Source organism: Thamnophis sirtalis, unplaced genomic scaffold (genome assembly GCF_051295495.1).
Source record: "Thamnophis sirtalis isolate CommonGarterSnake01/CBP01778 unplaced genomic scaffold, rThaSir2_p1.2 scaffold_13, whole genome shotgun sequence".
Classification (NCBI taxonomy): domain Eukaryota; kingdom Metazoa; phylum Chordata; class Lepidosauria; order Squamata; family Natricidae; genus Thamnophis; species Thamnophis sirtalis.
The window spans coordinates 45,537,369-45,608,958 of NW_028261393.1; the positions used below are offsets into that span (position 1 = coordinate 45,537,369).

Here is a 71,590-nt window from a genome sequence, read left to right on the forward strand (position 1 = left end):
AGTGTAGTACTGCAGGCTACTGCTGCTGACTGCCGGCTGACTGCAATTTGCCAGTTCAAATCTCACCAGGCTTAAGGTTGATTCAGCCTTCCATCCTTCCGAGGTGGGTAAAATGAGGACCCAGATTGTTGGGGGGGCAATATGCTGACTCTGTAAACTGCTTAGAGGGGACTGTAAAGCGGTATATAAGTCTAAGTGCTACTAAGAGCCGAGGTGGCACAGTGGTTAGGGTGCAGTACTGCAGGCCACTTCAGCTGACTGTTATCTGCAGTTCAGTGGTTCTAATCTCACCGGCTCAAGGTTGACTCAGCCTTCCATCCTTCCAAAGTGGGTAAAATGAGGGCCCAGATTGTTGGGGGGCAATATGCTGACTCTGTAAATTACTTAGAGGGGACTGTAAAGTGGTATATAAGTCTACGTGCTACTAAGAGCCGAGGTGGCGCAGTGATTAGGGTGCAGTACTGCAGGCCACTTCAGCTGACTGTTATCTGCAGTTCAGCGGTTCTAATCTCACCGGCTCAAGGTTGACTCAGCCTTCCATCCTTCCGAGGTGGGTGAAATGAGGACCCAGAGTGTGGGGGCGATATGCTGACTCTGTAAACCACTTAGAGAGGGCTAAAAGCCCTATGAAGCGGTATATAAGTCTAACTGCTATTGCTATTGCTATTATTAATATTGCTAATGCTCTCAGGGGCAAACTTGTCAAATGCCAGTTTGACCATTATAACACTATTTATGGACAGTGTGTTGTGTGATAAGTAATCCCAAGTCTTCAGGCTTAGGTTAATTGATGGTTTGATGCTTTTCTCTGAAAGATTAACCCGATAGATAAGTATATTTAAGAGATTGTAATGTGCACATTGAAGTGGAGTTACAATGATGCAGCAAGCAATTCTTACTGAATCAGCAGTTTCTTGGATATAAATATAATTTTCAGAATGGAATCTGGCCAGGATACTCAAGGACAAAAAAGAAATAAAAATGGCTTTTTAAAAAAAAACCAGTGCTGCCTGAAGCAATTCAGGAATAATTATATATAATATCCAATTATTCAATTATGCAGTAAAGATGGCTTTCTTTCCCCAATTATGCTTTTGAACATAAAAATGCTAATACCTCATCATTTCATAATAGAATGTAAGCTACAAAACGGACTAAATACGGGCACGTTGTATATGTACATTAGAGGTTTAAAATCAAACTCTGAGTTCAAAGAAACCTAATAAAAAGGGAAGGGAAGGGAAAGCCTCTTTACTTCTAGACATAAATAAGGAGCGTCGTTTTTAAAAAATTAATCCCACCAAGTATTTCCATATCTTATTAACAATTATTAACAATTGACCGACCTGCAGGATTGTCACTCCTCCAAAGTAAGGGTCACCTCGCAAGATATAAATCTATTTAATAAAAATAGATACTTATTAAATTTATCCATACACCTTGGAATACTCTAGTGGTCTCCCACCCATCCATGAAAACCCGAACCTCCTTAGCTTCAAGGTAGCAGTTCCATCAGTTAAGGCTTAAGGTGGTAAGGTAAGGTCCTGCCAGTGGCCAGCAGAGCTGGCAGCAGATTCGGACAATGAGGTGGTTGGGGAGGAACCTGGGCCAGTCCTGGAGTCTGGGGAAGGCTCTGATGAGGTCTCTGTGTTGGAGGCAGAGAGGGGGCCAGGGTCCCATGCCAGTTATCAGCCGCCTTCAGAGTCAGACATCAGTGAGGCAGATGAACAGCTGGAGCCTGTTCCCAGTGTGCGCATGCGCAGAGTTGCCAGACGAAGGGAACAGCTAAAGAACAGGGGTCGACTTGGGAGTAAGGCCACAGGTGGATGATGAATGGCCCCTCCCAGAGGAAATAAAAGAGAAGCAAAAGGGGAGTGGAGTTTGCAGGAGACAGTTAGTTTGCTTAATTGGTTCATGACTCTCTGAGACTCCTTGCCAAGTTTTGCAGATATCGGCCTGGCAGCTCTCCAAGCCAAATAAGGTCGGTGACTGTAATTCTTCCCTTGAAAGACTTTGTTGGATGTGAATGAGGAGAATTCACAGTCAATTAATAAAAGGGGTTTTTGTCGGGACAAGGAGTTTGCTTCATGCTCTTGGGAAGCCTAGGTCAGAACAGGTCCAAAGGTGTTATGATAAAGTTCTAAAACTTTCCCAAGATTTCTTTTGTTGAGATTTTTTTCAAATTTTAAAACATTGATAAATTGGAAGCTGGTGTGCCGTAAGGCCAAGAGCCAACTAGGTCCAGCACCAACTTTTATTTCCAAGGGTTTCTTGGAAACCAAGGTCTAAACAGGTGGCTATAATTCAATGCTTTGTTTGGATATATCTCAACCTGCTTGGAATGAAGACAAGAAAAGGGTGGTAGATACTGGAGACCATCCTGTCACTCTAGAAGGTGAGGCCAGGAGCAACTTCACAGCTTCACCTTCTTGGAAGTAGAGGTACTGTCTCTTAGACAGAGGACAAGAAAGGAGTGGTAGATACTGGAGACCATCCTGTCACTCTAGAAGGTGAGGCCAGGAGCAACTTCACAGCTACACCTTCTTGGAAGTAGAGGTACTGTCTCTTAGACAGAAGACAAAAAAGGGGTGGTAGATACTGAACATCATGCTATCACATTAGAAGGTGAGGCCCGAAGCAACTTCACGGCTTCACCTTCTTGGAAGTAGAGGTACTGTCTCTTTCAAAGAAGACAAGAAAGGGGTAGTAGATCATCCTGCCACTCTAGAAGACCTCTGGGAGCAACTGTATTGTCCCTAATAATGTCTTCCATAGAAGTCCTGTAGGGAATGTACTCCCTCCACTTTTGCTGTCATTTTGTGAGAACATGCAAGGATGTCCCTCAAACCACCACTAGAACTGAAAAGATAGCCTTCCCAAATAGATGACCTACAAGCTGCATCTTGTGTGGTGACTCTTTACTGCCCTTCGCACTAAGGTTGTGATGAATAGAGACATTGCTTTCACCCAGCTCTCCATTAATGAATTGTAGAAGAATCAATACATGTGCGTGAAAGAGTATATTTTGGTTTCTGCTCAATACAATAGACTTACCCTGAATATTTTGATTCCCATGACTTCTGTGGCAGTCAGTCAAAACAGAGATTTGGGATGTGTATTTTTTTTTTCTGCTTCTGATCGCTGGATGACCTGCCCAAGGAATTCAGACTCCTGTCATTTCCCTGGAGAAAAAAAAAAACCACAACTGGATTATTTGCAAGTTCAATGTGTACAGTCCATTCCATGTTGGATGGACTTACGATGCACTCAGCTGACCACTGTGATCTCCCAGCGCCCGTGGTCTGCTATGGTGACCATCAGAGGGCCCCACTGTGAGGCCAGGTTGGATCTTCTCCAGAAAAGGTGAATTAAAAAGAAATCAGGGCAGGAGAAAGCATGTCTTAGGTCAAGATTTTCATCATGTGTCTCTAAGAGAAAGTGATTTAGCATCTCTTTTGGGGGAAGCAACTTGAGGCTGACAACATCCTATCTCCAAACATTTTGGGGGAGCAGTTCTAGGTTACCAAATCTGGCCTGGGTGAGTCAGGAACATCACCAGATGATAGCAAAGAGATACTTTTCTGCCACCTGTATTCTGCTGAACCCCTTTCCACCAAAAATGGATGCAATGATTCATTATCGTTTTGAGAAGAACATATCAAAATGGCAATGCCTGTTAAAGCACTAAAAATACATCTCTAAGCCTGTCATTCCAAATTCCCCTCAAAATAGGATACATGGTCCCACGCATTTCCGGTGTTGTATTTTAGCTGGGTTTGCCCTGTTATACCACCCACCACAGCTCTTCTCCCCAATCAAGTACAGGTAGTCCTTGATTTAAGACCACAATTGAGCTCAAAATGTTTGTTGCTAAGTGAGATAGCTGTTAAATGAGTTTTGGGTCATTTTATAAAATTTCTTGCCATAGTTGTTAAGCCAATCATGCACTTTTTAGGTTAGTAACATACCTTGTTTCCCTGAAAATAAGACCCAACTGGAAAATAAGCTCTGGCATGATTTTTCAGATGCTCATAATATAAGCCCTACCCCAAAAATCAGCCCCAGTTAAAATTGTCAGCCAGATGGACACATTTAGTACCGTATTTCCCCCCAAATAAGACCTAACTGTCTAACCTAAATGAATAGTTGTAAAAGGAAGTGTTCCTATATTGGGTGTGGTTCAGTGCCATCAAAACTCTGATGTCCAAAAATCCTAACCTATTGGAAATCCTTTCTCAGGGAACATCGCCTCCTCTTTTCTAAGTTGTTGGTTTCTGTGACATGCTGTCATTCTTCTTCTATTGAACTGAAATCTACCCTGCTGTTATCTGGCCCATCAAAGAAAGAAGAACCCATTGGAAAACCCATAACCAGAGGTGGTATTCAGCCGGTTCGGACCAGTTCAGGTGAACTGGTAGTGGAAATTTCGAGTAGTTTGGAGAACCAGCAAATACCACCTCTGGTTGGCCCTGCCTTTCCACCGCCGTTGTTCCTTGTCCTATATTCCTGTTGTGGCCCAGCAGGATCCGGCTGAGCTGCTGATGGACTCGGATAGTGAAGAATCATATGATTCTGCCCTGGAAAATGTGGAGGACCCTGGGCAGGGTTCAGACTCAGAGCAGGGACCAGAGAGGCTGGTTGGCCACCAGGAGGTGCCTGAGGCATGGAGCAATGGGGAGGATCAAAGGCAGTTTGTCCCTGATGCTAGATTGAGAAGGGCTGAGAAACGGAAGCAGCAACTCCGTAGACAGACTCACAGAAGATGATTAAGCACAGGTGGTTGTTGATTGGCCCCCCTCCCAAGAGAGATTATAGGTGAGGCGTTAGGAGAGGACATTTGCAGGAAACAACAGTTCAAATTAGTAGTTAATAAAATCTATCTGTGTATTCTAGCCATGTCTGTTTGTTTGGACTATCTGCATTGCTTCGTTTGAACTATCTGGGTTGCCACAGAGCTACTGTATTGAACGTGAGTTGCCTGGGCCCTCAGCCAAAGGATTCGTTATCTCAGTAATTGAACAGTGGCAAACAGCCAAGCCTGTGTTCTGGTGTATTCAGAGGCCGGGGGTGGGTGGGTGTCAGAACAATTCCCTTGTTTTTTTTTAGCTCAGCTGACTCACACAGTAGAGCGGATTGCTGTGCTTCAGCTGAGCTAAAAACAGCTCACCAGTGCTGACACCAAAGGCGGTCTTTGAGTGCTGTGGGCGCGAGCGAAGCACTCTCTCATAGAACCAGTAGGAAAAAATTCGGAATCCCACCACTGCCCATAACTGTCACCCACGACTTAGAGAGATGACTCCATGTGGATATAACAGATTTGCCTTTCATTCTCTCCATGGCCCACAATGCCTGTTCCTATCATTCTTCTCCAGAAGCCATTTTGCATTCAGTTTCAAACCATCCGTCGATTCGAGCACCGTTCCTGTTAGTACTGTTGACAAACAGATTGCATCGAGGAAGCCAGCTCAAATCGACACATCTTGAACAACCCAGGGCACATATCTCAAACGTTCCCCCCCCCTTAACAGCATGTTTATATAAAGAGTGATTTTTCTGACAACACATTCAGAGAGTGATTTCTTAACTAAGAACCTGAAGGGAAAGGAGGAAAGGGGGTTGGATTTGAAGAATCATTAGCATTCATCCAATGCAGTGGTGGGATATGACCGGTACACCCGGCCTGCTGGGAGCACCAGGTACCATTCCGGTACGGTGCTCTGGAGGGCTCACCTGTCCGCCCTCCTTACCTGTATTTCAGCTGATTGGGGCTTACGTACACAGAGTGCACGTCACCTGCGCAATGCTCCACCGAGCAGCTGGAGCGTCATGGAGCCGTTGTGGAGTGTCGCGGTTGGTAAGTATGCATGCGCATGCTGCGCGCATGCATGTGGTGGACGCCCAGTCCCGTTGCACCGTACAGATTGCACTGGGATCCAGAACCCATCACTGATCCAATGTGACCCCCCTGATATATATGAAATGCTTGCAATGGACGGGAGTGACTGTCCCTATCATGTGGAGTCTTATTTTGAGTTCACTGCAGTGCAGGTTCCTGTCTGATTCAAGAATTCCCTCTTTGATCATCTGTCCTTTCTCTCTGTCCTTCCGGGAAATGAGTAGGATTGACTCAGCGAGTCTCATGCAGTTCGACAATACACAGCTCTAAAGGATCAGAAGTAGTTTGAAGATGCTCGGTGGTCATTGTCTCTTCTGTTGACTCAAAATCAGAGGTGGTATTCAGACGGTTCGGACCGGTTCGGTTGAACTGGTAGCAGTTATTGCCTGCCTTGGCTCTATAGATTAGCTCTATTGCTGAGGTGGCGCAGTGGTTAGGGTGCAGTATTGCAGGTCACTTCAGCTGACTGTTATCTGCAGTTCAGCGGTTCTAATCTCACCGGCTCAAGGTTGACTCAGCCTTCCATCCTTCTGAGGTGGGTGAAATGAGGACCCAGACTGTGGGGGCGATATGCTGGCTCTGTAAACTGCTTAGAGAGGGCTGAAAGCCCTATGAAGCAGTATATAAGTCTAACTGCTATTGCTATTGCCAACAGGGCTGGGGATTCAAGAATGGGATGGAGCCCATCAAAATGCTTATTTTATTGATGTTATCATCATCATCAGAGTTGGAAGGGACCATGGAGGTCTTCTAGTCCATCCCTCAAGCAGGAGCTCCTATATTATTTCAGACAAATGAATGTCCAGTCCCTTCTTAAAAGCCTCCAATGAGGGAGCACTCACAACTTCTAGAGGCAAGCAGTTCCACTGATTAATTGTTCTCATTGTCAGGAAATTTCTCCTTTGTTCTAGGTTGCTTCTCTCCTTGGTTAGTTTCTATCCATTTCATGTTGCTGGGGAGTGGGGGTGGGTTATTGCTTTTTAAATTGTTTTTTATTGTGTTTTTATCCTCGTAAGCCACCCATCGCCATGGAAAGTGAGTTGCGTGACCATATCAATGTCTTTAAATGTATAAATAAGCAAATGTTTCTTTCAATGTGATGCTACTCCCGAGGTTTCTATGCCCAGTGGGGTATAAATAAACGACATGTACAAACACAGAGAGACCAAATGACACAAGCGAAAGGACGATCCCGGGACATTTGATGCTAGGCTTATTTCTGAAGCTAGTCTGAATGCAGAGTCACTTTTAGCTGTCACAATATGTGGGGTCCTGTTATGTGGGGAGTTACAATGTGCCAAATTGGCAAACGACAAGGTAAAAAAAAAAAAAGAAACCCGAACATTTGGTGGGTGGGTGGTTATGCTGACAATCTTAAATCATCTTGCTATTTATGTGGGTGTCTCTCCATCTCACTGGGGCAGGACTTTAAAAAAAAAGTCAAATCAGTCTAGGTATTTGGCTTTGAATGTTCGCTGTGCTTACACACTATTGTATTGTATTGTATTTTATTTTATTATTTGTATTGTATTGTATTGTATTATTTGTATGCCGCCCTTCTCCGGGAGGACTCAGGGCGGCGAACAATTCAAGGGGGAAAAAGGGGAACATAAAAAGACAAAATACAAATAATAAAAGTAGACAACAATCGCACAACCATACATGTCGAGAGGGGAGGGAACTCATCACCCCCAGGCCTGCTGGCAAAGCCAGGTTTTGACGGCTTTTCGGAAGGCCTGGAGAGAGGTGAGGGTCCGAATCCCTGCGGGGAGTTCATTCTAGAGGGCCGGAGCTGCCACAGAGAAGGCCCTCCCCCGGGTAATAGCCAGGTGGCATTGGCTGGTAGATGGCACCCGGAGGAGGCCAACCCTGTGAGATCTAATGGGTCTATGGGAGGTAATTGGCAGCAGGCGGTCTCTCAAGTACCCAGATCCAATACCATGAAGGGCTTTATAAGTTACGACTAGCACCTTGAGCCAGAACAATTCCCCCAGTTGGCTAACCTAAGGGGTGTCAAACTCGATGTCATTGAGGGCCGCATCAGGGTTGTGTTTGACCTTGGGGGACTGGGATGGGTGGGGCCAAGGTGGGCGTGGCCAGCTTGACATCACTCACATCAGCACCTGTGATGGCCGAGCGCTCTGCCAGTGAAAACGGGCTCCCGAGCTCCGTTTTGGCTGTGATGTCCCCCTGCAACCCTCTGCCAGTGAAAACGGAGCCCGGGAGGGATGCACTCAGCGTTCCCGAGCTCCGTTTTCACTGCCAGAGGCACTACGGGCCAGTCCTTCACTGTTTCCAGGGTCGCCTCCTTGGGCCAGTTCTCAGCACCCTGCGGGCCAGATCTGTCCCCCAGACCTTGACTTCCCTGGACTAAACTGTTACTGAGTGATTCAAGATTTTACGATAGCATCCAATTCCGATCTGGATTTCTAAGTAACTTAAAAAAAAAAAATATCACCCACAGAGAACAAAAGCACTCTTAACGCTATAAAATTATCCTGTGATGACCAAGTCATCCCAGCATCAGAGAAGCGACTCTGTTGTTGGAGGAGATTAATAACAGGAAGTGGAATGTTGGCTAGAGTCTGTTCCACAGAGACGCATGTCTGTTGTAAATCCCATCCTACGATAGAAAAGAAAAATATATCAGCTCTAGCCTAAACACAAGCAGGAATCTGATCTCTTTTGGTAGCTCATCCTGATGAGAACTGAAGCAGTTAGTGTTGGAGGACTGAAAGAGAATCGGTCAAGCCACTGTCTAGGGAGATTGTCAGTCATCCAGGTCATAGCTTGCTCAAGAGGCAACTGGACTTTCTTTGAAGACTTTTTGCTTCTCAACTAAGAAGCTTCTTCAGCTCTGGCTGGATGGTGGGGAATGGAAGGATTTATATTCCTTGCAGACAGCTGGTCCTTTGCATAGAATAGAATAGAATAGAATAGAATAGAATAGAATAGAATAGAATAGAAATTTATTATTTGTATGCCGCCCTTCTCCGGGAGGACTCAGGGCGGTGAACAATTCAAAAGGGGAAAAAGGGGAACATAAAACGAACTACAGATAATTAAAATAAGCAAGAGTCACACAACCATACAAGTCGAGAGGGGAGGGAACTCATCACCCCCAGGCCTGCTGGCAAAGCCAGGTTTTGACGGCTTTTCGGAAGGCCTGGAGAGAGGTGAGGGTCCGAATCCCTGCGGGGAGTTCATTCCAGAGGGCTGGAGCTGCCACAGAGAAGGCCCTCCCCCGGGTAGTAGACAGATGGCATTGGCTAGTAGATGGAACCCGGAGGAGGCCAACCCTGTGAGATCTAATGGGTCTGTGGGAGGTAATTGGCAGCAGGCGGTCTCTCAAGTACCCATCCTTTTAGAGGGTCATTGAGGCCACTTGGAGGTTTATCTGTTTCCTCAGATGATCTGTGTTTAGTTTATCTGTGTCACCTGAGTAGCGCTCCTGGTTTCGGTAGTCTGCAATTTTTCTCTGGAAACCCTTCCCTACTCCCACACCATTCAAAGGGCGTTCATCCCAAATTGCATAGGTAAAAATCTGTAGAGATTCTCAGTCATCCAGGTCATGGTTGTCCCGACGGTGCTTTTTCAAGAGGCAACTGGACTTTCTGGGTTTTTCTTTGAAGACAGTTCGCTTCTCATCCGAGAAGCTTTTTCAGCTCTTGAGTTCTTCAGAACCGGAGAAGCTTCTTGGATGAGAAGCAAAACATCTTCAAAGAAAAACCAGAAAGTCCAGTTGCCTCTTGAAAAAAAAAGCACCTTTGGGACGGTCAAGCAACATTTAATCTCTGGTTGAGGCTGTAAGAGTTGAAGCTATTAAATAAATTAGCTGACTTCCTTCGATCCTGTTGGAAACCAGCTCGTCACTTTGTAAAGCCATGTTCTTTTCCTCTGAAGGGCTCTGCTTTCTGAATCTAGGTGTTGATTTTTGCTTATTTATCCCTCTAAATCCTGCAAAAATGATGGAAAATCTTACACAATGAGCTGGTTCTGTATTTTGGGGTTATTAAACACTTTAGCTATGGGTCAACTAACTTCTGTTGCTTCCAAGGCATAGCAAGCCGTTGCCCACTCGTGATAAAGAAAATGCTTTTTATATACATTGTGATAGAAGATAGGCACACACACCCCATGAAGTTAGATACATGAACAAGGGAGTAAATAAAGAAAGTAGTGTTAATTTCAAGCTCCATTAAGAGTAGGATAACAAATCAATTTGAGTTAAATGGGGAACTGGGCAAAATGGTGTAGGCATATTTTCAAGACTTCTAAAAAGGCATTAAAGAGAACGAGTGTGGGAAAAACTATTAGCTATTATTTTACTTCTTGGATTTCTTTTAGCGGAAACAAAGGCCAAGGTAGAACCTTCCCTCCCTCTCTCCTTTCTCCTTTGATCCTTCCTCTGTCCATCTTCCTTCTCAACCAGGATTGAACAAGAAAGTCAAAATGGATTCCTTTTAGTTCAACAGGCAGCGATGGACTGTGAGTAGGCCTCAACCGTGAACACTGCCCACTGCTTTTAGGGTTCCAAGGAACACCCCCAACGAAAGAAGACTCCGAGCCTTGAGTTTCCTCCAAGTTCCATTTTAGTAGAGGTGTCATATTGGCACATCTGGGAAACCCCAAATCTGAACGTTTTCAGGATTTCCCCATCCAAATGAAAATCCTATTCCCTGCCCAGCACCCACATGTCCATCATATGGCCCAATCAGGCACCGTTCAAACTGGAGGTGCCTTCCAGTCACCTAAACCCAGCGGCAGGGCAAGATGTCCTTGACTCTCTGAGAAAGGAATGTCATTTAGACTATATATCTCCCATACGCCATATAATCCCCCCCTCCCAGTTCCCCACAGCAATAAATGCAGCAGACCTGAAGGTCCAATGCAAAAAGATGGCTTCCAAGATTGACAACTGCTTTCTTTCGTTCCTGGCAGAAGAAAGAGTTTTTAAAAGTTAGCATGGGATAACTAGTGGGCATAAGGCTAAGCATACATGAATGAGGAATTTTTTTAATTTTTATTTTAAACACATAAACATATCAACAAAAACAAACACATGACTTAAAACAACATAGGAACAAGAAGTTCCATCATATATCATACAGCAGTTCCGTATCGGTTTCTTTACAGTTAGTGTTTTCCCTTCTATACATTTCTATCTTGCATTCATGGTCCCCTTATTCGTTATCCATTTTTATGTACAATTCTATGTTTAGTTATACTTAGCTATTTATAACAAAATATTGTTTACCTATATTGTGCTTTATATTCTTACTATCATTTATTCTCTTACATACAATTATAGGTATACATTCACATGGTTATTCTTTTTCTTTGCCATTCTTATACTTTAGTTATTCCATTTAAAAGATTATAATGTACAATTTGATTTGCTTTGTTTACCATGCCTAGCACCTGTTGCAACACCATCTTATGAATGAGGAATTGGGTATGTCCTGTTTAATGAAAAGAAGGACTATGAGAGACATGATAACAGTGTTCCAATATCCAATAGAAGAGGGAATCAAACTATTCTCCAAGGCCCCAGAGGGTAGAACAAGAAGCAACGGTGGAAACTTATCAAAGAAAAATCCAACGTGGAACTAAGGAGAAATTTCCTGGCACTGAAAACAATCAGTGGAATGCTTTATTTCCCCAAGTTGTGGGTGCTCCATCACTGGAGGTTTTTAAGAAGACACTGGACAGCCATTAGTCTGGAAAGGCATAGGGTCTCTTGCTTAAGAAAGAGGTTGGACTAGAAGACCTTCAAAGTCCCTTCCAACTCTGTTATTCTGTTAAATTGTTGACTATGGTAGACATGTGAGAGGCCAGCTGCAAAGATTACTCTCAGTTGTCACCAGTGATCTTCTTAGCTTTTGGCAATGATTGAATGATACTATAACTGTCACCACTCCTACGTGACAGGAGAGGCTCTTTTCAATGTCTAAGGTTGTTTTCCTCTTTCTATGCACCGCTGCTCCTTCCTCATTAGCAGATGAAATGAACTGGAAAAAATGCTTAGAAGAACTACAGTAAAAGGGGATGGGCTGGGATGAAAAAAATCATAATGGCAAACTAATACATAAAACTCTCTGCGCTCTACATGGGGCTGCCCCTGAAAAGTGTTCGGAGACTACAATTAGTCCAGAATGCAGCTGCGCGAGCTATACTGGGTGTACCAAGGTACACCCACATTACACCTATCCTCCGCGAGCTGCACTGGCTCCCTATCGAGCACGATTCAAGGTGCTGGTCATTACCTTTAAAGCCCTACATGGTCTAGGACCCGGATATCTGCGAGACCGTCTCCTGCCGCATACCTCCCAACGACCGATAAGATCACACAGGGTGGGCCTTCTCCAGGTGCCATCAGCCAGACAATGTCGGCTGGCGGCTCCCCGAGGGAGGGCCTTCTCTGTAGCCGCTCCAACCCTATGGAATGAACTACCCCGAGAGATCTGGACCCTACCCACTGCCATGGCCTTCCGAAAGGCTGTCAAAATCTGGCTATTCCGGCAGGCCTGGGGCTGTTGACTGAGGTCCAGCCCCGATTAGACTGGGTGCATGATGTGCTTTCTTTTAATCTGTTTTCCTCTGTTTGTTTTAACTCTTCACTTTTTAAAATTTTATTTTCTGTAAGCCGCCCGGAGTCCTTCAGGATTGGGCGGCCTATAAATTTATTCAATTCAATTCAATTCAAAACTCCCTCTGAAGTTTATCTTCTATGCTAAACATTATTGTCGGATGCAGCGATGAGTTTCAGCGGCCCGCTTGATTCACGCCCGTGCATCCACTTTGCGTGCGCACACACCTCTTCCGTGCATGTGCCCGGCCTTCCATTCATGCACTTTGCTTGCCCACATGCCTTCCACAGATGCACCCAGCCTCAAAAACGTGCCTAAATAGGACAGCAAAGAGTGGGGGCGGGGGAATGGGCCCACCGACGATTTCCCACTACCGGTTCGGGTGAAATACCACCAAACCAGCTGAATAACATCTCTGCTCCGATGGTATCTGAAGAGAAGAACACTCTGGAAAAGGATACAAGAGGAAATATACTGGATGTGATTTATTTTATACTGTTTATCTGTCAAACCAAAAGTTACAAATTTGAAGGAACAAAATGAAAAGCTAACATGTGCGCACACCCCCTTTAGTTAGGTTTAGTCCACCAAAGTTAAGTTGATATTAAAACTGTGAAAGTTAGTAGCTGAAACGGGTAAGATATTCCAGACTTTGACAACTCTGTTACAAAAATGGAATTTCCTACAATCAAGTTTAAAGCGGTTTACCTTACGTTTAAAGGGGTTGTTTGCATGTGTTACATTACAATTAAAACTAAAATAAATAAATAAATTTACAGCTAAGATGCTACGATGTACAATTTTGTATATAACACTTAAGTTTGACTGCAAATGTCACAGTTCTAAACTATTCAGAGAACTCATTATCAATGTATCGCTGAAAATACATTATGGGGAGGAATAAAGGAACCTGAAGATATACCACTTTTGACATACAGATATTTAACAATTGGGGTCAAGCAATCAAGTTCTTTTTTCCTACTTGAAAACCAAACCATCGTATTTTCTTAACAGGGAAATCATGCTGTTTTCTCTCTACGGAAGAGCAATCAGAGCTTTATCAACGTGTCATTTCTACAGCAAAGCGTTTAAGAAACATAAATTGACTTAAGAACATGATTTAGTCTCCCACAAAGCTTTCCGTAGAAGGGGAAAGGAAGAAAATCAGATAAGGAAAAAAACAACAAAAATGTTTTAATCTAAGTCCCATTTCAGATGACCAAAGAATAAAAGGAAAGCTTATTTGCTTGGCAATGGACTTCTTTGCTTACATCATAACAGCCTAAATAATCTCTAAAAAGGCCTGGGATTTTTCCATGCCATTTTGATAGAATCAAATGGAAGACCCATTTAGCCTAACAAGCATTGTGATTAAATCATTCGCTCGCAGATCAAAGGAGATTTTTAATTATGTAAACCAGTTGTTCAGACACATAAAATGTTCCATTAAGCTTCACAATTAATATGTCAAGTATTTAGGAGCAGCTTTGACTGTGGATGTTGGGTTTTGTCCCCCCCCCCTCCCACACCATTTCCTTTTTTAAAAAAAATAAAAATAAAAGTTAACCATTTGAAAACGTCCTCTGGAATCCATCGATTGGGAAGGAAGCGGTTTTTTTTAACCTGTAAAGCAGAAAGCAACCAATGTACTTTATTATGACTTTCAGCCATCCCTGTAATTACCTTTATCTTTTTTTTTTTCTGTTTTCTTTCTGCGACTGGCACTAAAAAGCATTTTGTCACCAGATGTTCAATATTGGGAGGAGAGATGCGGCATTTGTACCGTGATTTGTTCACAGCGTGGTTGGCCTTCACCGAGGGCGAAATCCCAGGACTGTGTCTATAATAGCTAACTATAAAGTTTCCCACAGAGGAAAACAGAGGATAGAAGGAAGTCTGAATTGCAGGAAAGGGGGAGGATAAATTGCTTCGAAGTATGATGCCATCTCTCGCAGCCAGAAATGCTACGAGTTTACTTTGCAGTCCTAGGCCAGCATGGATATACTTAATTACTAGATTAGAATAAAAAGGTAAAGGTTCTCCTCGCAAATATGTGCTAGTCGTTCCCGACTCATCTTGGTTTCAAAGCCAAAGAGCCAATGCTGTCTGAAGATGCCTCCGTGGTCCTGTGGCTGGCATGACTCAATGGCAAAGGCGCATGGAACGCTGTTACCTTCCCACCAAAGGTGGTTCCTATTTTTCTACTTGATTTTTACGTGCTTTTGAACTGCTAGGTTGGCAGAAGCTGGGATAAGTAACGGGAGCTCACTTCAAACTGCCCAACCGCCAACCTTTCTGATCGACAAGCTCAGCATCTTAGCCACTGAGCCACTGCGTCCCTTTTGGGATTCAAATAGGTCTGTTACATAGCATGATTTCTGTGGGCAGATTATGGAATGAATGAAAAAGTCTGTGTAAAAGTCCCTTCATAGCACACACACACAAAAGCACACGAATACAAAAGCCGCCATTTTAATAGGAGGGCATCTAATATTTCAAATACCTAAAAAGTACCTTTTTTCTCTTTCTTTCTTAAATTCCCAGTAAAAGTGTTTTAATCTGGGGCTGAAATATTAACAATAGCAATAGCAATAGCAGTTAGACTTATATACCGCTTCATAGGGCTTTCAGCCCTCTCTAAGCGGTTTACAGAGTCAGCATATTGCCCCCAACAACAATCCAGTTCCTCATTTTACCCACCTCGGAAGGATGGAAGGCTGAGTCAACCCTGAGCCGGTGAGATTTGAACAGCCGAACTGCAGAACTGCAGTCAGCTGAAGTAGCCTGCAGTGCTGCATTTAACCACTGCGCCACCTCGTCACCAACTGACCTGGTTGGTTTTCCATCATTGGAAGAATCTCAAAGAAGCTTTTGAAATAGACCAAAGTTAACATATCCTGAGTATTTATTATTTACTTATTTATTATTTATTCATATCCCACCCTTATTTTTTTTTATAATAAACAAGCCAAGGCAGCGACCCTATCCAATATTCCTTTCTCCTCCTATTTTCCCCATGACAACAACCAGTCTGTGAGGTGGGCTGGGCTGAGAGAGAATGATGACCCAAAGACACCCAGTTGGCTTCCATGACTAAAGCCAAACTAGAATTCACCATCTCCTGGTTCCTAGCCTGGAGCTTTAACCAATAAACCCGTGATGGTGAACCTATGGCATGCGTGCCAGAGGTGGCACCCAGAGTCCTCTCTGTGGGCACGCGTGCTGTTGCCAGCTGCTCTTCTGGTTTCCCACCAGCTGGTCTTCGTGAGCACCTGAAAATGGCCTGAAAAATAGCTCGCAAACTGCCCCCAAAATGCCCGAAAACTGCCCCCCAAAATGGCCAAAAAACAGGCATGCTGGTTCAGCTGATCTTTGGGTTTACGGCGTTCCAATGCACACACATGCGTGCGCATACACATGTGTTCGCATACACATGTGTTAGAGCCAAGGTGGCGCAGTGGTTAAATGCAGCACTGCAGGCTACTGCTAGATCAGCAGGTCAGCGGTTCAAATCTCACCGGCTCAGGGTTGACTCAGCCTTCCATCCTTCCGAGGTGGGTAAAATGAGGACCCGGATTGTTGTTGGGGGCAATATGCTGACTCTCTGTAAACCGCTTAGAGAGGCCTGAAAGGCCTATGAAGCGGTATATAAGTCTACTGCTATTGTTCCTGTTTGGGCACTCAGTGCCGAAAAGGTTCACCATCACTGCAATAGACCAAGATGTCTCTCTATTAATCAAATTTATATTGCCACCCGTCTCACAAGGAGTGGCTCAGGGCAGTGTATAACAATCAAATAAAACCAGCGTATCAAAGCAATCGTGATTAAAAATCAAAACCTTATTAAAAGTTAAAATAAACAACCACAAGACTTATCGCTTTCTTGTGGGAGAGAGTAGATATATCAACTACAAAAGTGGAGCCACTGTAGAATGTTTCTGTCTCTCTGTGATTCCGAGTTTGATGGCCAAGCCAAGCCTTGAGGGACCTTCAGAAGTTTAACAGGGATGGAGCTGACGTGATTTTGGGATGCTGGTAGGAAGATATATCTAGAGAAGTCCAGCATGAGTAACATAATAACATATATCCTGTGCCAAGCTCAAACGGAGCCAGATGTTTCTCCCTGTCCCTCATGTCCAGATGGATCCAGTTGTTATGGCTCACCCGCAGCCAGCAGATCTGGCAGCAGATTCGGACAGTGAGGAGGTTGGGAGAGGAACATGGGTCAGTCCTGGAGTCTGGGGAAGGCTCTGATGAGGGCTCTGTGTCGGAGGCAGAGAGGGGGCAAGAGCCGTATGCCAGTTATCAGCTGCCTTCAGAGTCAGACATCATGGCAGATGAACAGCTGGAGCCTGTTTCCAGTGTGCGCATGTGCAGAAGGGAACAGCTAAAGAACAGGTTGACTTGGGAGTAAGGCCACAGATGGACGATGAATGACCCCTCCCAGAGGAAATAAAAGAGGAGTGAAAGGGGAGTGGAGTTTGTAGGAGACAATTAGTTCACTTAATAGGTTCGTGACTCTCCGACTCTCCTTGCCAAGTTTTGCAGATATTGTCCTGTAAGCTCTCCAAGCCAGATAAGGTCTGTGACCATAAATCCTCCCTTGAATGACTTTGCTGGATGTGAATGAGCAGAATTCACAGGAAATTAATAAAAGGGTTGTTGTTGTTTTTTGTCGGGACAAGGAGTTCGCTTCATGCTCTTGGGAAGCCTCGGTCAGAACACCAGTTACTAGGTTGGTTGAGCAAGGTCAGAAGATAGAAAATTATTTGGGGAGAATGTGCGCCTGCCATCCCACATGTCAGCTTTGCCCCAATGTAGGTGCCCTCCAACTAGCACTGTTGAGAAACCTAGGAGTTGAGAGTCACACATCTGGAGGATGTCCCAAAGATGCTTCTTCAAGAGGCAACTGCACTTGGCCAGGAAGCCCAGTTGCCTCTTGAAAAAGCTCCTTTGGGGCAACTATGACCTGGATGACTGAGAATCTTCATAGACACATCTGGAGGATGTTCAGGTTGAGGAAGCCTGTCCTTCAAAAGGCCAACCAGTTTCTGCCTTGAGTAACCAGATGTTTAGAACCTTCCTTTCCTTCTCTTGCCCAGTCGGAGCTCCATGGCTGCCAACGGTGCACTTAAACATCAGCCTTTGGCATCACAAATGGGCTTTGATGATTTCAATATGGCCCTTTCATAAGGAGTGATGTGGCATGACCTTCCTTTACGAAAGAGCACCCATGCCCATGAGGTGTCCAGAAGATCGGTGGGTAGCCTTCTCCATAAACAGATTGTTAACTGGCCATGCTCTGTGGGCTCTCTAACGAGGAAGAATTACACTTCAAAGCAAACAAACAGCCAGGGCAGTTCTGCTAAAATATTCAAGCTGTATTGGTTATTGAGTAATTTATTTCTTGCCAAAGTTTTACTAAGGGAAGCAAATCATGGGAATGGAAGGCTGCTGACACTAAATAATCTTGGAAATCGGAGGGAACAGTTGTAAGAAAACTGATTACTACTTAAGAATGATGAACATAAATCCTTCCAAACTCTCAAGGCCAGCTGTAGGCATCAGCAGTTTCTCCCCACTCTACCCCCCTCTTCCCCCCACACCAGAGGCTGTGCCTCCTCTCATCAAATCCACACAAATGACAACACTAGTGGTGCACACAAGGGGAGAAAGAGTGTGCAGTGCTGGGGCATCATTTCATCTTGCTGGTCACTGACGTAGATCTGGGTGCAGAATTTGATTGGGATGAAGGCTGGGCAGTGAAAGGAGAGCATCGTTTTTCCAAAAAGCCATAGAAATGCTCAATGTGATTTGATTTCATATCATTTTTAGAGATTGCCATACCATTTAGATGTATACACTGCTTCAAAGTGCTGTACACCCCTCTCTAAGCAGTTTACAGGGTCAGTGAATTGCCCCAAACAATCTAGGTCCTCATTTTACCTATCTCGCAAGGATGGAAGGCTGAGTCAACCTTGAGCTGGTCAGGATCAAACTCCTGGCAGTTGGCAAAATTAGCCTGAAGTACTGCATTCTATCCACTGGCAAGGGAGGGAGGGAGTGTCAGCATATTGCCCCCAATAATCTGGGTCCTCATTTGACTGACCTCAGAAGGATGGATGGCTGAGTCAACCTTGAGCCGGTCAGGATCAAACTGCTGGCAGTCGGCAGAGTTAGCCTGCAGTACTGCACTCTAACCACTGTACCACTGTGGCTCATCGTAGAATTTATTTCTCAAATATGTTTGGAATGTAATGTAATGTACCGTAATGTAATGTAATGTAATGTAATGTAATGTAATGGAATGGAATGGAATGGAATGGAATGGAATGGAATGGAATGGAATGGAATGGAATACAATACAATACAATACAATACAATACAATACAATACAATACAATACAATACAATACAATACAATACAATACAATAGGAATAGAGCAAACTAGGAATAGAGCAGAATAGAAATTGGAATAGAATGGAATAGCAATAAGAGAAGAGAAAAGAAGAGAGAGAATAGAATGGCAATTAGAATAGCAATGAATAGAATAGAATCAAATCAAATGAAATCAAATCAAATCTGGAATGGACCTTGGAATGCCCACAATTTCTGAAGGCAAGCTGTTCCACTATTTGGCTATGACGATATTTGAATACATTTATGTAAATTTTAACAGCTTCCTGAACTTGGAGATCAATCATATGAACTAACCGTTTCCTTTCCATTGATTTAGGCAGCATCTCTTTGAACAAGAAGATGTCCTATCACCCTCTAAAGCCAAGATAAGCACTGCCCATGGGAAGGGGGAGGCGGCATTGAGAGAGGCGCTTTTGCTAACGAGAGGAGACAAGATTTTTAAAAGGATTATGAAATAAAGATTGCTAGCAAAATGGATGGACTGGTGTTAGCTTGGCCACTTTCTTTAATGAAAATAACTTTCATTCAAGTTTGTTTTCTGCATCCAGGCTGTGTTATTCATTTCTGGCATGTTGGAGAAGCAAAGATTGGTTTGGACCCAGGGGTTTTGTGTGTGTGTGTGTGTGTGTGTGTGTGTGTGTGTGTGTGTGTGTGTGTGTGTGTGTGTGTGGTGTAGGAAGTGAGGATTTATTTTACTATATTTAGCGTATGGCCCTCTGCAGAGGTCATGCATGATGGAAGGCTGAGTCAACCTTGAGCCGGTCAGGATTGAACTCCTGGCAGTTGGCGGAATTAGCCTGAAGTACTGCATTCTAAAATACACTTAACAAATGTTTCATTTAGTAACAAAGATACTGGGCTCAATTGAAGTCGTAAGTCAAGGACTAGCAAGATACTGCAGGTTTCCAGCTCTTAGAAGTATCTTGCCAATGCAATCCTAAGTTGCATTATTAGAGGGATGCAATGAAGAGCAAGTGAAGTACTAATGCCACTCTATAAAGCCTTAGTAAGACCACACCTAGAGTACTATATCAGCACAATATAAAAAAAGATGTTGAGGCTCTAGAAAAAGAACAGAGAAGAGCAACCAGGATGATTAGGGGACTAGAGGCTAAAAAATACACTGAACGGTTACAGGGACTGGACATGGCTAGTCTAGTGAAGAGAAGGACCAGGGGAGACATGATAGCAGTCTTCCAATATTTGAGGGACTGCCACAGAGAGGAGGGGGTCAAGCTATTTTCCAAAGCACCCGAAGGCCAGACAAGGAATAATGGATGGAAACTGACCAAGGAGAGATTCAACCTAGAAATAAGGAGGAATTTTCTAACAGTGAGAACAATCAACCAGTGGAACAGAAGTTGCCTTCGGAAGTTGTGGGAGCTTCATCACTGGAGGCTTTCAAGAAGAGACTGGACTGCCATTTGTCAGAAATGGTGTAGGGTCTCCTGCTTCAGCCAGGGAGGTTGGAATAGATGACCTACAAGGTCCCTTCCAACTCTGTTAATCTGTTAACATAACTGACTACCTGTATTTGGATAGCTAAGGAAGCTAACACTCTAACTGCTTCTTTTAGGGAGGTGAAACTTCTTTTAAGGACCTTTGCTGTCCCCTACTGGACATTGGTGGGCAAAATGGATTTTTCCCTTTCTCATTTTGAACATTTAAAAGCACATCCTGTAGATGTAAAAAAACAAAAAAACAAAAACACCCCAAACCCTAGAAATTCAGGCTTATCAATCCGCTTTGAAGATGCCTACAAATAACCCGATTGGTCCTGTGGATGTTGGAAAGAGAGCTTAACGGCAAAGATGAACACCATGGATCTGTGCTGCAGAAAATTAGGCAGCCTTTATCAATCAGATGTTCTCCAAATATGATAGAAGTACAGAAAGTAAATCGACATATGGCCACAATTGAGCTCAAAACTCCTCTTGCTAAGCGAGACATTTGTTAAATGAATTCTGAGCCATTTTACATCCTATCCAATCTCTTCTTTAAAACTTCCATTGTCGGAGCATTCACAACTTCTGGAGGCAAGCTGTTCCACTGATTAATTGTTCTAGCTGTCAGAACATTTCTCCTTAGTTCTAAGTTGCTTCTCTCCTTGATTAGTTTCCACCCATTGCTCCTTGTCCTACTTGCAGGTGCTTTGGATGGATAACATAGGGTTTAGGGCATTCTTCTCAAACATGGTACGGTCCATAGGTGAAGGAATATATATTGCAACAACTGAATAGTGTTATGTTGGAGAGGTTGACTTAGAGTATCAGACTAAGATGGAAGAAAACCCCTCCAGAAGAACATTTAAAAGCTGTGAGTTTCCCAGTAAGAATGCCTTGGTAAGGCCACACCTAGAATCCTGCATCCAGTTTTGGTCCCCATGCTATAAAAAAGATGTAAGAGACTCTAGAAATAGCAATAGCAATAGCAATAGCAATAGCAGTAGACTTATATACCGCTTCATAGGGCTTTCAGCCCTCTCTAAGCGGTTTACAGAAAGTCAGCATATTGCCCCCAACAATCTGGGTCCTAGAAAGAGTGCAGAGAAGAGCAACCAAGATGATTAGGGGGTTGGAGGCTAAAATATATGAAGGATGGTTGCAGGAACAGGGTATGTCTACATTGATGAAAAGAAGGACTAGGGGTGACATGATAGCACTGTTGCAATATTTCAGGGTCTGCCACAAAGAAGAGGGGTTCCGCCTATTCTCCCAAGCACCTGAAGGTTTGAAGGTTTTATTCGACTTGTATGCCGCCCTATTCCCGAGGGACTCAGGGCGGCTAACAAAACCAGGGAGGGGGGGACAATACAAAAAGGAAAATCACAAAAAACAAACAACAGTACAAAACAGTCTAAAAGGTCTCAACACGCATACCCATTCGAGTAGGGGATGGGACTCAGCAGTCCCAGGCCTGCTGGAACAGCCAGGTCTTGATGGTTTTACGGAAAGCCTGAAGGGTGGTGAGGGTCCGAATCTCCATGGGGAGATCGTTCCAAAGGGCCAGAGCAGCCACAGAGAAGGCCCTCCTCCGGGTGGTTGCCAGCCGACATTGGGCGGCCGATGGAATTCGGAGGAGGCCTAATCTGTGGGATCTAATGGGTCTTTGGGAGGTAATCGGCAGGAGGCGGTCTCTCAAGGCAGGACAAGAAGCAATGGATGGGAACTAATCAAGGAGAGAAGCAACCTGGAACTAAGGAGAAAATTCATAACAGTGAGAACAATTAACCAGTGGAACAACTCGTGACCCGTCAAAAGCACGTTCCACAAAAGCGCGGTCGACGAAATCGCGTATGTGACATCATCACAACGCGACGAAAAAGATCGAAAAATTGAAATAAAAATTAAATTACAGCAAGCCGATTCACATAAAGGTAAGGGTTAGGTTAAGGGTTGGGGTTAGGGTTAGAGCGTTAGCGTTACGTTTAGCGTTAGGTTAAGGGTTAGCGTTAGGTTTTTCGTTACGTTAAGGGTTAGGTTTAGGGTTAGGTTTAGGGTTAGGTTTAGGGTTAGGTTTAGGGTTAGGTTTAGGGTTAGGTTTGGGGGGGTTAGGGGAAGGTTTTAGCTTTATTTTTACATTTTTCGATCTTTTTCGATCTTTTTCATCGCGCTGTGATGACGTCACATACGCGCTTTCGTCGACCGCGATTTTGTCGTCCCTGGTTTTGTGGTAGAACCGAACAACTTGAAGTTGTGAATGCTCCAACACTGGAAATTTTAAAGAAGAGATTGGGCAACCATTTGTTTGAAGTGGTGTGGGGTTTCCTGCCTGAGCAGGGGGTTGGACTAGAAGACCTCCAAGGTCTTTTCCAAACTCTGTTATTCTATGGCCCTCTAAATTCTGTATCCTCTGCAGAATTGAGCCCAGTGAGTCAAACTCCACTGACTATATCGTTTCATTCAGTAACAACAGGAAATAAGGTGAAATAGAGGACTGTTGTTTTGGGTGTAAACACTTTCCCCGCCTGTTAGAGGCTGATTAAAGGTCTCCTTGTCCTTTTCAAGCTTCTGGAGAAACCCATAAACTTTGATTAAAGTTTCCCGCCCCCCCAGGTTCCACCTCGATTCTCATCTCATACGAATTTTAAGGGGGAGAACATGTGCATCTCAACAAAATGCATTAAGCTCAGGATGTAAAGACACATTTCTAAAAATGATAAAGAACGGTGGGATGAAAAACAGACAGCAGGTGGTCCTTGATTTACAACGGTCCATTTAGTGACCATGCAAAGTTACAGCAGCCTTAAAAAAAGTAACTTATGACAGTTTTGCAACACTTACGATCGTTGCAGCATCCCTGCGGGGCGTGGGGCCAAAATCCAGTCACTTGCCAACTGATTCATAGTTATGACGGTTTCAGTGTCTTGGAGTCATGTGATCCCCTTTTGAGACCTTCTGACAAGCAGAGTCAAGGGGGAGATTAAGATTCACTTAACAACCAGATTACTGACTTCACAACTGCTTAACAACTGTGGCAAGAAAGGTCATAAAATAAAGTCCTTTAATAAATGTCTCACTTAGCAACGTACATTTTGGGCTCAATTCTGGTCGTAGGTTGAGGACTAGCTGTATGTGCATGCAAATTGGGCTGCAAGAGGATGTGGTAGGGAAATTATTCAGATAACAGCTAGACAATGTTTCTCAACCTTGGCAACTTGAAGATGTCCGAACTTCAACTCCCAGAATTCCCCAGCCAGCATGCATCTTCAAGTTGCCAAGGTTGAGAAACACTGAGCTAGGATATTTGCCAGGAATGTGCGCCAGGTATGGTCAAAAAGGCTCCAGATGGTAGCTACAATGGTTCTATTTAAACTCCACCTATTTTCATTGGAAAAAATGATAAAATAAAATGCCTACCTCCCAAAAGAGTCAGAATACTCATTTCCCTTCCTTGCCACAAGAAAAGGACATTAAACTCAGTATGCCACATTGAATGAGGATTCATGGACTGTAGGAGGTGGTGAGCAAATTTAGTTTTTTTTTCTTTTTTATGTGTTTCTTTCCTGGCTCGGGGGCTAAGACGCTGAGCTTGCAAATCAGGAAGATCCGCAGTTCAAAATCGAATCCCTAGCACCACATAACGGAGTGAGCTCCTGTGACTTGTCCCAGCTTCTGCCAACCTAGCAGTTCGAAAGCATGTAAAAAATGCAAGTGGAAAAATAGGAACCACCTTTGGTGGGAAGGTAACAGCGTTTTGTGCGCTTTCAGCGTTGAATCATGCCGGCCATATGACCATGGAGATGTCTTCAGACAGCGCTGGCGCTTCGGTTTTGAAACGGAGATGAGCACTGCCTCTTAGAGTCGGAAACTGGTAGCACATATATACGAGGGGAGCCTTTACCTTTACCTTTTAAGCCCCACTCACACAAAACAAAAGTGGCATCACAACACAGGCACACAATGTCCCCCCAACACATCCAGTTGACCACGTCTGAAAGCCCTGGGTAAAGCTTTGAAACTCGAGCAAACTTTGGGTGAAGGATGATTAAACCCCAATGCTCCCCACATCCTCCTCCCCTCCATCCTCTGTTGAGATCGGGCAGATTAACAAGGAAGGTTGTTGGGCATTTATTGTCTGGTCAAGGACAATTTACAGCGCAGTTATGCTGGAGGAGGAACAACTTGTTGGTCCAAGCACGCTCCTGCTATATAGCTCTAGATAGGGGTGGGTGATAGATCTTGCCTTGTGGTGATGAAGTGCAGCCCATGGTTGGCAGTCCAGAAGATAAATAAAACACCTGTAGATCTATTAGGCTCTGTGGTTTGACAACCTGGGGAGGTATAAGGCATAGGAGAGAGCCCTGAGTTTGAAAAACTGCGGAGGCAAGCTTTCCTCCCCCCTGCTTTTTTTTCATCAATGGAAGAGGAAACATATTTTAGATTCCTACAGGTATAATCTTGAGCCAACTTATGAAACATTCAGTCCCTTCAACAACAGTCATTTTTCAGCCCAAAGGTTGAGTAGTAGAACCCGTGTCTCCAAGGTGGCACCTGAAGATTTAACTGGGCCTGCTGCTGCTTTCTGAAGTGAGTGTCGCATTCCACACCCAAATGGCGTGTGGATTGTTGCTCTTTTGTTGCCATGCTGTTGCTTCCAAGGAAAGCATCTGCTGCAACCACATCCCAAGAAGTATTCAGGAGCCTGAATTTAATATCACAGAGGCCTTTTTTAGAAACAGGATATACTGTAACTAGCTGGAGACCCATGCTTTGCGATGAAACTATGTGATCGGGCTATGCAGGAGAAATTTGGTTCACACGCCATTGGCTCAGTGGTGGCTGGTGATTGAAACACATAAGGGACTATCACTCCTGCCACCTTGAGTCCAGAAGCAGTTCCATAGGTGGAAGGGGTAGACATTTTGGTGAGGTACCGATGTTTAGTACTGTAAGGAGCCCCAGACCGCTCCTGAGTGAAGGAGTGGAAGATCTGCCAGTTTTAACTGAGGTAACATAGTGTGAGGCAACTGGCGGTTGGAACAGAGTTCTTTCCAGGTGGGGAGGGGGAGTAGAACTCCTTAGCATCAGAGCATGTCAATTACTGTATAAGAAATACTAATGATCTTGAAAAATCCTTTCTTAGCAAGCACCTAGAAGCCAAGAGGAACCTACGTGCCAAATTTCAAGTTTGTAGGCTTTACAGTTCTGGAGATTTCATGATGAGTGAGTGGTACTTGGCTTTTATATATAGAGATTATAGGATGGGTGTTAGAAGTTCTGCCCATTATCAAAATAGATAACACCATGAGAGTTAGAAGGGAGTGGAGTTTGCTCTCTGTTTGTACACAGATGGCTTGCCCTGTCAGTGTTGGTGAAGATTCTTTGATTAGCTTGTGGTTTACTGTTGGGTTGTTTATCTGAGTTGGTAGTTCCTTGATTGGGGCATGGTTTGCAAGAGAGAGAGAAAATCAAGTGTCTAAAAGAAAATAACCAAGGTTAGAGAACACCAAGACTGCAAAGTTCAACTCCGAGCTACAAATATTCTCTTCTATTAGTAGAAGAGTTAAATTATTTTGGTGCCCTTCAGAAGATGGAACACATGCTTGAGCAGTTATCTCAAGCCAATCTTTGCTAATCGACAGAAGTCTTTTTGAAGTCCTGTTTCAATGCATGTTCAAAATTGACATATGGTAGAGATTGTACTTAAAAAACAAGACTTTCTACTTCATTTATAAGCCAAGATGCTGCTGCTTCATACCATCATAATCATCCCTAGAACCAGTGCTAATATATATATATATATATATAATTTTCAAAATAACAAGAGGAAAAGAAGTTCATGGGACTCGGAAGAAGAGAAGGTCGGATTATTCAAAAGCTAAATCTTAAGGATTCCAGTCTTCACAAAATAGATAAGTAGAACTCAATCCAGCTCCAAAACCTCATGACCTCTGTTTCTTTCCAAGGGACGAGGGCTTGGTTGCTTATTTATCCTTGTTCATTTCTTTTTCATAAAGCCACCTGAAACAGTTTTTAACGGATTGGCAGAGTTGGAAGGGAGGGACCTTATGGGTCATCTAGTCCTCCCCGCCCAAGCAGGAGACCCTACACCATTTCTGACAAATGGCAGTCCAATCTCTTCTTGAAAGTCTCAAGTGATGAAGCTCCCACAACTTCTGTTCCATGGGGTTGATTGCTCTCACTGTCAGAAAGTTCCTCCTTATTTCCAGGTTGAATCTCTCCTTGGTCAGTTGCCATCCATTATGCCTTGTCTGGCCTTTGGGTGCTTTGGAAAATAGCTTGACCCCCCTCCTCTCCTTGGCAGCCCCTCAAATATTGGAACATGGCTATCATGTCTCCCCTGGTCCTTCTCTTCACTAGACTAGCCATTTATTCATTCATTCATTCATTCATTCATTCATTCATTCTTTATTTATTTATTTATTTATTTATTTATTTATTTATTTATTTATTTATTTAACACATTTATATGCTGCCCAATCCCGAAGGACTCCGGGCGACTTACAAAAATAAAGAGAAAAACACATAACGAAACAGATAACGAAAGAAACAGTTTAAAAACAGCAACACCTCGTACATTCATGCTAATCGGGGCTGGACCTCAAAAGTGAGGTCAACAGCCCCATGCCTGCCGGAACAGCCAAGTTTTTACAGCTTTCCTGAAGCCATGCCCAGTTCCTGCAACCATTCATCGAATGTTTTAGCCTCCAGTCCCCTAATCATCCTGGTTGCTCTTCTCTGCACTTTTTCTAGAGTCTCAACATCTTTTTTACGGTGTGGGGTCCAAAACTGGATGCAGTACTCAAGTGTGGTTTATCCCAGAAAGATGGCTAACCATGTCCATGGAATTTTTTAAAAAAAAACCTGCTTGAGCCATTTTGATTCAAACAGATTGAATGTTTGAATTGATTCAAAGGTGATTGAACACTTTTGTCATCTACTGTAGCTGGAAAGTATCTGTTACTTTTAATTTTTATGAAATGCCTATAGAGGTTTTAATGGTTTTGTAGGAAGAGGTAATTTTCCAGCTAAATGCCTATGCATTATTAAACTCATATGAATGTGCAAACAAAAATCTATATGGGACATCAAGCGAGTGCATCAACTTGGAACTGCTAATTCAGCATTCGAGGTGCTGTATACAAAATGATTATTGCAAACAATATCTGTTTGCGCTGTTAATTAGTTGCCCTCGATAAGGCAGCCCTAAGTGGCTTTGTTGTGTTAAGATAAGGGAAAATCAAAACCTTAACAAAGCTTTTTAGTGAGATAAATTGGAGAGAGATTTGTCTCGGCTTCTAAAGCACCACTCTATTACTAAAATACATAGCTGGTTGTTTTCTTTAAAGAACTTCAAGAAAAAAAAATCCAACCAATTAAGGTTAATATTTGGGCTGATTAGGGATTGAACTTGTGGTAAATTTTCTACGACTTGTTAGCAGAGGGTTTTGTCTTTCTCCAATTACTGTCCACAATTTTTATTCTTTTTATATTCTTACGTAATGTGTTCATTATTATTGTTCCCCTCCCCAATTAACTACATTGTTATTAACACAGTTTACCAATGACAGACAAAGACAGTTTGATTTGGTAGTTTAACAGTTTAAAATTCTTTGGGCCTGTTTCACAAGGAGTGGGAAACCAGAATTGTACTATACCAGAGATCTGGAGCCACATGTGGCTCTTTCATCCCTCTGCTGTGGCTCCCTGTTGCTGGTCAGTTACACAATTGATAGGGCTTTTAGTTAGGACAGGTAGAGGAAAAAGGATTCCGCACTAGGAGGAGACTCTATGGTGGGGGAACCAGACTTCCAGCTCCAGAATTGAACAGGGGAGTGGGGGCTTCCGGTTAGGCCCTTTGTGGCTCTTTGTGTGTTTAATATTCCCTGTATTATATTATACCAATCAGCATTCAATGAGGAAAGATGTTATGTGTATATGTATTGTTGTTGTTGTTTTTAAGATACTTTTTTGTTAATGTCTTTTTTGTTGTGGTTTTAAAAAAAATATTTTGATGTTTTGTATTTTAATCTTTTTTCAATAAACTAAAAAAAGTTGAGAAGAGGAAGAGGAAGAAGGGGAAGGAGGAGGAGGAGGAGGAAGAGGAGGAGGAGGAGGAGGAGGAGGAGGAGGAGAAGAAGAAGAAGAAGAAGAAGAAGAAGAAGAAGAAGAAGAAGAAGAAGAAGAAGAAGAAGAAGAAGAAGAAGAACAACAACAACAACAACAACAACAACAATTCATCCTTGGGTGTAATTCCTCCTCTTGCTTAGATTTTGAGAAGGAAATATTGAATTTTCTAATTCCTAATAAGCATAGCAGGAACATCCTTAGCAAATTCCCTAGTATCTCCAGATGTAACTCGGACCAGCCAAGGGAACATTGTGGCTGAGAGTTGGGTAACCCAGGAGTACGTTCAACCTTATTGGGCAATTCTCTCACAGTCTAATGTAGTTGTTTTAAACCTTGGCGACTTTAAAATGTGTGGACTTCAACTTTCAGAATTCTCCGGACAATATGGGAGTTGGAAATCCATGCATCTTAAGGATGCCAAATTTGGAAAACATTGATCTCATATCACAAGCCTATTCTGAAGATAAAAGGGAAGGAAGGAATGCTGTGTGGATTTAGCATGCTCAATGGGTATATGGTATGCTACAGATCATCCTTAATTAATTATGATCAATTAATTGTCCACCCAGTTTCTGGATGTTCTCTCCTGACAGGCAAAGGGTACACTAGGAGGCATCAGGCAGATATGATCTTTCCTGCCATTGATTAATCAATTCTTTTATTTTTGTTGGTTTAACTGCAAGACAAGAATGGAAGTTGGAACTTCAAGGTTGATCTCCATCAATGAACACTCTTAAATAAAGAGACTTTTCAGATCATGGCTAAAAGTAAGTCAGCTCTAGCTGGTTAAATATATTTGGTAATAATTATTGCTATGACAAATGCTTTGATTCTTGTGTGGGAGTGACTAATCTGCAGAAAATGCTTCACTCCTCCTAAGGATTATTCTAGATTATAAATATGCATTGTTCAAAATATTATTAGGGAAAAGGGAACCATGTGTTTTTTTTAATATACTTAACGGTTGGCTATGTTCTCCAGAATATTAATTTCTGAGAATTTATCAGAATAAGAATATTAATTTCTGGTAATACATTTTTTCACCTTACTCTCAACCGGTAGCTGCAACTTCCTTCTTCATGGATTACTCGTACGGATGATCTCACACAGAGAATGGATGGAAGAATATTCAAGGGCTGTGAAGGCAAAGGAATCTAGGTCAGTTCCAACTTGTGACTGAACCTGGGGAAGACAATTTAGTGAAAGTAAACAAGCAAACAAATCAGTTGATAAAACCATTCTCACAACTGAAAACAATAGGAAATAACTGTGTGAAAGAAAGTGAGGCTAGCACAGGGGTGTCAAACTCGATTTCATTGAAGGCTGCATCAGGGTTGTGTTTGACTTTGGGGAGGGGCGGTGGCCAGGTGGGCGTGGCCAGTTCGACATCACTTGTGTTGGGGGCGCCTGTGGTGGGCCGACCACTCTGCCAGTGAAAACAGGCTCCTGAGCTCTGTTTCCGGCTGCGACGGCCTCCTGCAACCCTCTGCCAGTGAAAATGGAGTCGTGAGGGCTGCGCATGTCCCTCGCGAACTCCGTTTCCACTGGTATAGGCACTGCGGGCCGATCCTTTGCTATTTCCAGTGTGCCCCCATGGCCCAGACCTAAGCGCCCCATGGGTCAGATCCAGCCCATGGGCCTTGAGTTTGAAACCCCTGGGCTAGCGAAAACAACCTGCCAGCACTTACACAAAGAAATGCCAGATGCTGGAAATAGAGGTAGCTCTCCACTTATCACCCGAATTGGGGCCAGAATTAAGAAAGGGGTTTAAATGCATCGCACCCTATTTTACAACCTTATTTTGGGCACAGTTGAGAAGCAAGATACCGCGGTTGTTAAGCAAATCACCTGGACGTTAACTGAATCTGGCTTCTTCCATTGACTTTGCTCGTCAAAAGCTGACTGGGAAATTCTCCATGGCAATCATGTATCCCCAGGATGCCGCAACCATCATAAATGCCTATTGATTGACAAGTGCCCAAATTTTGATCACGTGACCATGGGATGCGGCAATAGTCATAAGTGTGAGGACTAATCATTTTTCTTTGATTCAATGCCATTGTGACTTCAAATGGTGGCTAAGCAAATAATTGTAAACTTTTCTTAAAGCATAGCAATTAAAAGTATTGGAGCGGGCAGGAGATGATGGGAGGGATGAATTTTCTTATTTGTTGTTATTATTTGTTTCTCCTTTTCTCTCACTCTCTTTGCTTATTGTTTTTTTTTTTCTCTTGATAGGTGACATGATTAGAAATTAGATAGGAAAGAAAGGAATTTTTTTTTTAAAAAAAATAAAGGGTGACATGATTAAAAGCTAGAATATAGCAATAGCAATAGCAGTAGACTTATATACCGCTTCATAGGCCTTTCAGGCCTCTCTAAGCGGTTTACAGAGAGTCAGCATATTGCCCCCAACAATCTGGGTCCTCATTTTACCCACCTCGGAAGGATGGAAGGCTGAGTCAACCCTGAGCCGGTGAGATTTGAACCGCTGACCTGCTGATCTAGCAGTAGCCTGCAGTGCTGCATTTAACCACTGCGCCACCTTGGCTCTTAAGAATAAGTGATAGAAATAAGAAAAGGGGGAATATCAGTCTATACATTTTTATATAATAAAATAGAAGTAATGAGAGAAAATGTGGAACAATTGAACAATGGCAGATTTCAACCTAATATGTGTATTATTACTAGAAATACATAAGTTGATTGAATGTAACAATTATGATTTAACTTTATTAGTTTTACTTGTATTAGAATGTATGACAAGCAATGGCACACTGTTTTGATACGTTTATTTAAAAAAAAAATTTGTTTTAAAAAATCCCCAACAGTTGTAAGTGGAGGACAATCTGAAATAAGTTTTTTTTTAAAGTTCCATTTTTTTAAAAAACAAAGCACGAGTCGCTTATGAAAAAGTCTGTGAAGTTTCAGCTCAGCCCTCCTAAGGATGTTTGTATTTTCTAGCCGGGGCAAGAATGCTTGATAGAAATTTTTCATTTTTCAATTTCCAAAAGAAAATAGGATCGTATTCTGATTTAGGTTCTTATGATCCGTTGGCTCCCCAACTTCATTGCTACGTTAAGATGATGGGAAGCGATGATTTATTATTGGCTGTCATTCTTTCTGGAGAAGAACAATCTTCTTCCTCCATATTAAAGTGACTTTCAGGCAAATCGATCAACCATAGACCATCACACCATAAGACCGTCTGGTGATGTTAATAAAGCATTTTGTAATAAGAACTTTTTATGAGTTGTATTTATAGACAGTGAAAAACTCTAATATATTTCTATTTTAACTGGCGGGTAAAAATAAAGCTTGAAGTCATTATGCCATGGAGTTTTACAATGTCAGGTGTAGAACAGTTTTTTTCCCCTTTTGTTTTTTAGTAATAAGATTTCATACATAACTTTGCAGTCTTATCAGAATTAAGAGCAACTCCGAAAATCAAATTGGGTTTACGATACAACACCAAATTTTAATCCCTAACCAAATATAGAAGGTCGTATGAATCCAGCCTTAATATATTTGAAGGTTCCACCACAAAACCGCGGACGACAAAATCACGGTCGATGAAAGCGCGCATTTGACGTCATCACAGCGCGACGAAAACATCGCACTGTGATTGAAAAATGTAAAAATAAAGCGAAAACCTTACCCTAACCCTAACCCTAAACCTAACCCTTAACCTAACCCTAAATCTAACCCTAAACCTAACCGTTAATGTAACGCTAAACCTAATGCTAACCCTTAACCTAACGCTAAACGTAACCCTAACGCTCTAAACCTAACCCTAACCCTTAACCTAACCCTAACCCTAACCCTAAACCTAAACCTAACCCTTACCTTTATGTGAATCGGCTTGCTTTAATTTTATTTTTATTTCAATTTTTAATTTTTTCCGTCGCGTTGTGATGACGTCAAATGCGCGCTTTCGTCGATCGCGCTTTTGTGGACCGTAGTTTTGATGGGTCACGTATTTGAAAACCAAAATGCAGTTTTCTTTATTTGGAATCTGATAAATAACAAAGCAGGAAGAATATCTGCTTTGCCAAATATAGAAAATCCTAGATGAATAGGGTATGGTTGTATAAGATATCCAGTCTTAGGGCATTAAATTGGATTCCTGGCTTCCCGATTATGTTGAGTGATCCACCCCTTTGGGTAAGTATATGATTTAACATAGCCTCCCAATGAATTGATGAGCAATCAGGTTAAACATATGTAAACACAGCCAATCTGGGAACTCACTCAACTAAAACTGTTACAGTTTTAACACAGTGACTGAGTTATCATCCTAATTCGGTGGCTGGATTTTGAAAGGGGAAATGGTTACAATCCCAATTGAGCTGTGCCCATCAATGGTGGATAAATAATTTTGTGCTTAGTAAGATGTTGAAATATTGTTTCTGTTAATTTGAAATTAGTACTGTGCACCCGGGTAAGAAGCTGTGGATGTACAGCTTTGATGAAATTGTGGTTGATGAATTCAACGGAACAGCTTCGACTATTCTACCTGCCCTTGTGAACCAGTCTGTAATATGTATACAAGCTTTTTTCCCGGATTTGGAAAGTTTCTTACCCCTATGTGTAAATTTCCATCAGGGGCAGGCCGTTTCGCTAGCTAGATTGCTTATATCAAGCCAGAAGAGCTGAGTTATTTGATGTTCTGATGGTGCTGAATTAAATTACTAAAGTGTAATCTTTACCATCTGTCACTTCTCCAGATCTTTTAAGTGCCACTGATATCACCCTGGAAATTTCAATCACTAGAGAGGGCCTGGCTTTGGAAATTATTGATGTCCTTAATATGGTAATACGTCATGGCAACAATGACATTTTTGTATAGATCTCGGCTGGTGTGGGTATTAAAGAAAATGAAACGGGAGATAAAGCAGTCAACAAGTCTTCCTCAAATCATTCAAAAGGCCTAAATGCTTCAAAGATTAGAACACACACATGGCACGGTTCCGTCAAACAGCAATAGACAACGTGGCTGTGGGAAGTGATATGTGAAGGTTAAATGGCTAACGAGATTCGCAAGATATTACAGAATGATTATTGGGTCAGGCTAATGCCTATTCAGGCGTACACCCAGTGGAGTTTGATGGTACTCTGATGAAAGTTGGAATAGAAGTGCAGCTTTAACTTTGATCCCAACCTACTGACCGGTGGTAGAAAAATCTAAGAAAAGGATGCATTTATTACCATTGCTCTATAAACAAAATACTCTTCTCTTCCAGAGTCACTTCTGAATTACAATAACCACTTAGCTTAAGATTAATTAGCAAGGAATATATTCCGATTTTAACACAGGTGGCTCTTAACTTATAACCATTTGAAGTTATCACAGCTCTGAAAAAAAGCGACATATGACTGGTCCTTGCACTTATGACCATGGCAGCATCCCTGCAGATGTGTGATCAAAATCCAGAGGTGTGGCAACCAGCTCTTTTCTTCAGTTGCTGCTGTTGAAGTAGCAGCTTTATTTTGGAGGAAGGAACATGTGCTCCCCTCAAATGTTCTGGTACCCCAAATACCAGTGCCAGTGGTGAGAAATGCTGGTTATTGGAGCAAGGCTGTTAATGTATAATAATAATGTACCACTCACTCATCACGGAATCCTCTTGGCTTCTAGGCCTCTAGCTCGCTAAGAAAGGATTTTTCCAAATGACCATCAGATCATTAGTATTTCTTATACAGTATTTAACATGCTCTGATGCTAAGGAGTTCTACTCCCCCTCCCCACCTAAAAAGAACTCTGTTCCAACTGCCAGTTGCCTCACATTCCATTACCTCAGTTCAAACTGGCAGATGTTCCATTCTTTAACTCAGGAGCAGTCTAGGGCTCCTTACATTACTAAACGTCGGTACCTCACCAAAATGTCTACCCCTTCCACCTATGGAACTGCTTCCAGATACAAAGTTGCGGGAGTGATATTCCCTTATGTTTCAATCACCGACCACCACTGAACCAAAGGATTGTGAACAGAATTTCTCCTGCATAGCCTGATCACATAGTTTTGTTGCAAAGCATGCGTATCCAGCTAGTGTACAATAATCACCTTTCCCTTAATAGTAAGGGCTCCTTTTTGTAAGGAACACAGATTTTTTTCCCAAGGAACACCAGCCTTCAGAAATTCTTCCAGCAGTGAAAATCTATTTATTTGGTCTTTTACTCTGCAGTTAGGTTGAGTCTGTTGTCGAGTTATAGGCTTATCTACCAGAGGAAGAACATTTTTTGGTCTTTCATAGATAACTGAACTAAATCCTTCAACAGTGGCCAGTGGCCATTCTGAGAAAATTCTACCAGTTTCTTTATTTGTGTCAAAACATCAAAGTAATGATGATATCCTGTTTATTTATTCAAAAGTAAGTTGTGTTCAGCTGAATGAAACTTTTTAACAGGTATCTAAAATAATTGCCTAAGCATGTTTTTTCTTTTCTTTCTATGAAAAGTGTTTTCAACAATGCCCTCTAGTGGATTGGCTTGAGAGTATAAAGCAGAAAATAAAAAGAATTAAGCCATGGTGTAAACTTTATAGGACTGTCAATCCCCATTACATTTTAAAATGTGATTGATTTGAAAAAGAAACAGACATGGAGATATGTGTCCTTGGAAATGGGCTGCTTTCCATCTCTCTTGTCTGTTGAATTGCAAGAACTATAAACTTTCAGGTGAACGGCATTTGAATAGAACACATTTAAATTCTATGAAAGAAGGCGAATATACGCGTTCCAGGATAATGTTGCAGGATCCAAACTGGTTCGATCACCGGGACCAGAGATTTGGCTAGAGAGAAATTCCCTGAAGATGAAGTCCATCTTCAGCATGGGCCTGAAAGCTTGGAAGACAAAACCTCTAGTTGAAGTGACCAACCCAGAATGGATCCTGCAACATTTAAATTTTCACAATTTTCCATCACTGTTAAGAGGGAAAGGGAAAAAGTACTTCAATATAATTTGTGACGCATTTAAGATTATAATCATAGGGTTAATTTTATTGTAGGTGAAAAAAAGGATTTGCTTTCAGAATCGATACATATTAGATTGCGCTGTAATATTGTGATAAATGATTTTCACATAGCAAGTCCCAACGATCCAAGGCAATTTGGTTGAACGCTGTAAGAATACAGGTAGTCCTCAACTTATAACCATTTGGTCATTCGAACTTACGACACTGAAAAAAGTGGCCAATGATCATCTTTCATACTTATGACCGTTGCAGCATCCACATGGTTACATGATCAAAATTCAGATGCTTGGCAACTGGCACGTATTTATGACGGTTAGTGTCCTGGGGTCAGGTGAGTCCCCTTTGCAATCTCTCTGACAAATCAACGGGGACCTGTTTCATTTAACAGCCATGTTACTTAACAACTGCACTGATTCACCTTGGAAACTGCGGCAAGGAAGGTCATAAAAGAGGGCCAAAAATCACTAACCTATTTTGCTTAGTAATGGAAATTTTGGGCTCAATTGTGATCGTAAGTCGAGGTCTACCTGTATTGCTACATAATGATGAAATTCCATCATAAAGTGAGGCCTGGAAGCCATCTTTGGCATTGGGCCTTCAGGCCTGCCACATTTTTCTGCTGTGGGGAAATGGGAGGGAGGATTATATGGAGTAAGGGAGATATGTATATAGTCAAAATAACATTCCTTTCTCAGAGTCAAGGATGTGTTGCCCTGCAACTAGAATGGTGTGACTGGGAGGCATCTCCAGTTGGGACGCGGTGCTTGATTGGGCATGTGATGGACAAGTGGGTGCTGGGCAGGAGCTTGGACTTTCATCTGGGTGGGGAAAATCTGGAAGCTTTTCAATTCGGGTTTTCCCAGATGTGCCAATATGACATTTCTAGTAAAATGGAACTGAAGAAACTCAAGCCTTAGAGTCTTCTTTTGTTGGGGGTGTTCCTTGGACCCTGGCAGTGTGGTCCTTTTTTTGTGTTTCCTGATTTCAATAGCAGCTGATTGGGGTTATAATGTAGAAGGGATATCAGAACCGGTGGTGTGTGTGGAGTTAAGAGGCATCAGCCTAGAATCCCTGTGTAGACACAAGCAAACTAAGTCCAACCCCACTGTTGAATTCTGTTGCCCCTCATCTAACTACAAGCAAGCGTTGTTAGTTTGAGAAGCTTCCTGTGCATAAATCTGTTGCGTGGTCCTGATCTTTCACCCGACAGGTAATTTTTACAGACTTGATTTCCTCTTCCTATTTTTGTTTCTGCTTGGCCAAAAAATCCCTTCAGCATTTTTATGTGGGAAAACGGTTCCACCACAAAATCACGGAGGACAAAATCGTGCTCGACGAAAGCGCACATTTGACTTCATCACAGCGCGACGAAAACATCGTGCTGTGATCGAAAAATGTAAAAATAAAGCTAAAACCTTACCCTAACCCTAAACCTAACCCTAACCCTTAACCTAACCCTAAACCTAACCGTTAACGTAACGCTAAAACTAACGCTAACCCTTAACCTAACGCTAAACCTAACGCTAACGCTCTAAACCTAATCCTAACCCTTAACCTAACCCTAACCCTAACCCTAACCTTTATGTGAATCGGCTTGCTTTAATTTTAATTCAATTTTTAATTTTTTTCATCGTGCTGTGATGACGTCACATGCGCGCTTTCGTCGAGCGCGATTTTGTCCTCCACGCTTTTGACGGGTCACGGGGGAAACAATGTAAATAAAAATTAAAAACAGTCATCAGTACAATAAAAAACCCAAACAACGCTGCTGTCATAAAGTTTTGATTTCAGCTTTACTTTTCACAACCAGCAACACAAGCCATATTTTTTTTTTTGGGGGGGGGGGGGAAACCTATTACAAGTTCATTCTTATCAAATCTGGTATTAAAGTTATATCCATTTACATTCAATGCTTTTTTATGGGGAGAGGGAATAAAGAGATATTAAGTGCACAATATCTTTATATCAATGTTTAGGTAAGGCAGGCACTATATCTGAATATTTATAACCAGAATTAGGCCACTTTCATAGAAGACAAGAACAAAGAGCAATGAATCAAATGCAAGAGTTGAAGCAAAACCATTAACTTTCTGGAATTGTTTTTTCCTTGACTAAAAAACTCAAATAATAAAGAGTTTACAACAATATTTTAAAAGAGAAAGGTGTTTTCTCGGTATGTAAATTCGAAATCCCATTCTCACATGCACCCTATATAGAAATAACACCACTTTCTTCAAACTGTAATTTAAGCCCCCAGGCCTCACATTTCCTGCTGTAGTATGCAACACTGAAAGATGGACTGGGAGTCAGCTGATGTTGCTGAAAGAGAACTGTAAGTAGCTCACAATGTTTATGAGATTTGGGCTGTTGTTCATCTCTTTCCCAGAGGAATCTGTTGAGACTGAACTCAGCCAACAGGAGGCAACAAATGGAAGTCACGGTGTGGACCAAGCATCTCAGTACAAACTAGTTTTCTTCATGATCCGCAGAAACTCCTGTTCATTGACTTCCCCATCTCCGTCCCGATCGGCTTCATCAATCATCTCCTGCAGCAGAAGCAAAAATCAAGTGAGGTAATAGCAGAACTATGAAAACAAAGACCACTTCAAAAACTTGGTTTGAAGAGTTTCTAATTTGTTCCAATCTGACCAGCTTTGTCCACTGGCTGGAGTTTATTCATCTTTTCCCACTCTTGCATTCTGTTCTGACCTAGGTTTCCCCCAAATCACAAAGCAGACTCCTTGTCACAACAAAAGCCACTTTTTATTAAGTTACTGTGAATTCCTGCCATTCACATCCAGGAAAGTCTTTCAAGGGTGAATTTACAGTCACAGACCCTATCTTGCTTGGAGAGCTGCCAGGCTGATATCTTCAAAACCTGGCAAGGAGTCTGGGAAAATCATGAACCAATTAAGCAAAGTAATTGTCTGCTGCAAACACCTCTCCCCTTTCATTCCTTTTATTCCCTATGGGAGGGGCCATTCACTGTCCACCTGTGGCCTTACTCCCTTGTTCCTTAGCTGTTCCCTTCGTCTGGCAACTCTGTGCATGCACACACTGGGAACAGACTCCAGCTGTTCGTCTGCCTCACTGATGTCTGACTCCAAAGGCAGCTGATAAGTGTCAGATGGCCCTGGCCCTCTCTCTGCCTCCAACACAGAGCCCTCATCAGAGCCTTCCCCAGACTGCAGGACTGGCCCATGTTCCTCCCCAACCTCCTCACTGTCCAAATCTGCTGCCAGCTCTGCTGGCAGGCTATAATACATTCCCACTTGTTCATTTACCAGATTTCAGTTTATTTAAAATGAGTTAAGTGTCACTGTTTATAAAACGGCTACATAAATAAGCCAACATAGTTTCAACCTGAAGCTCCTCATCGGTGAGATTCTCGCCCAGTTCTTTGGCCACACGTTTAAGGTTTTTGAAAGAGATTTTGCCTGTTTCATCATCATCGAAGAGCTTAAAAGCTTTCAGAATTTCTTCTTTTGAATCTTTTTCAGCCTTTAAAAAAAAAAGAACAAGCCTTCAGACATGTTAAACAAAGTGGAACAAAAACAATTGGGGGTGACGCAGCGGTTAGAATGCAGTATTGCAGGCTTATTCTGCCGACTGCCATCAGTTCGATCCTGATGGGCTCAAGGTTGCTCAGCTTTCCATCCTTTCGGAGGTGGGTAAAATGAGGACCCAGATTGTTGGGGGCCATAGGCGGATTTTGTAAACTACAGAGAGGGCTATAAAGCAGTGTGGAGCGGTATATAAATCTAAGTGCTATTGCTATTTTAAAGCAGGTTCTGCCCTCAGTTAATTGAAGGCAGCAAATAGGATTCCGCCGGATGGCTTTTACTGCTTACATACAATCAAATGCACCCCTTCTCATCCAATCAGAATAAGATTGCTGAAGAGCTATTGCCAGAAAAGGCTTTAATTTCCATTCTTTTCCAATCTGCCTCACAAGTTCTACCACTCTCTGAGCTGAGGTTTGATATCTGCAGTTACGATAGGACCAAGCCTGGTTTTCCTCTTTGACAAATGGAACATGACCCTGAGAAATCCCAGGCAGCATTCAACCTCTTTGAGAGTTGACACATAAAACCAGATTCTGTCTCTAATAGCCAGCATAACATACCATTTTCTGGGTCATCACTCCTAGGAAGTCACTGAAGGTAATCTTTCCTGTTCCCTTATCAATCTCAAGAATCATTTTCTTGACCTCGTCTTTCTTGGGCTCAAACCCAAGGGCCCTCATGGCGACCTGAAAACAATTGAAAAGAGGATGAGTTGAGGTTGGACTAGAACAGTGGTCCCCAACCTTTTTATCGCCGCGGACCAGTCAGCCTTTGATAATTTTACCGTGGCCCACTGAGCACGCGCAGGGGTGGGAGGGCGTTGTTCGCGACAACACATTGATTGTTTATATATCAGATTGTTTTGATTAAACAACTTTTATTTTATTGTATTTAAACATGCCTTACAAAAGAAAATACAATTACATAAATATAAAGTGCAAGGCTACGCTACTAGCGCTGTCTACGCTAGCCCTACCTAGCTGCGCAGGCGCTCTTAGGTTTTTTTCAGGAATCGGCCAGCGCTGAAGCGCTGAAAAGGAATGAGAAGGGCGGCGCTGGACACAGGGGGGCGGTGGGCCGCTGGTGATGTCAGAGTGCCACCAGCGGTCCAGTAACACCCCTTGTGCCAGTTAGCCCTAATTTGCATACAGAAGGAAACTATGGCCCCCGGCCGCTGCAGCGATCATGGCCCCCGGCCGCTGCAGCGACCATGGCCCCCGGCCGCTGCGCGGCCCGGTGCCAGGTACTCCACGGCCCGGCACCGGTCCGCGGACCGGGGGTTGGGGATCACTGGACTAGAAGACCTCCAAGGTCCCTTCCAGCCCTACGATTCTATGACTAAAATGACAGATCTCTCTGAGAAGAGAGACCTACTAACGGAGCCAGCTCTCAGGTAACGAAAGCATCTCAGTGATATTCTGCAGCTTGCCTTCAACTCTTTTACATCAATATTGCCAGTCCCATCGGTGTCAAAGAGATCAAAGGCCTCCCGAATCTCTTGCTTCTGCTCTTCGGTGAGCTCGGTTTTGGAAGCTGTTTTCTTCCTCTGAGCTGCTGCTCCCAGGGACGCCTTCTTATAGCTGGAGGCCTGAGAGCATGGATGAAAGGCAGAAGAGAATATTAAAAGACATAACCCAGTTTTAGCTCCCTTGAGGGTTTCACTTCTGACTATTCCAGAGAGCCTGGCCCGACTTTGAAGAAGAGTTTCAAACACTTCTGCCTCTGAGGTCCTAGTAGCTAAATTGCTCTTTTTTAAAAAATAAAAAAACCCAAAACTCCAATTTTCAGAATGTGAAGGGAAGCACCATACTGCAGATGTGGTGTAAGTCTTCAATTAATATTTTTTGAACACATCCTAAATTAAATAGGTTAATTTATGTATTTTCTCTAGGAATATCCTGATTTCCTTCACCCAATTAATATACAGCTGGGTATAGTTGTGCAGGATATATTCTTCCTAAAGATATTCCTTTAAAAACCTTAACTTTGTGATTGAAATGACACTTTAGAAATATTATATTTCCTGACTTTTAAAATTATTACCAATTTTATTGGTGTTTATTCTCAGGGGGATTAAAGGATTATGGCTGCAACTTAAAATGGAAAACTGATCCTATTGTAGGGAATTTTTAAAAAAAATATGTATCAGCGCTGATGTAGTTGGGCTATAGAGAGGTCCTTGATCTGTGGTCAAAATAATCAAGCTGATAACACTGGTACGTACAACTTTAATTACAAAAGCTTGGCCATCATCTTGACTTTCTTTGACCATACCCTGCAGATGCCCCTGGTTTTATTACTTGACAATATATTCACATCATTCAACAGGGCTGAGCAAAGCCTGCCTCAAATCAGAAAAGTAGTAAATCAAAGAAAGCAAATGGTTCAGCTCCACCCTTCCCCAAATGCTAATTTTCTATATGCAAGATGTTACTTTCTTGGTCAAGTACGGACTCCCAAGAGCTGGTGATTTTGTGGTTGTCTCCTGGCAACGTGACTGAAATGACTGGCCAATGTTTCTTGGACTTTCCGATCTAGCCTACGCCTTGGGATCACCTGGTGGCATCCTTTCCAATGTCCCCAAATCTAGGTTTAGCTTGGCTTTAAAGCCGATGAAGGCAACCAGACCCGAGGTGTGGAAATGATTTCCTTTCAATTGAACCGCTTCAGCAAAAGAGATCCCAGCCAACAAAATGCCAGGACCCCCAAAACAAAGGATTCAACAAGTTTTTATACTGAAGAAGCTTCTTGGATGAGAAGCGAAGTCTTCAAAGAAAAAGCAGTTGCTTTTTGAAAAAAGCATTTTTGGGACAACCATGACCTGGATGACTGAGAATCTCCATAAGCTTTTATATAGTTTTTCAAGGCGGGGAGGGGGGGAGGAAGAAACATTGTCTAATAGGCTTTTTTGAAAGTTATCTAACTGGTAACTTTATTGTCCTCTATTGTCTCCACGCCATTCCTATTTTTAAATCTTAACTAATAAACACCCCAAAAGTTATCTAACAAGTATTCTATTGGCTCTACTTCAACCCTATTCATAAAAGTTTACCAATATCCATCCTAGAAAGACAGAGCCCCTGTCTTACCCCTATTGCTTCTCTTAGCAATATGTCTTGTATGACATTGCCTGACAGCCAACTCGTGTTTTCTACATTGAAAGGGGCCCCACCTGTCCACTCCTCCCTTTTCTTTTATCTTTGTTACGCAGGCTTCGCAAATGCAGTTAGTCCTTGAGTTACAACAGTCCGTTTAGTGACCGTTCAGTTACCTCACTGAAAAAAGTGACTCAAGACCATTGTTCACACTTAACAACCCCCTACAGTCACATGATTTCCATTCCATTATCTGCTACAATGTCCTATCTGTCAATGAATACTTCAGCTTCAACCACAATAATACATAGGCAAAAAATAGATACAAACTTATGATAAACCGCTCCAAAACTTGATTGCAGAAAATACGACTTCTGCAACAGAGTTGTCGATGCCTGGAACGCTCTACTGGACTATGGTTTCATCCCCAAACCCCCAAAACTTTAACCTTAGTCTGTCTATTGTCGACCCCACCCCATTCCTAAGAGGTCTGTAAAGGGCGTGCCTACCGTCCCTGTCCTACTGTCCCTATCTATTTGTACTCATTTCATGTGCTCATGTCCATGTTTATACTTATATCTGTTACTTAATTCATGCTTGACGAAATCAAATAGATAGATAGATAGATAGATAGATAGATAGATAGATAGATAGATAGATAGATAGATAGATAGATAGACAGATAGATAAAGTGGACCAAGTGTCGGGGAAGGCGCTTCTGCCTCCCGATGCTGCAAAATCGGCTCAAGATCGAATTCGGAGATTCAAGAGAGAGGAAATCAGGTGGCTCATTTGCATATATTAGCATAGGGAACGGATGCAAATTCCAGCCGTTAAGCGCAGCCTCTGCGGTTTCGGCTACCTTAGGTCGTGCTGGCTTCGCCGCCACTGACGCGGCCTTCTCCACACACACACACAAGCACACACCCTCACCCACCCGCCTGAGGTCTCCCCCCCGGCCGCGACCCCACTGACCATCCCCAGGAAGAGGCGCCGGTCCCTCAGGCCGCCCGTTGGGGGTGTGTGTATAAAACAACAACGACGCGAGCTCAACTGTCGCCCGGCAGCCAGACGCTCAGCGTCGCGCCTTCCGATTGGCTCATCTCGCCGCGCGCCGACGTCGGGACCAACCGCCTTCCCTATTGGCCGGGGAGCCGGGCGCGCGCAAGAGAAAGAGAGCCGCGCCCGGGCTGTGATTAGTGGTGAATGGCGGAGGGCGGGGTGAGTAAGAAAAAAACGATTGGCTACAGAGGCGGAAAAGCCAATGGGGCGAGCCTCCCCACTCTCGGCAGATCTTCACCTTAGGGGTGGGGTCGAAGGAGAGGGAGGAGTCGAGCGCTGCCGCGGGATGTGATTGGAGAAGCTCGGAGGACGGGCGTGGTCTTCCCGCCCATGGGTATAAAAGCAAAGAGGCGTGGCTGTTGGGTTAATGGGACCAGCTGAGAGGCTGCTGAGTGGGATTTCTTTGGATCGGTTCTGTGTTAGATTCCTTGGCAGGGAGATCCACGGGCGGCTTCAGATCCCTTTTCCTGATCCAGGCTGCTTTGCTTCACCGTTAGACCTGGAATATCCTCTTTTTAATCATATCTTTTTTGGCAGCTTTGAGTAAAGCAGGTGAGGGATGACAAGGGATGGAAATGACCAGAGACTCTTCCAAACTGTAATGGGTTTTATGCATTAAATTTAAATGCTGCTCACCTCTCTATTGAAGTGACTCGAAGTGGTTTAACTGATAAATATTCCATTTTTCCAGTTAGGAAGGCTTATGGAGGTGGCTTGTATTAGACTAAAAAACTGATACAACAGAGAATTGTTATATGTCTTTGATATTTACTAACACGTCATGTCTAGCAGTTGGTAAACTGTCCAGAGCTACTGGCAGAAATCTCTTTCTTTCTCTCAATCTCTCTCTGCCTTCCCTCCCATCCTTCCTCTCTCTCTCTCCCCTCCCCTTCCCTCCCGCTCTGTCTCTCTCCCTCCCTCCCTCTCTCTCCTCTCTCTCCCTCCTCCCCTATCTTTATATGTATGTATATTATCTCTTTTATTTATTAAACATAAAATTCAGTCTACTGAACATTTAAAAATGCATCACAAATATCATTAACTGGCACTGATGGTTGATACGGGTTGCTGCCAGCATCCTAGGTATCAACCATGTATCTTTTTAAAATGTACGATGTTCCAAGATTTTTTGCAGTTTTTTTTACAGTTCCGTTATTATTGTTGTTGTTATAATTATTATTAGTTAATCTTTGGTGAGATTCACAGCCTTTGGGGCTGGTTGGTAGCTCAACAGCTCGAGTCCTAACCAAGGACCTAGGAACTGTTAAGGTAATGTCGGATGATATAAGCTGTTCCAAGTAGGGTGGTTTTTTGTAGAATCAGAATGTTCAAGTCTGATAAATTTAAATTTTCCAAATAGCAAGGTAGCCCTTCAGATCGACAAGCTCAGTGTCTTAGTCACTGAGCCACTGAGCCCTTAGAATTAGTAGTAGTGACTAAAATAAATCTTCCACATTTAAAGGCAGTATTTCTATATGTAGACTAAGTGGACTGTACAGGTGGCCTGTTTCCTTCATCTTTTTAGAATGGCTGTTTTTTTCTTTACAAAGGCTGTTGGAATAGTTTAATTATTAGTGAACCTTGAGGCAGTCATTGTACCTGCAGGTGCTATGCTGACATCAGCATAAGTGGAAAATTCAGTTGATCATCAGGAAAGAGAAGCATTGGGCTTTTAAAAAGTTAGGCTGCAAACTAACTAATAGGTGATAGGAATGGGAGAGTTCTAATTTAACTTTTTCTGTCATTTGAGTACAGCAGGAAAAGAACTGCAGAATTTCCCTTTCTGAAAAACCTTTGGACCAGATGGCCATGCATTTGAGGCCGGTAAGTTAGTTTATTTCTGCAAAATACCATTTTTTGTGGGGAGCGGCTTTTTTAACATGAGCCATGAGTGGTGTGGCAGTTAGAGTGCAGTACTGCAGGCTACTTCTGCTGACTGCAATTTGGCAGTTCAAATCTCACAGGCTCAAGGTTGACTCAGCCTTCCATCCTTCCGAGGTGGATAAAATGAAGACGCAAAATTGTTGGTGGGTTCTGGATCCCATCGCAACTGGTACGCTGCGACGGGGCCAGGCGTCCGCCTCGGGCATGTGCGCTGCGCATGCATGTGCACCCGCCGCCCTGCGATGCTCCAGCTGCTCCGCGGAGGTTGCGCAGGTGCTGTATAGGTAAGGATCGCGGGTGGGCAGGTGGGCCCTCCAAAACACCATTCTGGTATGGTGGCCGCTGCTCCCAGCTGCCAACGGTATGCCTGTACCGGGGCCTAGCACCCAGAACCCACCACTGGTTGGGGAGGGGGCAAGAGGCTGACTCTGTAAACCGCTTAGAGGCGACTGTAAAAGCATTGTGAAGCGGTATATAAGTTTAAGCGCTATTACTATTTCCATGCAGGAAGTATAACTGAAGATTGGAGTAAAGATACTCGTGGTTTTCTTGGTGAAATGCCAGATTGTTTTCTCACCTGGCTCCCACGTGGGACTTCACTCTCCTGGAACCTGCTCTGTTTGGGCTAGGATCTTGAGATCCACCCCTTTGGTTTAAAATAAGAGTGCAGGAGATCCTGATTCAGTATGTTGCTTTAGTGACAATTCTACTTGGAATAGTCTAAACTGCGAATCTGTGAATTAGATAATTTTGCCGCCCAGGTAGTTTGATTTCTTGAGCCAGGCAGATTTTGTTTTGACTAGTTAACTGAGAAAAAAATCCTGCAGAGCAGGGGTCACCAACCTTTCGGACCTCAGGGACCACTAAATACATAAGTTTAAATCCTGCGGACCATTGCTATGAATTTTTAAAAAAGATAAATAGTATTTAGTGCATATAAACAATGCAAATAATTTTTCTGCGGACCACCAAAATTTTCCTGCGGAGCCCTGGTTGGTGACCACTGCTGAAGGGCACTAAGCTAGTCCCTCCTTGATCTAAATCCTTGGTTATGATTTCTGGGCTTTATTAAGAGCCAAGGTGGCGCAGTGGTTAAATGTAGCACTGCAGGCTACTTCAGCTGATTGCAGTTCTGCAGTTCGGCTGTTCAAATCTCACCGGCTCAGGGTTGACTCAGCCTTCCATCCTTCCGAGGTGGGTAAAATGAGGCCCCGGATTGTTGTTGGGGGCAATATGCTGACTCTGTAAACCGCTTAGAGAGGGCTGAAAGCCCTATGAAGCGGTATATAAGTCTAACTGCTATTGCTATTTGAAAGGCTATAATCTAAGATATCCCTGCAACAACTCTTTGCTTCTCAAGTTTGCTCTCTGAGAAGGAAATTGCATTGCTCCCAAACACATTCTTGTTTTGGCATAGGCGTTTTTATCCCTATAATCCAGCTCTTAAGGACAGTTTGAAGCAAGGTTATATATAACATTGCCCTGAGGGTTTTTTTTTTTTTTTGTCCTGTAGTAGTTGTTATTTGCATGAGTTCTTGCTTGTTGCTTTCTGTGCTCATAAAAACCAATCCCAACGTGTTGGGAAAAACCCTGATGGTGATCCGTTTATATCTGTTTCCTGCAGGCTAGTAAAAAATGCACTGTGATTGGCGGCTCGGGATTTCTCGGTCAACATCTGGTAGAGCAGCTGGTGGAAAAAGGCTACTCGGTCAACGTGTTTGATATTCGCAAAGGTTTTGATAACAGCCAGGTGCAGTTTTACCTGGGCAATCTCTGCAAGAAAGAGGTAAGGAACCAACTAATTGACACGGCTCAGGTATGGTCAACATGAAGTTTTTTGGTCTTAAGCCCTAAGGCTAGAATTGGTGAAGGCTGTTTAGGAGTTAAAATGAGAATTTTGGGAATTTCTATCCCAGGTGTTGGGGAGTGTTGCAAAGTTAGAATCTGCTTTAATGTGTATACCACAGGTGTCAAACTCAAGGTCCGTGGGCCGGATCTAATCCATGGGGTGCTTAGATCTGGCCCGGGGGGATTGGAGGGGTGGTGGTGGCTCAGCCTGGAAACAGCAAAGGTCCTCCGTCAGCGAAACGCTCTGTTTTAAAAAACGGGATGTGGGGAGGGTGCGCGCCCTTCCCCAGGCTTCGTTTTCTCTGACAGACAGCTATGAAAAACAAACTAAAAAAACAAAACAAAAGGAGAAATGTTTCCCCTTTTGCCTTTGAGCATGCAAGAAGGGACAGGAAAGGAGAAAGGGTCAGAGGAAAGGCAAAGAGAAAGATGGGAAGAGAGCAAGGAATGAAAAATAATAGCTATAGCAATAGCAGTTAGACTTATATACCGCTTCATGGGGCTTTGAGCCCTCTCTAAGCGGTTTACAGAGTCAGCATATCACCCCCACAGTCTGGGTCCTCATTTTACCCACCTCGGAAGGATGGAAGGCTGAGTCAACCCTGAGCCGGTGAGATTTGAACAGCCGAACTGCAGAACTGCAGTCAGCTGAAGTAACCTGCAGTGCTGCATTTAACCACTGTGCCACCTCGGCTCTAAAAATAAGGAAAGAGGGGAAGGAAGAAGAATGAATGAAAGGGGAAGGAAGGAAGCAAGGAAGGAAGAAGAGTGAGCGAGGGTCTCAAGGAAGTCCTGCCTTAGTTCTTGACCACCATAGGTGTCCCTGACATGAGTGCCATGTCACGCCCACCGTTGCCACACCCACCTCTAGCCATGCCCCCACCACCCCGCCCCTCCGACGTCAAGCACAACCCAGATACGGCCCTCAAGGAAACCGAGTTTGAGACCCCTGGTGTATACTACTTTGAAGAACATTCCCTATATCTCATGTGCTAAATCTGATTTCTGCTATGAGATACCTTAAGATCTGAGAGTCTGGATAATTGAAATGTCTTCTTTAGCTCGTGACTTAAAGGCCCCTCTAAAATGGCGTCTTTCCGCTGGAGTCATTTCCAGATTTACCAACATTCTTGCTTCTAATTGTCTAGAGGTCTTCAAGTAGAAATTGCACAGGCATCAAAAGGAGATGGCCTCACTCAGCGAATTGCGTCTCCAGTTTGTTTGTTAGTCAAACATGTACAAGATAACAAGTATAGGTATGAACATAAGCATCAATAAAGGAAGTAAATACAAATAAATGGGGACAGTAGGACAGGGACGGAAGGCATGCGCTTATGTATGCCCCCTTTATGGACCTCTTAGGAATGGGGTGAGGTCCACGGTAGACAGTTTGAGGTTGAAGCTGTGAGGGTTTGAGGCTGTCACAACAGAGTCAGGTGGAGCATTCCAGGCGTTGACCACTCTGTTGCTGAAGTCGCATTTTCTGCAATCGAGTTTGCAGCGGTTTACCTTGAGTTTGTATCGATTGTTTGCCCGTGTGTTATTGTGGTTGAAGCTGAAGAAGTTGTTGACAAGCAAGACGCTGTAGCAAACTCTTTTGTGTGTTATGCTTAGATTGGACTGCAGGTGGTGCAGTTCCAGATGGTCCAAGCCCAAAATTTCAAGCCTGGGAATTCTTTGACTGTCTCTCTTCTCCATCACAGGATCTACTCCCGGCTCTCCAAGGTGTGACTGTGGCGTTTCACTGTGCCTCGCCTGCACCTTCTAGCAACAATCGGGAACTTTTTTACAGAGTCAATTATTTGGGGACCAAGACAGTCATTGAGGCTTGTAAAGAAGCTGGCGTCCAAGTAAGGTTTGAATGGGAATGTTAAAGCACTAACACAAGCAAGGAGGAGCTGCCCCTCATGACTCCCTCTTGGGAGTTTTAGCGGTCTAGAATGGGGCTTTTCAAAGCGAAATCTGTGGATCCCAGGGGTTCCTTGAGGACTTGAACAGGTCCCTACAGACCTAAGACAGAAAAGAAATTCACTGCTAGGTTCCAGGGAGAGACAAGGCGTAGTCCAGGGGTGTCAAACTCAAGGCCGACAGGCCGGATCCCGCCCGTGGGGTGCTTAGAAATGGCCCACCGGTCCTCCCGGAATCAGCGAAGAACCGGCCTGCGGTGCCTCTAACAGTGAAAACAGAGCTTGGGAGGGATGCAGGCGGCCCTCCCAAGCTCAGTTTTCACTGGCAGAGGGTTGCAGGAAGCCGTCGCAGCCAAAAACAGAATTTCTAAGGTTGGATTTTCCCCCTTACCGGAAGGAGCCCCCATGTGGAGTACTGTGAAGCCCTTACCATGGTAACTCCACTGCACTTTACAGTAGAAGCCATTTTGCGGCACAACAGGCTGCATCTTAACAGAACACACAACCTGAGAGGCATTAGGGGTGTGTTACCCCCACGGTATATGTTTCCATAGACTAAGTCATCTGTGTATCAAGTTTGGTTGAAAGGAGGCATGCCAGAGTTATGCTGAAACACACACACACAGCCATTTTTATTGATTGATGGATTGATTGATTGATTGATTGATTGAAGGTGTTGAACACATCTAATACTCCTGACTTCTCTTTTCCTCATACCTTATACTCTTGACTTCTGTTTTCCAAGAGGTCAGTTGGGCTAAGAAAGAATGATTAGCCCAAAGTCACTCAACTGGCATTTATGCCTAGGGGAGGCCTAGAACTCACTGCCTCCTGGTTGCTAGGCCAGCACCTTAGAACGAAAGCTCTCTGTTTTCTCCTGGTCTTTATGGAGAGTTTTCTTCTACTCCCTTGAGGTCCCCCTCCACTAGTCACTTTGGTACACAATGAAAAGCGAGAGTGTCATCTATTTAGAAGTAACATGTCTTCAATTACTCTACGGTGAAACGTAGTATTAGAAGACAGCTTCTACTTACATCAAGCCCTTCCTGGTGGAAGTAATACTCTGAAAAAGGAACTACTTGTGTATAGATAGAGAAGACCACCAGTTTATTGACTTGGATCCAGCAGGGATCTAAGAATAGAATATAGCTGGAAGGGAGCTTGGAGATCTTCTAGTCCAGCCCCCTGCTCAGGCAGGAAAATCTATACCATCTCAGACAAGCGGCTATCCAGGCTCCTCTTAAAAGCCCCCAGTGATGAAATACCCACAACTTCTGGAGGCAACTTCTGTTCCACTGGTTAATTGTCCTCACTGTTACGAAGTTTCTCCTCAATTCCAGGTTGCTTCTCTCTTTGTTAGTTTCCAACCATTGTTTCTTGTTTGTCTTGTTACATCAGCCCACCACACCTGGTCAGGCAGGGAAGGTATTTTGTGGACCTCATCAGCCAAAGAATTCCAATTGGTAAAGTCCAGGAACAGAGTCTTTAGAACTTTAGAATGGAAGTCTTGGAGGTCTTCTAGTCCACTCCCTGCTCAAGCAGGAGAACCTATACTATTTCAGATAAGTGACTGTCTAGTCTCTTCTTAAAAATATCCAATGATGGAGCGCCCACCATTTCTGAAGGCCAGCTGTTCCACTGGTTGATTGTCCTCACTGTTAGGAAGTTTCTACTTAATTCTCTCAATCCTGTATGGCTCTAATTTGATCTGGCAGCCAATGTGTTTCCACAATGCCCTTGATGTTTTTCTTCCTACTCTTTGGCAGAAATTGGTGTTGACCAGCAGTGCCAGCGTTGTCTTCGAAGGTACGGACATCAAGAATGGAACAGAAGATCTCCCTTATGCCAAGAAGCCCATAGATTACTATACAGAAACAAAGATTCTGCAGGAGAAGGTCTGTCTGGATCTTTTGGGGTTCATGATATTTCATTTTGCTCTTGATAGATCTGTTGTTGTTGGTTGCAAAGTCTTGTCCAGTCCATCACAACCTCATGGACAATGTTCCTCCAGGCCTTCCTGTCTTCTACTATCCCCCAGAGTCCATTTCAGCTCACACCTACTGCTTCAGTGACTCCGTCCAGCCACCTCGTTCTCTGTCGTCCCCTTCTTCTTTTGCCCTCCATCTTTCCCAGCCTTAGGCTCTTCTCCGGGGAGTCCTTCCTTCTCATTGGCCAAAGATCTTGGTAGATCTACATAGACTGTTTTTGTTTTTAGGAGGTGCTAAAGGCCAGTGACCCAGAGAAGAATTTCTTGACCATTGCTATCCGTCCACATGGCATATTTGGACCCCGGGACCCTCAGCTAGTTCCAGTCCTCATCCAGGCAGCCAAGAGTGGCAAGATGAAATTCGTCATTGGGTAAGTCAAGTTCCATCTACGAGGTTCCTTGTGTTCTTGGTGATTTCATCTCTTCTTGCAGACGTTTCACGGCCAGGCTAGGTAATGTAATCAGTGCATAAGGAAGAGAACAGACTTAAACACATCCTCAACACTTGGTCATTAACCAACACTCAGATAGGCAGGAACCTATGTTTGATCAACAGAAACAAATCAAAGCTGGTAAGACAAGCTACCACCCATAAACACCAAGCAAATTGCATAGCCTGGGGGGTCTCCAAACTTGGCAAGTTTAAGACTTGTAGACTTAAATTTCCAGAATTAACAGAGGGATACAATCAAGATCAAGGGAGGTACTAATACCACTCTATAAAGCCCTAGTAATACCACACCTAGAACACTGTATTCAGTTTTGGTCACCACACTAGAAAAAGATGTTGAGACTCTAGAAAAAGTCCAGAGAAGAGCAACCAGGATGATTAGGGGACTGGAGACTAAAACATGATGAACGGTTGCAGGAAGTAGGCATGGCTAATCTAGTGAAGAGAAGGACCAGGGGAGGCAGGAGAGCAATCTTCCAATATTTGAGGAGCTGCCACAGAGAGGAGGGGGTCAAACTATTTTCCAAAGCACCTGAAGGCCAGACAAGGAAGAATGGATGGAAACTGATCAAGGAGAAATTCAACCTGGAAATAAGGAGAAATTTCCTGACAGTGAGAACAATCAACCAGTGGAACAGAAGTTGCCTTCGGAAGTTGTGGGAGCTTCATCACTGGAGGCTTTCAAGAAGAGACTGGACTGCCATCTGTCAGAAGTGGTGTAGGGCGGGGGTGGGTGGGGGTTGGACTAGATGGACCTACAAGGTCCCTTCCAGCTCTGTTAATCTGTTAAGAATTCATCAGCTAGCCATGCTGGAGAATTCTGGGGGTTGAAGTCCACAGATCTTAAACTTACCAAGTTTGGAGACCCCTGATATAACCCTACTCACATGATGCTCCCTGGCCTGTTAATGAAGCATCCGCTGAAAGAGAAGCCAACTCGGAGAACTCCAAACCCACACCCCCCCCGCCCCCAATTCGACCTTGAGGTACACATATTTTCCACATCTCGCAAGTCAATTCTGTTTGCACTCCTCGCTCATCTGGAATGAGCTCCTGAATCCAAAACTAATTGCCTTTGCTTTCAAATAATTTGCCTGGCGTATTGCACAAGGAATGCTTTGGCTATAGCTTCCATCTATGAAATCTTTCCCAATTGAAATAACACATGGCCAGTGACTCATTTATTCTTAGTTACTTTCTATTTCACTGTGGTGGCTTTTAACAAGTTTTTAATGAGCCTTAATTTTCTGCTGGTCTGTTTCAGGGTAATATTATTACCAATAAGCGTCATTATTTCATGGTGAAAAGCTTGGTGATTTGGTAATCATCCCAGTTCTGTTACTGTTATTTACTTGTCCTTTATCCCATTCTCAAAATAAATTGTTCTGTAAAAAGCATCCTTTTATTTATTTATTTTTAATTTAAATTTAAAAATTAGCTAAAATTTAAAACTAAAATGACATTGTCGGCTTATAAAATTAGGAAAAGGAAAAGGAGGGAAAGGAAATTGTAAACCCAAGAAACAAAGTATGGGGAAAAAAAGAATTCTAGAATTAAGAGAATCTTATCTCCGTCCCTTTTCTCTAAATTATGTAGAGCAAACACCCCACCCCCCCAAAAAACCTTTCTCTAGTTAAGCCATGAATGATCTGGCTTATGTTCCTTCACAATCCTTGTAGAATTTGTGTATCACAGGGGTGTCAAACTCAATTTCACTGGGTGCCGCATCAGGATTGTGATTTGGGGGGGGGTGGTGTTGGCTGATTGGGTGTAGTCAACTGTCCAGCTTGATGCCACTCACTGGGCATGGCCAACTGGGTGGGCGTGGCCAGCTTGATGCCACTCACTAGACGTGGCCAACTGGGTGGGCATGGCCAGCTTGACGCCACTCACTAGGCGTGGCCAACTGGGTGGGTGTGGCCAGCTTGATGCCACTCACTAGGCATGGCCAACTGGGTGGACATGGCCAGCTTGATGCCACTCACTAGGCGTGGCCAACTGGGTGGGCGTGGCCAGCTTAACGCTACTAACTAGGCGTGGCCAACTGGGTGGCCGTGGCCAGCTTGATGCCACTAACTAGGCGTGGCCAACTAGGTGGGCATGGCCAGCTTGACGCCACTTTCCAAACTTCTGGCATATTTCTTCTTCGCCTTGGATAGATCGGGCCAAAGTGACACAGGACGGACCCTTACATCTTCCATGACAGCCCTGTGGGCCGAATCTGACCACATCTTGGATGTGGGCCTTACGTTCAACCCCCCTGTTGCTACTGCCCGAAACAACAAAGGTGTTAATAGTGCTTATACAAGTCACGGTGCATCCAGAGGAACACCGGTATTATACAGTTTGGTGCGTGCATATTATTGTTGCTTTTTGAACTCTTCTCTCTTCTGAACAGTAATGGGAAGAATTTGGTGGATTTTACCTATGTGGAAAACGTGGTCCATGGGCACATCCTGGCGGCAGAGCAGCTTCGAAGAGAATCTCCGTTGTGTGGAAAGGTAAGGACACTCCATCGTTGCCTGAAGTTTAGATTTGGAGACCCAGAGGGATATAGCATTTTAGTGCTGAGCTTGGAAGAGGCCCACAGTCAGCCCTACCCACCTCAGAGCGGGTGGTGGGTGAGAAAGTCGGAGAAGAGACTTCTATGGATGCCTCCTTTAGCTCCTGAAGGGAAGATGGGATGTAAATCAAAGATGTAATTACCATGTATGGATTGTCTGATCTGCACCCTGATATTCTTGGGCGTTTTCCTTGTATCAGGGGTGAAATCCAGCAGGTTCTGACAGGTTCTGGAGAACCGGTAACAGAAATTTTGAGTAGTGGTCCCAGAGTGGGGAGGGAATGGGGATTTTGCAGTATCCTTCCCTATCATGTCCACCAAGCCATGCCACACCCACCAAGCCACGACCACAGAACTGGTAGTAAAAAAAAAAAAATGAATTTCCCCACTGCCTTGTCTGCTTAGTTTATTAACTTCCATCCCTCCCTTGTTTGTCTCGTAGGCTTTTCACATCACAAACGATGAGCCCATTCCTTTCTGGGAATTCTTGTCTCGCATCCTCACCGGCCTGCACTACGACCCTCCTAAATATAGCATCCCTTACTGGTTAGCTTATTATTTAGCCCTTCTCCTCTCCCTGGTTTTGCTGCTGTTGAGACCCCTTGTTACCATTCATCCCACCTTCACCCCCATGAGGGTCGCCCTGGCAGGGACCTTCCATTATTATAGCTGCGAGCGGGCCAAAAGAGACCTGGGCTACAAGCCGTTGGTTCGCCTGGATGAAGCCATCGTAAGGACCATCAAGAGTTATCCCCATCTCCACAGGACCACGTGATGGTCTGAATTCCAACCCAACATCTGCTGAACCTCTTCCATGGACTCTGTGTAGGTTCTCTGATTGGCCTTTCCCTTCAGTCTACTTGCCCCTGGGAAGCACCACTTTGGAACAACTTTCTGAGGTTGAACTACTTCAAGCAATGTCTCCGGAGTAGCTGCTGGCCCAGGATAAGCCCAGTTTTGTACAGGTGTATCTTTGATAAAGGTGCATTATTTTGTGACATTTCAGGGAGGGGAGGGGACATGTGTCAGGGTTCCAAAAAGCATCCAAAAGTAAATCAGAGTCCGAGGCAAAGTATTGCTCAAAGTTCCAATTTATGAAGAGAGCCATGTTGGCACATCTGGGAAAACCCGAATCTGAAAGCTTCCAGGATTTCCCACCCAGTTGAAAGTTCAGGATCTTGCCCCCAAACCCACAAGTCCATCCCATGGTCCAATCTTCCACTGCCACACTGGCAGCTTCCACCCATCCAGTTCCGGCTATGTGGAGAGACAAAGGATGACCTTGAGAGTCTAAGAAGAATGTCATTATGGCTACATATCACCCAACTCCATATAATCCCCCTTCCCATTTTCCCACAATAGAAAATACATAGTAGAATAATAGAAAGTGTGGCAGGCCAAAGATCCACAAGAAAAAATGGCTTGCAGGCCTCACAATGTGTCCTGCTGAGCTGTCTTCCTTTTCAACACATCACTTTTGGTAAGGTGAAAGAAGGAACTATCTTTTTTAAAAATAATAATAATAATAATTTCTTATTCAATAAACATTAAAACATTGGACATAAGGTGACCTTTCTGGCTTTGTCATTTCCATACATATTTAACTATAACAGCAAATACAGTTTCTACGTATTGTACATAGCTACTTGGATCTTATAAACATATCCCTTGTCCTCCTCTGTCTATGAATTATCCAGTTCCAATTTTGCAGATCCTCAGTACATTCTGCAATGCGCTGTACATGGGGCAGCCCTTGAAGAGCATTCGGAGACTTCAGCTCGTCCAGAATGCAGCGGCGCGAGCGATTGTGGGTGCACCTCGGTGCACCCACGTTACACCTATCCTTCGCGAGCTGCACTGGTTACCGATTGGTCTCCGGATACGCTTCAAGGTGCTAGTCGTCACTTATAAAGCCCTTCATGGTATTGGACCTGGGTACTTGAGAGGCTGCCTGCTGCCAATTACCTCCCAAAGACCCATTAGATCACACAGAGCAGGCCTCCTCCGGGTTCCGTCTACCAGCCAATGTCATCTGGCTACTACCCGGGGGAGGGCCTTCTCTGTGGCGGCTCCGGCCCTTTGGAACGAACTCCCCGCAGAGATTCGGACCCTCACCTCTCCAGGCCTTCCGAAAAGCCGTTAAAACCTGGCTGTGTCGGCAGCCTGGGGTCGATGAGTTCCCTTCCCCTCTCGAATCATGTGGCTGTTGGTTGTTTTTAAATGCCCTGTATTTCTGTAGTTTTTGTGTTTTTTCCCTTCCCCTCCTTGGGTTTGTGTGCCACCCTGAGTCCTGCAGGGAATAGGGCAGCATATAAATAAAATGAAACTCAAACTCAATTCTGTTGAAAGAAGGAACAGAATTTTTTTTGAGGAAACAGGTGCTTGGAATGAGGACAAAACTGAAATTTCTAGTCCAACAATGTCCAACCTTTGAAATCATTAAGATTTGTGGACTTCAACTTCCACAATTCCCCAGCCGACATGACTTGCTGGAGAATTCTGCGAGTTGGTCCACAGGTCTTTAAAATTGCCAGGGTGGAGACACCCATGTTCTAGACTGAGACTTTGTCCAGAGCCTGTCATTTTTGAAGTTGGATTCTTGGTATTCTTAGAGCTTGCTTCTCTTCTCACAGTTGTTTCATTCCTTTTTATTTGATCCGTTGGCAGTGAGAAAACCTGTCCTGAACCCATCCTTCCTCATCTCATGCCTATTAACACCCAGATAAATAAGATCTGGCTCTTGAAATTAATCAACACCCAAGATAAATCTTAAAGAACTTATCTGAAGGTCTTTAAGAAAAAGGAACTCAAAAGATCCCATCCCAAAAGCAATCAAGGAACAACAACAAAAATAAGCCAGTCAAAAACTAGTGGGGCTCATTTTAATAAAAGGCAAATGCCACCACCAATTCCATGCACTGATGGTGCTACCTAGCTTGGTAATGAAACATCTGCAGAAGGGAAAGGCAGAAAACACCCAGAGCTCCACAATTTAACCTTCAACCCCATATATTCTGCATTATGAAATGTAGAGTGCATGTCTGGAAGCTGAGTCATGACAAGTAGACTTACAAATTGCCTTATAAGTCAAGGTTGTCATGATTCAACATTCAGACAACTACCTGGATGACTGGGAATCTTCACTGATGTGCAGTAAGGGGTTTCTGATGAAATCCACTTGCTAATATTGGGGGAACAGCTTATCCCCTTAATAAGATGGTATGGGGGGGAGGACACTTTTTATGGTAGCACATAAGGAAGTACATAAGGAAGAGAACAGACTTAAACACATCCTCCTCAATGCATGATAATTAACTATCACTCAGATAGGCAGGAACCTATGTTTGATCAACAGGAAAAAAAAATCAAAGCTGGTAGGACAAGCTACCACCTATAAACACCAAGCAAATTGCATAACCTGGGGGTCTCCAAACTTGGCAAGTTTAAGACTTGTAGACTTAGATTTCCAGAATTAACAGATACAATCAAGATCGAGGGAGGTGCTAACACCACTCTATAAAACCCAATAAGACCATACCTAGAATACTCCATCCAGTTTTGGTCACCACACTATAAAAAAGATGTTGAGACTCTAGGAAGATACTTTTTATGTACTTTTTAAATACTATCTCAATTCGCATAAGCATGGATGAAGGTGTGAGTATTAAGAATATTTCTGCCGGTTGTGACTAGCGCAATGGCTGGGAGTTGCCAAACCTGAAGAAATATCTCTCTACCTTCAGTGTTCCAATATTTGAGGGGCTGCCCCCCCCCAAAAGAGGCGGTGGGGTGTCAACCAATTTGTCGGTTGAAGGCAGGACAAGAAGCAATGGATGGAAACTAATCAAGGAGAGAAGCAACCGAGAACTAAGGAGAATTTTCCTAACAGAACAATTAACCAGTGGAACACCTTGCCTTCAGAACTTGTAGGTGCTCCATCACTGGAGGCTTTTAAGAAGAGAGGACAGCAATTTGTCTGAAATGGTCCAGAGTCGTCTGCTTGAGCAGGCATGTTCAACTAGAACAGGGGTGTCAAACTGGATTTCTTTGAGGGCTGGATCAGCATTGTAGTTCGCGGTCCAGCCGGGAGCAGGGTGGGGGAGAGACAGGACAAAATGGGCTGCAGGAAGCCACATGCGCCCCCCTCCCCATGCTCTGTTTTGGCTGCAGGAGGCTGTCCAGGCCCAAAACGGGAGGCTGTGCACAGCTCCCCGCGCCCCATTTTGGCTGCCAGAGGCACCGTGGTCCCTTCCTTCGCTATTTCCAGGTTGGCCTCGCCGGCTAGATTTAAGCAACTCGTGGGCCAGATCCGGGCCACAGGCCTTGAGTTTGACATCTCTGGACTAGAAGACCTCCAAGGTCCCTTTCAACTCTGCTATTCTGTTATCCCTCCAGGCTGCGAAGATCCACCCCTTCAGCTGATAACTGGCGTCTACTGAGTTGGTGGCCAACAAATCTAAATAAAGCTAGAACTAGCCAAAGGAGAGCCAAAATGGGACAAGGGGAGTGATGTGATGCATGGAATTCCTTTCCGCCTTCTCCAATGACTCACAGCCCTTGCAATGTGTGACTGTTGGCACGCCCTTAGGCAGAAAGGGTTCAGATGAGGTTGGGCTTTTGTTATAAAGAATGCATAATATCTCGGTATTCGTGGGAATTATCCCTCGGTATTGCTAACCTTCAGAAAGAGACAAGAGGCGAGGCCTAAAGAAACTCCCATCATTTCATATCTAGTTAGAAATCCATGGAAAGCAGATCCATCCATCCCAAATGGTATCCGGTAACATTGTGCTACAAACTAAGGCATACAAAACCTTTGCCAGACCAATTCTCGAATACAGCTCGTCAGCCTGGAATCCACACTGTATATTAGACATTAACACGATTGAATGAGTCCAGAGGTATTTCACAAGAAGAGGAGTCCTCTACTCCTCTGCTCACAATAGAATTCTCTGTGCCACCAGGCTCGAAATTTTGGGCTTGGACAACCTGGAACAAAGCCGCCTGCGGTCTGACTTAAGCGCAGTACAATAGTGTCTGCTACAACCTTCTTCAGCTTCAACCACAATAACACACAGGCAAACAATCGATACAAACTCAAGGTAAATCGCTCCAAACTCGATTGCAGAAAATACGACTTCAGCACCAGAGTGGTCAACGCCTGGAATGCTCCACCTGACTCCGTTGTTACATCCTCAAACCCCCACAGCTTCAAGTGTCTACCGTGGACCTCACCCCATTTCTAAGAGGTCCAGCATGCCTACCGTCCCTGTTCTAATGTCCCCATTTACTTGTACTTGTGTTCAATGACATGAGTGGGCAGAAGGCAGCAAAAGGGTACTAGAGATGATATTTAGCAGGAACAAGTAATGCAGTGCTGGGATAGTCCCTTGGTCCACCACAATTGCACATCTCAGTAGGCAATTATACACAGGTTGTCCTGGACTAACAACAGTTTATTTGCTGGCAGCTCAAAGTTACTTCGGCACTGATAAAAGTGACTTATGACCGTTTTCCAACTGGCTTGCAGCATCCCCATGGTCACATGGTCCAAATTTAGATGCTTGGCGACTGACTCATATTTATGACTGTTGCAGTGTCCCGGGGTCATATGATCCCCTTTTGCAACCTTCTGACAAGCAAAGTTCAATGGGGAAGCCAGATTCATTTAACAACCATGTTGCTAATTTGACAACTGCAGTGATTCACTCAATAATTGTGGCAAGAAACGTCATAAAAGGGAGTAAAACTCGACTGTCTCGCTTAGCGACAGTACTTTGGGGAGTCAATTGTGGTCATAAGTTGAGGACTACCTGTATAAGATTGTATCCCCCTCACTGGCTGTCTCTCTAATAGTGCCTCTCAGCAAATAGTTTCAGGTTGATGTGTCCAATTAAGCAGGGTGAAGACCAGATTAAAACTTGAATGGGAGATGGTATTCCAGAATAGTAATCATGAATTGGAATTTCAATTGGAATTTGAGCAAAAATAAATAAATAAATAGCAATTTGAATTGTCTTGGAGGAATAAGCATGGAAAGCTCCTTCCATCATTCCTTAGCAGAGAATATTTGTAGCTCAGGTTGAACTTTGAGGTTGAACCAGTGGTGGGATTCAGCCAGTTTGCACCTATTCGGGAGAACCAGTTGTTAACTTTCTAAGCAGTTCAGAGAACCGGTTGTTGGAAGAAATCTCCTTTTGTTTTTTTCCCCACTTTACAGGGCTAATCCTGTAAGGAAGGCAGGAAGGAAACATTCTGATGTTGTTTCTAGCCTCATCTTTACTGTCCTGCTTACAGAAACTGCCTCTCCAGTTCACCCTTATTTGTTGTAACAGCTAAGGTGAAGCGCCCATCGACATGAGTGACATTGAGTTGGCCACACCCAACCAGTCACAAGATCACCAAGCCACACCTACCCAGCTGGTCATTAGGGCAGAGGACTGGTTGTTAAATTATTTGAATCCTACCACTGAACACACACACTTCTTAATTGTTGAATAAAAACCACTGTGGACGCATCTTGTTTGACTGAAAGCCGGAAGAAATGTTCATTCATATGGATGTGTCCATGTAGGTCAAGCTCAAGCAGAAGAGCTTCATTTTAGAGATTTCAGAAGTTCTACTTAAGTGCCAAGCTGGGGAAATTTTTTGGATACTTCTCATTCAGTTTGCTTTTGAAAATTCATTAAAGAAATTCTGGAGTATGGTTCATGCACGCCTATTTTATCAATTTATGTATATTCACCAGAGATGGGTTCCTACCAGTTCGCACCAGTTCGGTAGAACCGGTTCGTCAAATCTACCGAACCGGTTAGAAGAGGTTCTACCAGAAAGCAGGCCACACCTACAGAAGAGGTTCCAAAAATTTTTGAAACCCACCACACACACACACAGAGAGAGAGAGAGAGAGAGGGAGGGAGGGAGGGAGGGAGGAAGGAAGGAAGAAAGAAAGAAAGAAAGAAAGAAAGAAAGAAAGAAAGAAAGAAAGAAAGAAAAAAAGAAAAAAAGAAAAAAAGAAAGAAAGAATAAGTGAGAGATGGAAGAAAAAAAGGAAAAAGGGACAGAGACACAAAAGGAAGGAGAGAGAGAGAGAGAGAGAGAGAGAGAGAGAGAGAGAGAGAGAGAGAGAGAGAGAGAACAAAACACATGGCCGGCAAGCCACTCCCACCAGGTCACATGGCCGACAAGCCACTCCCACAAAGTAGGTTTGAAAATTATTTGAAACCCACCACTGATATTCACCCATCTCACAATGGTGACTCGGGTGTAAACATAGGACTAAAACCAATACAAGCAACAAGTAACAGTTTTATAAAGCCAGTTTGGTGTCGCCATTAAATGTGTTGGTTTAGAAAGCAGGAAACAGTGAGTTCTAGTCTCCACCTTAGACATGAAAACTGGCTGGATGATTTTGGCCCAGTCACTCTTAGCCTAACTCGCCTCACAGAGTTGTTGTGGGGAAAACAGGAGGAGGAGGAGGAGGAAGTATTGTATACGTTCACCATCTTGAGTTACTTATAGAGCAGGATAAACATTTAATAAACAAAAATAACATAATGACATCCGAGGACTGTCTGGGCCAATAAGGTAAACACACGTTGTACGAAGAGGATGTCAATTAAGGGGTTACCCAACCTGGTCCCCATAATTGAGGAATATCCAAGTCTTCAAGGAATTTTGAAATACCAAGAGGAAGGTCAACATTTGGAGATATGATGTTCCAAAGGTCAGTGCTTGGACAGAGGAGGCATATTTTGTAAATGAGGCCAGGGGGCATTGTTTCCTCAATAGGGTCAAAAGCACATCCATTCCACACTTGGACTATTGCATAAGGTTTTGGTCGCCAAAGATATTTTTAAAAATGTTGTGACTCTAGAACAGTGATGGTGAACCTTTTTTGTCTTGGGTGTCAAAAGCACGCACACGCGCTTGCTCGCATGCCCACCCCATAATTTAATGCCCACCTGTGCTGTGCCCCTGTGTATGTGTGTGTGACCCCCCCAGCTGCCCCGCGCATGCACGCACGGCTTTCTTGGAGCATGGGGAGAGTGAAAACATCCTTCCCCGCCCCCGGAAGCCCTCCGGAGGCCAGCAACGGCCCATTTTCTGACTTCCGGTGGGTTTGGGAGGTCTATTTTTTGCCCTCCCCAGGCTCCAGAGGCTTTCTAGCAGCCTGAGAAGGGGGAAAAACGGCCCAACATGGAAAGTGGAAGTTTGGGAACAGACCTTCGGGTTGCCCATTGGGCCATTTTTCTCCCTCTAGAGGCTTCAGGAGGCTTCCCTGAAGCCTCCAGAGAGTGAAAAACACCCCAACACAGAAACCGGAAGTCCATTCCCGAATTTCTGGTTTGTGCATTGGGTGGTTTTTCAGCCGCCGCCATTACCAGTTCACCTGAACTAGTAAGAACCAATTGAATACCACCTCTGCTGCACACCAGAACAACTCGGCACAAGGACAGTTTTTCCCCGAGTGCCATCACTCTGCTGAACAACTAATTCCCACAACACTTTCAAACTATTTACTAAGACTGTATTACTATTATACTTCTCATCCTTCTCTTCCCACTTATGACTATAATCATGTTGCTTGTATCTTTACAATTTATTTTATTTTATTTGTTTCCTAGTATGATTTGATTGCTTATTAGCAACCTATGACTATCACTGTTGTACCTTATGATTCTTGATGAATGTATCTTGTCTTTTTAGGTACACTGAGAGCATATGCACCAAAGACAAATTCCTTGCGTGTCCAACACACTTGGCCAATAAAGAATTCTATTCTATTCTATTCCATTCTACTCTACTCTACTCTACTCCTCTATAGCCTGCAGGTTCTCTGGCTTCTATTCTATTCTATTCTATTCTATTCTACTCTACTCTACTCTACTCTACTCTACTCTACTCTACTCTACTCTACTCTACTCTACTCTACTCTACTCTACTCTACTCCTCTATAGCCTGCAGGTTCTCTGGCTTCTTGTGCTTCCCCTAGCCTTTGAGACAACAAGAGGACCTTGTCTTCTAAAGAAACATTTTGAGTAGCCAAGATGCAGGCATCATCAAGGGACAGTCTTTGCCCCTGAGGAAATTACTGGAGAATATCTCTTTCCCCTGGAGAAATGCAGAGAAGATTTTTTTCCCCCTCACCCAGAAATGGGATGGAGGATTGTGAGCAGCACAGCACTGCTGTGGCCGATGCATTCCTTACATAATATATGTATATTATTCTTTGAATGTCTAATGCATTCCATGTGCATTATAATTCTTAAGGCAACCTAACAAGGTAGGTCAGGGCTACCTGTTTATGGTTGGCAAAAGATGGCCTCAAGCGAGCCATCTACCCACTGCAATGCTTCCTTCAGTTCCTAACGCAGACAAATGGAGCATTCTTATTTCATCCTATCTCATGCTTTTTATTCATTCTTTTAAAACCTTATTTGCAATATGGGTTTGTGCAAAAGGGACACCTTGACAAGGCTTGCAAACCGGTGCGTTGCCCCAGCATTCCCTTTAGCCCAATGTCCCTTTAGCCCTAATTTAATGCTTTAATTAAAATAGTAAAACCGAGGTGCTTTCATTTATTCTGCCCTTTGGCCTTTATGACATTAGGAAGAAGCTAATAAATTTGCATTTATTTATTTTTTTAAAAAGTGCCTGTAGCCTCCCAAGTGACTAATGCGGAGCTTAACCGTAATCCTGCATAGGTGTCACAACGCTGAGCAGACTTAAGACTTAAAAAAAATACTATGGGAGTATTAAAGCTGGTGAAGGACGCTGCACAGTTCTCCTTTCACGGATGTTGAAAGATTCCGAATAGCAGAATTGATTGACGTCATTTTAAAAACACTGACATTTGCTGGCATAATTTGTGACCAGAGATTATTATTCTTAGTTCCGTGAAGAAGGTATCTCAAAATGTCAATTACCACTTGCCCCTCCTCAGCCAAGGAAGAGGTCTGGGTAAACTCTCTCACTCTGTTTCATTTTGTGGTGAAGTATCAAAACATTTCCAAGTTAGGTAACCATGTATTTGTATTATAATTACCTTTTTTTCTGTTATTTTAAAAGCAATACATTCTCAAGGAGAAAAAACAATATATCTAAAAATGGCTGTGCATGTTTGTGTGTGTTCCAGCATAACTCTGGAATGCCTCAAGCAATTTCAGCCAAACCTGGTACACAGATGACTTACTCTCTGGAAGAAAATATTGAGTAGGACACCTCTAACACCCCTCGGCTGGTGTGTTCTGTTAAGATACAGTCTGTTGTGCCTTAAAATGGCTTCTACCGTACTGCCATAAATGGCTTTTGCTGTACAGCACAGTGGAGTTGCCATGGTAACGCCTTCACAGTACTCCACAACGTGACCCGTCAAAAGGGAGAACGACAAAACCGCGCCCGACTAAACCTCGTCGCTGATGTCATCAACGCGGCGACAACAGCCAGCGCGGAGAAAGAAGGGCGCTTTAAATAGCGCGTTGAAAGAAAGCCGATTCAACTTAAGCTAAGGGTTAGGTTTAGGGTTAGCTTTAGGGTTACGTTAAGGGTTAGGGTTAGGGTTAGGTTTAGGGTTAGGTTAAGGGTTAGGGTTAGGTTTAGGGTTAGGTTAAGGGGTAGGATTAGGTTTAGGGTTAGGTTAAGGGGTAGGTTTAGGGTTAGGTTAAGGGTTAGGTTAAGGGTTAGGTTAAGGGTTAGGTTTAGGGTTAGGTTTAGGGTTAGGTTTAGGTTTAGGGGTTAAGTTTAGGTTTAGGGTTTACAGCGTGCTTCTGTCTCCGCGCTGTTGTCGCCCTGTTGATGACGTCAGCGACGCGGTTTAGTCGGGCGCGGTTTTGTCGTTCGCCTTTTGTCGGTGAACCCTCCACAAGGGGGCTCCCTCTGGTAAGGGGAAAAATCCAACATTAGAAATCACATTTGGTCTCGACATTTCTCCCCTATAAATAAATACCCAAGCAACGCCGGGTTATCAACTAGTTGTATATAAAAGCTGCTTTAAAAACTGAAAAAAATGCAAAGAGAAAAAGAAACAGAATATATATTGTTACAATAGCTACCAGTTACAATTCTATACATACTTGCCTAATGTAAATATTATTCAAGGACTTATATATTAATTCCTAATACACCTATACAACTCTTTTTTGCCCTATGGCATTTTGTATAAATGAGTTCCATATTTCATTTGTCCAAACAAGGTCTACATCTGGATAACTTTAAAATTCAGTGGAGTTCAGTGTTAAAAAACACACATAATGATTCTCAAGGTTTGGATGAAATTATGGAATTTTGCCTGAAATTTTCTTGGGTTTGGTATTCACCTTGGACAGAGGATTATATTGTCTCTTCCACTCTCATTTTGCAGGATGAGAAATCCATTGAAGAGGGAAATAAAAACCTATTCGATTTTCTTTCATGGAATAGTTGGGTTGACTTGACTTTCAATATTATGGCCCTTGTTTGGAGGAAGAATAGTGTGGCGTTTATTCCTATTGTAAAGTTTAAAGTATTTAGATAACTGGGAGATTTAGATTCATTCATTTATTCAAGTATTCATTCATTCAATTATTCATTCATTCAGTTTAGTTGCCGCCTGACTCCAACCAACTCTGGATGGCTCAGAACAATAGCAGAACGTAAAAACAACAACAACAACAGCAACAGCAACAACAAAGTCGAACACATACAAAATAACTACAAAATAAGTATGAGAAGGCAATACAAGCAACAAAGCAACCATATATCACATCACAATGCCCCCCCCCCCCAAAAAAATCTGCCTTGTGATTTTCAAACCTTTAGTTTTATGGAGGAAAAAAAGGATTTTATTTTTCTTTATATTCAAAACAGTTGAAATTATTTTATATATTACTCTTGCTACTATCTGGGGGGATTTCTCCTTCAGTTGCCTTACAGATCTTTCTCTTGTACTTTCTGAATTGAAATCCCCTAGGAGAAATCTCTAGAGTTGTGTTTGACCTCAAGGGCAGGTGGGCGTGGCTGGGGTGGGTGTGGCCAACATGACATCACTTGTGTCGGGGGTGCCTATGGTATGCCAGCGGCCAGCAGAGCTGGCAGCAGATTTGGACAGTGAGAAGTTTGAGGAGGAAGATGGGCCAGTCCTGGAGTCTGGGGAAGGCTCTGATGAGGGCTCTGTGTCGGAGGCAGAGAGGGGGACAGAGCCGTATGCCAGTTATCAGCTGCCTTCAGACATAGTGAGGCAGACGAACAGTTGGAGCCTGTTCCCAGTGCAATAGCAATATAGCAATAGCAGTAGACTTATATACCGCTTCATAGGCCTTTCAGGCCTCTCTAAGCGGTTTACAGAGAGTCAGCATATTGCCCCCAACAATCTGGGTCCTCATTTTACCCACCTCGGAAGGATGGAAGGCTGAGTCAACCCTGAGCCGGTGAGATTTGAACCACTGACCTGCTGATCTAGCAGTAGCCTGCAGTGCTGCATTTAACCACTGCGCCACCTTGGCTTGTGTGCACATGCCAGGCGAAGGGGACAGCTAAAGAACAGGGGTGGACTTGGGAGTAAGGCCACAGGTGGATGATGAATGGCCCCTCCTAGAGGAAATAAAAGAGGAGCAAAAGCGGAGTAGAGTTTGCAGGAGACAATTAGTTTGCTTAATTCGTTCGTGACTCTCCAAGGCTCCTTGCCAAGTTTTGCAGACATCGGCCTGTCAGCTCTCCAAGCCAAAGAAGGTCTGTGACTGTAAATCCGCCCTCGAAAGACTTTACTGGATGTGAATGAATAGAATTCACAGTCAATTAATAAAAGGGGTTTTTGTCGGGACCAGGAGTTTGCTTCATGCTCTTGGGAAGCCTCGGTCAGAACAGGCAGCCTGAGCGCTCTGCCAGAAAATGGGCTTCCGAGCTCTGTTTTTGGCTGCGACGGCCTCCTGCAACCCTCTGCCAGCGAAAATGGAGCTCAGGAGGGCCATGCAGCCCTCCTGAGCTCCATTTTTACTGGCAGAGGCACCAAGGACCGGTCCTTCACTATTTCCAGGGCAGCCCATGGGCCAGATCTAAGCAACCTGTGAGCCAAACACAGTTGCCTGTCCTTGAGTTTGACACCCCTGTATTAGAGAAACAGAGGTAAATGGGACCTTGGAGGTCCTCTAGCTCAACCCTTTGCTCAAGCAGGAGACCCTAAGTCCATTTCAGATGAAATCTGGTCACGGCAAGATCGTCACAACATCCAAGAGATCTCTTTTTGAATGATACCTCCCAAAACCAATCTGTTTTCAATGAGCCGAACGGCAACTGGCAGGCTGACAATAGGGAGGAATGTTTGGCACAGTAATTGTCTCCATCATTCGACGATGGTGCTACACTAGGCAAGAGGTGAGAAGTGGCTTTTCTGGGCAAGTTAGAAGCTGGGGGTGGAGTGGCTGCTTCTTGCATCCCTACTGGCCTCACCTGTCAGCCTTGCCCGCAGCCAAAACCTCAGCCACCACTTGTATGCTTTTCTCCTCTGGCCCAGGACGTCTCCAGTGTCACAGGGCAGAGAATGCAAAGAATGTGGAAGGGAGAGGCTATTCCTGGCTGAAGCAGAGAGGGAGGGAGGGAACACAACACACTCTCTCTTTCTTTCTCTCTCTCTCTCTCTCTCTCTCTCTCCTATGCCTGGGATGTAGGAACCTGTTTGATGCCCTGCAGGGTAGGAGCACCCTCCCATTTCGTCAGCCTTCCCTCCCATAACAAGGCTGGGCCCCAAGCTGAGATCTTGTGTGCTTTGCCCACACACTGCCCTCCCTGCAGATCGCTCACCCCGACCGAGGACGGAGGCCGTTGCATGCTTTTAAAAAGAGATCCCTGCAGAAGGAAATCCACCGTGCTGCTTCTACTGTACAGAGGTCCCAAGTAAGTCTCCTTTGGCTCTGCTGGGCAGGCACAATCCTTTGGGGGAGAACAGGAGAAGGGAGCCTGCTTTTCCCACGGGCTTATCCAGGGGCTCAAGGGGCTCTTCTGCCCTGAACTGCTTTCCACGGCAGATGGTGGGAGCCTAGATTGGGATGAGGAGGAAGGACCAAGAATTCTTGCTTTGCAGCCCCCAACTCCCCTCTCTCCTCTACAACCATCTCAACTGTTCCCCCCCCTCCTCCTCCTTCTCCTCCTCCTCCTCCTTTTTCTTCTCCTCCTCCTCCTCCTCCTCCTCCTTCTACTTTCTTCTTCTTCTTCTTCTTCTTCTTCTTCTTCTTCTTCTTCTTCTCCTCCTCCTCCTCCTCCTCCTCTCCTCCTCCTGCTTCCTCCTCCTCCTTCTTCTTCTTCTCCTCCTCCTCCTCTCCTCCTTCTTCCTTCTTCTTCTTCTTCTTCTTCTTCTTCTTCTCCTCCTCCTCCTCCTTCTCCTTTTTCTTCTCCTCCTCCTCCTTCTACTTTTTTCTCCTTCTCCTTCTCCCTCTTCCTTTTCCTCTTCTTCTTCTTCTCCTTCTCCTCCTCCTTCTCCTCCTCCTCCTCCTTCTTCTGATTTCCATCTTCTCACACCCTAGTGATGAAGTAATGAGAAGTTAGCCTGATTTGGCTTGACGTAAGCGAAACGAAAGGATTGATTCCTGATAAGAATGTATCTATGAATGATTCCTTTCCTGACCAGTGCTGTTCAGGTATTTTCTTCCTGGGTGCTCCATGCGTCCAGAATAGTGTTTACTGCGGTCTTTTTAAGGTAGAAGAGTGCTGGAAATGAAAGAGTTTCCAAAGAGTGTTTCCATGGCACCTACACACCCATTGTACCCTGAAGTGGGCAGAGTTTAGATCAAGGTGAATCACTGGTGATTTGGAGTAAATCCTCAATCTTTGCCCCCTTTTCACTGTTTTAAACAGCAAAACAGCAGCTAACTCCATGGAAGATGTAGGGACATGGCAAATGACTCAGAAGAGACCCCCTCTAGTTTCTATGCATGTAAAGGGGAGGAAGGGGAGGTTGACTCAGCCTTCCATCCTTCCGAGGGGGGTAAAATGAGGACCCAGATTGTTGGGGGCAACAGGCTGGCTATGTAAACTGCTTAGAGAGAGCTGGAACGCACTGTAAAGTAGTATATAAGTCTAAGTGCTATGGCTATTGCTAAAGGGGAGCAAAGACATCTGCTTGGAGTTCAGAAGCTTTGAATGCTGGTTTGCCTTACCCCAAATCTCCATTGTTTTTGTGCATTTCAACGTTTTGTGCTAGAAACTCTGACCTGCCTCAAAAGTGGTTTTCAAAAGGGAACTGGACTTTATTCAGGGAGTTTTTCCCCCCTTGAAAACGTTTCGCTTCTCATCCAAGAAGCTTCCACAATTCAATCTGTGTCAACTTCATTCTATATTTAAATGCATTGATGCAAGCCTGTTTGCTCCAGATCGTCAATGCAATGCAATGCAATGCAATGCAATGCAATGCAATGCAATGCAATGCAATGCAATGCAATGCAATGCAATGCAATGCAATGCAATGCAATGCAATGCAATACAATACAATACAATACAATACAATACAATAGTAGAGTTGGAAGGGACCTTGGAGGTCTTCTAGTCCAACCCTAGGCAGGAAATCCTATACCGTTTCAGACAAATGGCTATCCAACATCTTCTTAAAGACTTCCAGTGTTGGGGCATTCGCAACTTCTGGAGGCAACTTCTGTTCCACTGATTAATTGTTCTAACTGTCAGGAAATTTCTCCTTGGTTCTAAATTGCTTCTCTCCTTGATTAGTTTCCACCCATTGCTTCTTGTCCTGCCCTCAGGTGCTTTGGAGAATAGCTTGACTCCCTCTTCTTTGGGCAACCCCTGAGATATCGGAACACGGCTATCATGTCTCCCCTGGTCCTTCTTTTCATTAAACTAGACATACCCAGTTCCTGCAATTGTTCTTTATATATTTTAGCCTCCAGTCCCTTAATCATCAGATACAGATTCTTCTTGAATCCAGCAATTTCCACCACCACCCCAAACCAACGGGCATGTGAAGATGGGTGAAATCTGTGAATCGGGATTGTTCTAAAAGCTGACAGGTTCTCTAAAATGAATGTTTGGATTGCCCCACCCCAGATTCTGCTTTATGCTTTTGGGTGCTTGTACATTGGGCAGCTCTTGGTAAAACAGGGTTTCTGTGCTAAAAATGAAAAAAAAATGTACCCCTGTGGGTAGACAGAGCTTGGCACGGTTTCCTCAGCGGGGGCGTCTTCCCTCTTCTCTTTGGCATCTTTGTACTCTGTCCATGCTCCAAGAACATCTGTCAGAGAGCTGAGGAATGCAAGCCGTTTTCAGAAACCACATGAAGAGGGTGCTGGTTTTTAAAGTAACCGGTGTAACAGAGATTTGTGCCAAATCTTTTATGAAACTCCTCCTCATAAAGGCATTCACTAATTTTTTTTTTCCTGAATCCAACTCCTGGGCCTTTAATAACTGCACCGCGAGCAGAAATTAAACCAAACAAAAACTCCCCAAATCTTTAGTTATTACAGGCTGCGGCTGACCTGCGGCATTTTTCTCTTCATTCGGCTCATTTTATTTTTGCAACAGCCCTGTGAGGAAGGTGAAGAGGGGAGATAACAGTCCTCTACTTATAACCATTCATTCAGCAACGGCTTGGAGTTAGCATGGGACGGAACCAAGCGACTTGTGACTGGGTCTTGCATTTAGGACTATTGCCAGCATCCCTCCCCACTGTCATGGGATCAAAATTCAAGAACTTGGCAACCACCATACTTATGATGGTTGCAGACTTCCAAGACCACATGGTCCTTGCTATTTGTAACCTTTGCAGCTGAGCCCCGACAAGCAAAGTCAACGGTGGAAACCAGATTTGTTTAATGACCGTGTGGTTCACTTAACAGCCGTAGTGATTCATTTAAACCAAAGGTGTCAAACTCAACTTCACTGAGGGCCATATCAGGATTCTGTTTGACCTCAGGGGGTCAGCGGGACCATGGCCAGCTCAATGTCACCTGTTGAGGCTTTGTTTTTGGCCGTGATGGACTCCTGCAGCCCTCTGCCAGTGAAAATAGAGCATGGCCTTCCTGAGCTCCGTTTTTGCTGGCAGAGGGCTGCAGGTGTCCATCACGGCCAAAAACGGAGCCCGGGTGGGCCGCATGCTGCCCTCCCGAGTGCCATTTTTGCTGGCAGAGGCACTGCAGGCCGGCCCGTCGCTGTTTCCAGGGCAGCCCCACTGGCCAGATCTAAGCACCCAGCAGGCTGGTTCTGGCCCCTGGGCCTTGACTTGGAGAACCCTGGTTTAAACGCTGTGGCAAAAAAGTTGGAAAATTGGGTGCAACTCAGTTAAATCGGCTTTGCTTAGCAGCAGAAATTCTGGTCCCAATTTTAACAGTAAGTCATGGACTGTAACGGGGATGGTTGCAAGGCAGTGGTGGGTGGGTTTCAATTTTTTTAGAACCTCTTCTGTAGCTGTGGCTTGCTTTGTGGGAGTGGCTTGCTGGCCATGTGACCTATTGGGAGTGACTTGCCAGCCATGTGACCGATTGGGAGTGGCTTGGCAGTCATGTGACTGGGTGGGCGTCGCCAACTTGTAAAATGTGGTGAAACTCACTTAACAGCCTTCTTGCTTAGAAACCAAAATGTTGGCTCAGAAACTCTGGCATTTGAAGCATCCAAGTCTTAAAGCTGTCAAGTTACAAAACCCTTGCACCCCTAACTCTTTAGAAAAAAAAACCCAGGGTGTTCAAACTTGACAGCTTTAAGACTTGTGGACTTCAACTCCCAGAATTCCTCCTCCAGTCATGTTCGCTCAGGAACTCTGGCATTTAAGTGTGC

General features: G+C 43.9%; 2 protein-coding genes across 2 annotated transcripts; one reads left to right on the top strand and one right to left on the bottom strand.

Annotated features, from left to right (window-relative positions):
- Window positions 1-37,250: 37,250 nt before the first annotated feature.
- On the bottom strand, window positions 37,251-43,308 carry CETN2 (centrin 2). The gene is made up of 5 exons (XM_087728327.1): window positions 43,113-43,308; window positions 40,472-40,630; window positions 39,603-39,728; window positions 38,840-38,977; window positions 37,251-38,022 (listed from the first exon to the last, which is right to left on the bottom strand). The coding sequence occupies exons 1-5, from the start codon at window positions 43,113-43,115 to the stop codon at window positions 37,933-37,935; spliced, it is 516 nt and encodes a 171-aa protein (XP_087584453.1). The 5' UTR covers window positions 43,116-43,308; the 3' UTR covers window positions 37,251-37,932.
- Window positions 43,309-43,574: 266 nt separating this feature from the next.
- On the top strand, window positions 43,575-55,404 carry NSDHL (NAD(P) dependent 3-beta-hydroxysteroid dehydrogenase NSDHL). Its single transcript, XM_014074866.2, has 8 exons — window positions 43,575-43,751; window positions 44,955-45,023; window positions 46,708-46,869; window positions 48,635-48,781; window positions 50,605-50,733; window positions 51,054-51,196; window positions 53,675-53,777; window positions 54,282-55,404. Exons 2-8 carry the CDS (start codon window positions 45,003-45,005, stop codon window positions 54,612-54,614), a joined length of 1,038 nt encoding a protein of 345 aa, XP_013930341.2. The 5' UTR covers window positions 43,575-43,751; window positions 44,955-45,002; the 3' UTR covers window positions 54,615-55,404.
- The last annotated feature ends 16,186 nt before the right edge of the window (window positions 55,405-71,590 follow it).

Excerpts from the sequence above, each read along its gene's own strand:
- CETN2 (XM_087728327.1), bottom strand. Across the intron at positions 38,978-39,602 it reads GAGTGATGACCCAGAAAATG|GCTGAAAAAGATTCAAAAGA; the intron begins GTATGTTATGCT and ends TTTTTTTTAAAG. Across the intron at positions 38,023-38,839 it reads TCACCGATGAGGAGCTTCAG|GAGATGATTGATGAAGCCGA; the intron begins GTTGAAACTATG and ends CTTCTGCTGCAG.
- NSDHL (XM_014074866.2), top strand. The coding sequence starts at position 45,003 with ATGGCCATGCATTTGAGGCCG. Across the intron at positions 45,024-46,707 it reads TGGCCATGCATTTGAGGCCG|GCTAGTAAAAAATGCACTGT; the intron begins GTAAGTTAGTTT and ends TGTTTCCTGCAG. Across the intron at positions 53,778-54,281 it reads AATCTCCGTTGTGTGGAAAG|GCTTTTCACATCACAAACGA; the intron begins GTAAGGACACTC and ends TTTGTCTCGTAG.